This window comes from Callorhinus ursinus, unplaced genomic scaffold (genome assembly GCF_003265705.2).
Source record: "Callorhinus ursinus isolate GAN/ISIS: 27379988/994484 unplaced genomic scaffold, GSC_fseal_2.0 scaffold5, whole genome shotgun sequence".
Lineage (NCBI taxonomy): Eukaryota > Metazoa > Chordata > Mammalia > Carnivora > Otariidae > Callorhinus > Callorhinus ursinus.
In genome coordinates, this window is record NW_027397067.1 from 26,405,613 (window position 1) to 26,477,701 (window position 72,089).

At 37.5% G+C, this 72,089-nt stretch overlaps 1 pseudogene; it reads right to left on the reverse strand.

Moving 5' to 3' along the window:
* Positions 1-18,858: 18,858 nt before the first annotated feature.
* On the reverse strand, positions 18,859-19,678 carry LOC112823623 (large ribosomal subunit protein eL6 pseudogene; annotated as a pseudogene).
* Between the last annotated feature and the right edge of the window lie 52,411 nt (positions 19,679-72,089).

The window sequence follows — 72,089 nt, forward strand, 5'->3', positions numbered from 1 at the left end:
GTTTCAAGGATGACACTGCAGGGATGACACTTCACTGGAAACTGCAGTGGATGCTGTGGGGCATGAACTAGATGTCTCCCATGAGGACCAAAGTATCCATCTCCCCAGATGCTGGGGACATTGCCTGTCTGTGACATAATGGTTAGTCCCTCCTCAGGAATTATCCTTGGCCAAGGAAAGCTGCCTTACTTATTTCACCTGGAGAAGGGGGAAAGCCTGTGGAGGGGGAGAAATCCATAACTAATGACTGGATGATGTAGTAGACAAAGTGATGGTTCCCTTTCTCCATTTGGGACATCTCTGAAGCACCATCTCTAGGCCAGAGCTCTTTATGAGATCTAATATGGCCTTTCTTACAAATGTATTACAATTCAACTTCCCCCTCTGCCTGTTCATGCTTCCATAACTCCCTCCCAAGACTTATTCCTCAAATCACTTGTCAATAAACATGCTGCATGCATTTCTCAGAGTCTATTTCTCAACGAATCTATGACAGAGATGTTCCTTGATAGAAAAACAAGTAAGTAATTAAGATATTCAGTTTTTCCTGTTTGTTCACATGCATTTGGATTTGAAGGAGTTGGGAAAGGTTGGATAAACAACTGAATTAAAGACATTGATTTTGAGGCATGGAAACTGTTAGAGAGGCCCAGTTCAGAATTCTTTAATCACTGACCCAACCTCTGTACCAACATACACACACACACACACACACACACACACACACACACACCTATCAGAAGCCACACCAGTTAAAAATCTGAAATAAATTAGGTCAAAGATATTCAAAGAAATGATTTTCTTTCTGACTTGGCTTTCAATTTTGGTTGAAACTATTAATATGAAGCAATTGATGATTTAAGACGAAATAGAGCTGAAACAAATATTTGAAGTCAGGAAATCATTTTGTGAAATGACAAGTTAAAAATTTAACTCAGTGGATGGGAATGTTATGAATTATCATTCAATTTGGTTATACTGTTGTTACTAATTTATCAATATTGTTCTCTGTTCCACTTCTTTTTTTTTTAAGATTTTTATTTATTTATTTATTTATTTGAGAGAGAGAATGAGAGATAGAGAGCACAAGAGGGAAGAGGGCCAGAGGGAGAAGCAGACTCCCCGCAGAGCAGGGAGCCCAACGTGGGACTCGATCCCGGGACTCCAGGATCATGACCTGAGCCTAAGGCAGTCGCTTAACCAACTGAGCCACCCAGGCGCCCTCTCTGTTCCACTTCTTAATTACTTTACACCTGGTACATTTATAGGGCAAAAGCTTTATTGGTGGGTGGGCAAGACTGTTTTCCTAAATTAATTTTGACCATCTTGCTTTCAGAAAGTATGCATATTCTTTAGAAATCTGCAAAACTTTGGATTTTTTCTATCCTCCTCTTCCCATCTTTTCACGGAATTTCATTAAGAATTACTATGTATAGTATAAATATATAATAATATAAAAAGTAAGATTACCCTTAATAATAAAGAGGAAACCCTAAGAGATGCATAGAAGATGACCTTATTATGGGAGTCTAAATCAGCTTTTGAAAATTGCCCACCATACAATCAATTGGATTGCTGCCTGGTTGATGCAGCAGATCAAGTAAGATAAACTTAAATAATCAGTCTCATATTTTGATGATTTAATAATGAATATGACCAAATATACCACATTGCAAATGATAGCTCAGAATTTAATAATTTCGTTGTTTGGGAGTTAAAAAAATAAAACAAGGAAAAAAAAAACCTGACCATGTTTTTTTCTAAGATTTATTTATTTATTATGAGAGAGAGAGAAAGAGAGAGTGCATAAGCAAGGGGAAGGGGGAGAAAGAGAGAGAGGGAAACTTCAAGCAGACTCCCCGATGAGTGTGGAGCCTGATACGGGGCCAATCCCAGGAACCCCTGAATGTGGAACCTGATATGGGGCCAATCCCAGGACCCTGAAATCATGACTGAGCTGAAATCAAGAGTCAGATGCTCAACCGACTGAGCCACCCAGGCGCCCCCTGACAATGTCTTAATTGAAATTTACTAGACAAAGTCTAAGTGACAAAATATCAACATTTGTACTGATATTGTTGTACTGATATACCTACAACCATTTACTAAGTATTTGTTATCTGCCAGATGCTTTAATAAGCAACAAGAGACACAAAGTCTCAGAAGACACTATTCTTAGCTTATAAGGAATAATACTATAAAAATTTACGGTATAATACATGTATGTTGCAACATAAAGATATCAGGAAAGGCTCTCAGGGGGTTCACAGAAGAGAGACCAACGTTTCTTAGGAGAGTTAAGAGAAGAATGGAGTAGGATGAGTGGGAATTTGCCAGATGAGTGGGAGGGTAGGAATTTCACCCTAAAAATGGTTCAGAAGGGCAGTTTTGGAAGTCCATCCAGAGCAGAGAGGGCAAGGGAAAAGATCGGAAATATATTTTGGAGTAAACATATGAAAGGTTTGACATACCTTGCTAAGAAACTTGTGTTTTATCTTGCAGACAACAAAGTGGCCCATAGTAGCTTAAATGAGTTAAGGGTATTCAGTGACTCCTGAGCCTAGGGGGAAAAAAAGTCAAAATGTGTAGACAAAACCCTATAGGGGCTACGGAGCAAGGACTTTTCATAATAAAGGAAAAAGAGACATTTATTTATTACTTTTCACAATAAAAAAAGGAGAGAGAGACAGAATCAATCAATCCCTGGACCATGTAGTTATTCCATAAAAATTGTGGAATACATAGATATACTTTGGCAGATAATATCAATCCATCATGAGTACCATGTGTAAAATATAGATCAGATGCATAATATTAAAGCCTGATATTTATATAGATCTTTATAGTTTACAATCTGTGTTCATACTTATAATCTCACTTATTTATTAGAGTTTCTATAAAGGAAGGCACTCTCTCCAGGTACACATGGAAGTCAGAGAATTCACTTGGAGTCACCTAACAACTAAATGACAGAGCTGAATTCTCAACTCAGTTCCTCGTCCCAAATTCCAGGTTCTTTCTATCAAAGCAAGAATGTATACACGAAGAGAATACATTCAGGAAAATTTTAAATGTGCATAAATTCAAATTTAATTATGTAAGCCAATGCCAGGTACTCGGAGCACCAAAATGCGAGCAAAGGAAGGAGCAAGAAGAGACCTGGGTACTTTAATAAATGGAGCAAACAATTCAGAGTTCTGTACATCGGTCACTAGAATTTGCTCTCTCTGTGGAAATAAAATTGAATCTTCTGTGTCTTTACTTCTCCCCATCCTCACTTTCTTACACCAACTCTTTTTAGTCCACATTGATGAAACATTATTCTATGAACCCTGCCTCACAAACAGAACTTGAAGCTTCTACCCACACACAAGGAGAAAGAGAGAACTCAAAATTCTCAAATTAACTCGACCAACCCTTTCATTTTTGTAATAAGAAAAACAAAATCCAGACTAATGGCTTGACAGATGTGGCACCCTCACTGGTGGCCCAACTGAGTCTAAACCCTAAGCCTGCTAACCTTCCACCCATGGAGGTTTCCACAGCCTGAAGCCAAAAATCATAGGACATATTCTGCCAAGAAGGAAATTGAAAGAAGGATGGATTCACAGCAGTGCCCATCTGGGACCAGGGAAGGAGAGGGAGGCAGTCTACTGCCGTGCTTCCCAGACTTTTAGATTTCATGGAGCAGTGAAATTTCAAATAAATACATAAGTTCCATTGCTGGGTTGCCAACATTTTAATTTTGCCAAGAAAAGACATTTAAAAACAAACAAAGGCAAAACAAGTATAAACTGCTTTCACCACCATTTCACACAAGAGCAGACACTGCCACACCAAAGTTTAAGACACTTTCTTTTTTAATGAAATAAAGTCAGCTCTATGAAAAATTCACCTTTTTGTGGCTTTTCTTCATTTAGCTGAGGATGAATGCGTACTTCTTTGTGGATCAGCACCAGGCTGATGGCCAATATCTAAGGACTACCAAAATGTGGGAATAAGCCCTCTAAACTGAGGGTCAAAGGACTGGTCATAATCTGTCACTCAAAGACCATGTGGCATGGCCCGAGTCATTCCACCGCTCTGGACCTCAGACTTTGCACTTTCAGAAAATGATGAGGAGCTCTGCAATGTTAGTCTTCAAAGAACACTTAAGACTCCTGAATCAGACCAACTCTACAGATGCTTTTGAGAACCTCAGTCCTCTTTCTCAGGTCTCATTCACTCGAGCATTGGGAGAAAATGCCAGCAGATGAGGACTGTTTGTTCGCCTAAAGCTGTTCTACCTGGCATTGGACATTCCACATATATCTGTTAGTAGCTTTTAAATTGACTTTCATGAGAAACAAAATGACCAGGATTGTTCGTTTGTAAATTATCAACCATCCTACTTTTGCAGTAACTGATTGTTCCTCATGCCACTATTGTTACTATCTTGGCAGAGGAAAAGAAAGAGAAGGAAGAAGAAGAAGGTGTAGGGAGCAGACAAGAGGGGTAGTGAAAGGAGGGGCAAGGATGAATCCGACAGCATGAGCCTTACTTAAAAGCAAGCCACAACAGGCACACTGTTCTTCAGGAAATGTCCCCAGCCTCAAACAGAGTCACTGCTGGTCCACTCAACCTTCTGTGTGTCCATAAATAAGAAAAAGTAAGCAGGAAGGGAACTTTACAAGCTGTCAACAGAGGAATACTATTTCACCCTTATAGTCCTGGAGTCTACTTGGGAGACTGGAAACCTGCACATTCAGTTAAACCTTTAATGAAATCTTGAAGAGTTAAGTTAGACTCTTTGGATCAAATACCGTTTAAAAGTTGAGTGAAGAAACCACAGGAAACCTAGAAACAACAAGGTAGAAGCAGATTTAACTAAGAATTTCCTTCCCTCGGTCTGTTTTAGTCACACCCATAATATAATTATAACCTAGCATTTGAATTTAATTACACAGTGTTGAGAAACACTGGATTTTATAGTGAAGCTGAACCAAAGACGGAGCTTTATTGCCAGTGGTTTTTGTACTTCTATCGTGAGGACTGAATTTCAGAGCAGGCAAACACAAATCTTGGCTAAATAAGACAGAATGAAGATGTTTACAGTCATGCCAACCATAGACATATTTGCACAAAAAATGGTACAAATAACCAAATGTTACAAATTTGCTTAGGCAAATAGTAAGCTCTCAATAAATGTTAGGTGTTATTATCATCCTCATCTTTGCAAAAAAAAAAAAAAAATTCAATATTTTTTTTGGCTGCCATGCTTATAAAATAAAATCTCCAGAAGGGTTAACATAAGGTCTTCAAGCCATTTTTTTACAGAAAACCCACAGCATTCAGTGGAGCCATATACACCTCCTTTGGTGTTATATCACTTCCTTTTTTTCCTGTCCTAAACTCCAGAGGTGTTAAAAAGAGGGTAAGGTCCCTCGTTAGGGTGGATTTTGTGGTACCAACCACAGGAATTTCTCATGACTTTGGTACATAGGTAATTGCTATCACGAAAATTCCTGATTTTTCAAAAATAAATGATGCATAAAAGGCACATAAAAGTTCAGTTAATAAGTCCCAACGCGTTCAAGAACATATCTTCGCTCAGCCAATGGAACTAGTTTTTTATTCAGTGGAGACCTCTTAAATGCATTGCCTCAGTGCACAGTAAATCTATTCTTTTAGCAGGTTTATTCCTTTATCTGGTAGTCAATTAAGTGGCCTTTCATGAAATGTAGCAATGACATACATTTGTGGAGGGAGGTATATTCTTATAACTCGTCTGATTATCTTTGGGCTTTAGCATGTATTATTTATGAGTATTATTTCTTGAGTGGGTTTATGCCTTCAAGTAATCATGAACACATTTTAAGTAATAAATACGAGTCTACAGCAACCGGAAACCACCATGGTTTTAACAAGGTTCATTATTGCACAAATATCTCATTCAATTTTGAAGGAATTGTATTTTGAGAATAAAATTTATTTTGTCATTTTCCCTCCTCACTTTCCAAATTGTAATACCTATGCTACAAAGAAAAGCAATCATCACTGTTGCATGCATTCAACTAAATATCTCTAGCTATAGAAATGCCATCAGCTTGTTTCATACATCTCAGGTGAACTAAGAGAAAAGCTTTATAAATGCAACAGCATCAATGATAATTCTTCAACCTAAGAGGAAGGTCACAGAATAAATATCAGAAAATGTGCTGATATACTTGTGGGAGATCGAATGTAATCAGATTTTTGATATTCTGGATATTAGAGTTTGGTTGCCTCTCATTTTTGTTAAACTTTCAATTTGACTGATGACTCACTTTCTCCCTTTTCCAAAAATAAAGAAAAATAAAAGTAAGTTATTATTTTATCTTCAGAGATCAAATCTTTAATTCAATTTTGCACACAAACCAAACAATTAAAATACTAGATGGGTCAAAAATTGACATTTTTTTTCTTGTCTACTCTGGTCTCTAAGCTACCACTTTCAGCAACCACCCTTGGTTGAATTGAACAGTTTTTAAGTCACCATTATCTCAGATATAATCAAGGTAGCAATGTGGCTGAACAATACTATAACCCAACACTGCTATCATCTTTAAATGTAGGCACCAAGCCCAATCTATAGATGAATTAGCTGCTCTGAAATTAAGGAATATTATGAGTCAGTAATGGTATGACATTCTTTTTTATGACTACAGCTTGGGTTATAATGTGACAAGAAAAAAAATGTAATGTTTCCAAAATGACAGTTTTTTTAGATTTGTGTTGCCTGAGGTAGTTCAGCTGAACAATAAACCATAATTTGATTGATGGAAAATTGAAGTGGTTCATCTAATCTGCCAGTCTAGCCTAGCACAGCTTTGGTTTTGCATGTATGATGATGTATCAGAGTTTTAGAGATAATGTTGTTTGCATTAGACAAGAGATTTTTTTTCCTCCAACATAAAAAAAAGAAGAACTTCATTATGTAGGAATGATCAAAATATGCCATGTATTAGCATGGAATCATATTTGTTGGGGGTATAAATTTGTAGAATAGTCCAACTGTAGAAAACTCAATGACATAAAGAAAGCTTCAGAACACAGATATTTGTCAGGAGTAAATTGGCCATGTACTAGCTGTAGAATTATTGGGTCTGAGGTAGAGTGACATCTGCACTTGAGAAAAGTAGACTATAGTTATTTCATATGGATTTTAAGCAAATCCTGCCTTGATCAAAAGGCGTCTTAAAAGCATCAATTATATTAAGACTCCTAAACCCTAGAGAGAAAAATGCATTTGAAAAAATAATAAGAGTAATAAACAAAGCTAAACACCTTAACCATATGCAAATTCAAATAACACATTGGTAATCAAAGAACATGAGGCTATTTATAATCAACTGCTGAATATTGATGATTTCTCAGATTTAACCATGACAAATTGAAATTAAGATTCCTGAATTAATTTTGGAGTATAATTTTAAACAGGATGGTTTTAGTTCATTTGTTATTAGCAGCCATTCAAAACAACTTTTGTATATTTGTATATAATTCAAAAATAATAACAAAAAGTATCCCACTATATTTTGCCTTTAAATTAATATAGAAAATTAAACATTATAAATTAGTTTCCCAAAAAATTCCTAAAATTTTACTAAAGATATCCAGATTGAATTTCAGAGTATTCCAGTTAGGAGATAATACATCTCCTATATATTACAGCCGTAAGCAAGGAAGTTTTTTAAAAGGGAAATTATAGGATTGGAATGAGAAATTTCATATATCATTTTCTTCTCTATCCAGGAATTAGTAATGATAATCAGAAGGGAAATCATAAAATTATTGGGGGGTTTTGATATTTCTGGCCTATATAATCTATTCAAAGTTAAATAACAATGGAAGCATTATTAATTAAATGAAACACTTTAAATGTTTAAGCAGTCAGCCAGTTTAATGTGGGATGACTGCCCGTGTAACTTGGATGGAAGTGCAAACTATCACTACCTTTCTGTAAAGCAATTTGAAAACATAGGTAGCATTTCTTGAGTGTTTACAATGTTCCAGGCAATGTGCTATCCGTGTATCCCTGTATTATCCAAGTAAAAATTTTATCAATTTCTATCAAGAACCATAAAAATGTTCATAGCTTTGGACTCATTCATTCCAATTTTAACATACTTTAAAAAGTTGAAAATAGCATGATGTGTGTGTATGAGTATATATATGTATGTATCAACACTACTTACCTGGGAAAATTGAAGATAACCATTGTGTTCAGAAACTATTTAATTGTGTTATATCCTTTTGACCACATATTATGGTTATGCAGCCATTGAAAATTATTTTATGTAGAATATTTTATTGCATGCAAATTGTTTACTGTATGTTAGGTTAGAAAAGCAGGAAACAAAATTGTATTCATTACATATATTAAAGGAAAACTGCAAAATTAGAATAGCAAAAAAGCTAAAGAAATAGTTTGTGGAAATACGTACTTTTCCTTTTCTTCTTTAAATTCTTCTCTATTCCCAAATATTTTTCCATCAACATGCCCTATTTTCCTAGTTAGAAAAGTCATGACCTCCACTACCTTGACATCTACCTGCCTATGTTGTCATATGTCTTTCATGAGACAGTGAAAGTGGTATAAGACAGACCTGGCGTCGAATATCAGCTCCATTTCTTACCAGCTGTGGCCCTAAGCCTGAACCTGAGCCTCAATTTCCTCATCTGTAAAATACATTAATAATAAATTTACATAAAAGATTCAGAGAGGAGAGAATGATCAACATTAACCTTAAAGAGCACCAGGGTCCTCGGAAAGGTTTTTTATTTGTTTGTTTGTTTGTTTTAATGATTTTTTTAAAGAGTTGCCAGAGAGAGAGAGAGAGAACTCAAGCAGGGGGAGCGGCAGGCAGAGGGAGAAGGAGAAGCAGGCTCCCCGTTGAACAAGAAGCCTGATACAGACCCTATCCCAAAATTCTGGGATCATGACCTGAGCAGAAGGCAGACACTTAACCAACTGAGCCACCCAGGCATCCCTAAGAAAGGTTTCAACAAGAAGATACCATTTTTAAGCAGTTCCGGAGGCCGAGCCGACTGTGCATATATATGACACCAGAAGAAAAGTGTTCCAAGCGGAGGGTACATAGTGAAAACTGATAGAGGCAAAGGATAGAAGTAGTCTGTAACTGGCTGCCAGTTTTTTAGTATTGCAGAGTAACACATGCAAGAGGGATACACAATTAAAAGAATATAATGTTCCATGTCAAGACATTAAGGAAGTTTCCTTAAATGGATTTAGACACCAATCTTCAATTACTTTAGTTTCTAAGTAAATTTGCTTGTGTTGTTCTGTAAACTTTGTTTTGATTTTCCCTCTTCTGGAAATCATAACACATAATTGAATCATGGAAATTTAGAGATAGGAAAGACATCATACTACCACCAAGACCACCAACAACAGATTAGAGAAACAAGACCTAGAGATCTAGGATTTGTCACGATGCTTGACACTTCCATAACTATTTGCTATATGAAGATTTTTGGTTTTGGCATGTGTTGTTTGTTTTGTTTTTGTTTGCTCCTATAATGACACCACTAGTTTACCTTTTCTTAGAATTCCAGTTAATAGTCTAATATGCCCTTTTAGAAAGTTCCGTATTTAATGTGATTAATCAGTCAGTTTTTGCTTTTATAACTAGCAAATTATCCTACGATTCATGAGAATTTATAATTTCCTGTTCTAGCTATTTATTTTGCACAAAGTTACATTGCATCAACGTTATTAAATTTATCATAGTTACTTAATGACATTTTATATTTATTTATATTTTCTTTGCATTACTCCACAATTTATCCTACCAAGGCTGCATTTACTTTAGTTCTACTACTTAGATTTGGAAATTGAGGACCTTCCTAGGATGGCCAACTTGGTTCAGGTGTAAAATTTTGAAATAATGTTTTCATGGTAGAAGAACAATATCTCATGCATATAATGGAGACAATATTGCAATGTTTCTACGTTTTGAGATCCATGTGCTTTAATTTATATGATGATTATTGATTTTATGGTCTAAGATTTCCATAGATTTTTGTAGTTTAAGTCAAGGGTGGGCAAACCACAACCTGCTGCCCAAATCCAGCCCATTGCCTCTTTTGTAAATAAAGTTTTATTGGGACACAGCCCTTCCTATTCTTTATCTCTTACCTTCTTTCTCCCTACAATGACAGGCTCGCGTAGTTGTGACAAAGACCATGAGGTCCACAAAGCTGAAAATATCTATAAACTGGCTTTTTACAGGAAAAGTGTGCCAACCTCTGGTCTAAGTAATTAATACTGCTTCATTATAACTTAATAGGTAAAAATAATGTCTTTGAATAATATTTGGAAGCATTGATTTCAACCTCAGCAAAGTGTTTCACCACCAAAACACTAAGTAACCAGTAAAAACCTTACCTTTTATGGAGTCGGAGTTGATGCAATTGAAAACGGAAAAAAACTTATATAATGAATTAAAAATAAATGTTTGGCCAAACCAAAAGTTAAAACAAAAATTTTTAGTAGCAGAAAACCACCTACAAAAGAAAAAAAAAACAGTTCATAAAGAAACTCAGTTAAAATATATAGATATAAAATAGAGAGAGAGAGAGAGAGAGTGCTTTAGTGGACATGAGAAAAAGCTTCAAGACCCTACCTGCCCCACCTTCCTCTCATCCCCAGGGACAAGTTTTGACCCATGACAGTGGAAGTCAGGGTTACAGAAACTGTGACATGACACTCGCTGGCACAGAAATGCCATTACAGGAGTTTAGCATCAATTTGGTCCTAGGAATATTTGTCACTAGACAGCCAGAAATAGGTTATTAATTTGATTGTCATTCTCTACAGTGCCTCTACCCTTACTTCCTCCACTTGGCCACTCTTTTCCTACCTTGGTATCTCCAGTCTGCTTTAATGTACATAATTTACAACTAAGGGATGTGCTCAAACTCCCTTTTGTAATACATTCTCACTACTGTTAGAATTCAGCCAAGAGTCAGCCAAAACCTTTACCTCTCTGCTCTGTCTCAGCCGTTCCAGAAGTAAACAGCATAAGAATCTGTCACTTTCAACTACGAACATCCGTAACACCAATAATTTATTGACCAAGAGTTAAACACTAACTTTTCAAATTAAGTTTAAAAGTATTCTAAGATTCTGTACCAGTAACACATCTATTCTTAGTTATAGTTAACAAATCTGCATCATTCCATTCTACTAACCATATTTTTAAAATAAAACCTTATTGTAATTTCCCAGAACATTCCAGGCTGGCATAATGGCCTTTAAAAAAAAAAAAAAAAACAAAAAACTGTTTTCCTTAATTTCCTTCAGTGCCTATACCCCGAGGACACAAAACTGGGTGCTGTGAGTAGGCTAAGTCATGCTGCAGCAAACCTGCTAGGTATAAGGCATATCTTCTTGGAACTTTAAATGTATTTTAAAAATATTTTAGAAAAACAACAAAAAACAAAGTAGCACCCTTTTACATGTATATAACAATGCTGGAAAGTAGAATTAGACATTCATCTCACTTTTTTAAGAATACCCACGATAAAGACAGGCTTCACGGACTGCGCCTTTAAACCTCTCGCCTTCTCACCAACCTCTTCCCCTCCCCCCACTAAGAATGTCCCCTTTGCCTCAGGATGCACTTCAAGGCAAAAGCTTGCAAAGAACATCTGTATTAACGACATTTTAGGTCTGGTGGTCCTGGTCAAGTTATTTAGTTTTTTTACTCTTCGGCTGCCTCATTTCTTAAATGAGAAGATAGTATGACTCACAAAATAAGTCAATCACTAAACCGTTATTAAAAGGCATGTAAAAAAAAAAAAAACAAAGCAAAACAAAACCTACCATCTTGGGAACCCACTTGTGTTCTACAAAGAAATAGAAATTAGAAGGAGGATTTAGAGAAAGCACTTTGGAACCCAATAAGCTGAGAATCTTAAAACACTGAATGAAAGGAGAAAAAAGATCACAAATAACATATTGCCAATTTCTCTATCAGGCTGACGTTGTGTACTCATATCTTTCTATCAAAAGCCATTGCTAGCTATATACACATGCGAAGTTTTAATTTCTAAAAAGCATATGCTTGTTCATTGGCATCATATAAAAATCAGTTGTTCATACTTTTGTATACTTTAAAATGCACGTAAAGTCTACCTCTCGCATGAGGAAATCAATGGACTGTGTTAGCTTGATCTCCGCGCAGATACTCAGATAAAGAATCACAACAGTGGTTTTAATCTTTTAAGTACAGGGACTGACTTCACATCTGGAAGTTTTACAGGGCAGGTATTGAAAGTTGCTGAGTTAAAGGAGGCCTCTTATTATTCAGCACAAAATAAGACTGACACAATAACATTTGGATAAGCCATTTTTTGTTCATTTTAGAAAACGTATGCTCCAAAGCAATTTAGGGTTTCTGTGTTTGTTGATATTACCTTTTAATGTGACAACCATGACACCATTTTCCAAAACAGATGGATTAATGTCATTTTTTTTTTTTTTAGAAATTACTTCACCTAGACAGGTGTTTCCTGTGTATGTTTGACATGAAATTAAACATAGTTCCAGATGTTCTGTTTGTAGCAAAGCCAGTTAATTTTATTAGAACATTTAATCACAGATCAACAGTGTAATAGAAGGGCAGCGAACGTGAAGCAGAGACTTAACAGAACTTCCTAATGAATTGTGAATTAGTTTATATAGGGAAATCCAGAGAAATACAATGTTGCTTATGTGAAGCCCGTAAATGCATTGATTTGAGCCTGTTATTTTTCCTGAATTTTAATACTGTCCGTATTTAGAAGTTTCACTAGAATTGTAAAGTTGTATGTGTGTGCGTGTGCGCGTGTACGCATGTTTTAAGCTGGCAATGCAATAATTCTGCAGCTACCTGGTGTCAGTAGAATCGGTTTTCTGAAGTCCAGCATTTGTGGTGTTTTGTAAACACTGCTCCTTAGGCATGGGCCTGGAAGTACAGTAGGAGTTTCTGATATTCACAGTGACTACTCTGCTTGCAACACACAGACTCAAGAGACAGAGGCACGGAGTTTGGCTCTGCCAGGCTTAAACATCATTATGTGCCTAGTTATTTTTCCTCTAAGATTAGCTATAGATTTCCCATTAATTATAGCATCAGGTTGATTCATCATTAATAAAATAAATCTCAGTGAACTGTCACTGATTTCTTGACTAAAATGAAAACAAATGAAGAAAAACCAGTTCCTGTCTTTGTTATACTCTTATCAAATTTGTCTTTGCAGCAGCCTGGTCATTCCAGAGTCAGAGCAAAATATTCATAATTTTCTACTTTGAAATATTAGTGTGCCCATATGCACTAATAAAAAGTTAAAGCCCTGCTATGATTGATGTTTTTTGTTGGCCCGTCACTTCATTGTATAGAAGTTTGTTTTAATGAGTTTCTCTAATGAATATTTTATATTGCTACTTGGATGAATGGCATATGGTAAATGCAAGGTAAATTACAGCTCTTTAAATAAATATTTTTCATAAATTATTTATTTTGTGATGCCTGTATTGGTAAGATGTCATGTCAGATAAAGATTGGAAAGTATTTACTGTAATACTTATTTGTAACTCGAAGAAGTAAAATTTTTTAATTATTAACAAGCCTCCATATACCCATGAAACTTATGGCAAAATTAGCATAAACTCTATCACATTACAAATTTGTGTAGACAGCTTCCTTTCTAAAATGCAAAAACAAGATAATATCTTACATTTGTAAGAATTTTTATATAGTACTATGCAAATAAGAAAAACCATTTCTATGAGGATGAAAAAGAGAGAACTTGGTAGGAACCAAACTTAAAATGAGATTTAAGGTTGAGAATTGTTTAATCTCGGAATTAGGTTATAATTCTTTAAAGTATAATATTATTTTTAGTTGAATGACAACACATTTTTCATAGTGCTTCTTATTTTCTTTGGACATATGTAGGTGTGAATGGATTTTTTATCTAATAAATATTAATAGTTAGTACTCACTGACAGCCTTTATAAACATTATCTTATTAAATTCTCATGAAAACCATAAAAATGTGGTAGTATTATCCCTATTTCTACAAATAAGAAAACTGAGAACCACATGGCTAAGAACTAATAAAGATTTGAGCCCAGGTTAGGTTGCCTGCAATGCCTATGACTTTCTAGCTAAATTGACAAGGCCCCAAAATATGTCATTTCCTAACAAAAAAAAATTTAGATATGGGAAAAGCAAATATCCTCTTACACTATTTTATTATTAATAATGGTAACAGCTAACACTTAGAGTGATTACAATGTTCCTGGTTGGTACTAAGCCCTTTGCCTCCATCAGCTTACCGAATCCCTACAACAATGCTAAGAGATGCATACTATCGTGACCCCCACTATACAGACAATAAAACTGAGGCACAGATGATTTAGGAAATTATCTAAGTCACTCAGCTTGTAGGAACCAAAACTAGCATTCAGACTGGGACACTGGGCCAAAGTCTGTGCTCTAAATAATGAAGACTACCACATTACATTGAAGCATGGTGATGGGTTTCTCTCTCCCTTGAAAATAAGTACCCTAAAGTCATTAGTGTGTCTTATTCACTTGTGTAACCCCCCAACCCACAGCATTGCTTGGAAAACAGTAGATGCTCAGTAAATATTTGCTGAACTGAACTGACGCACCAATGTCCACTGTTCACACATATACTCAAAATGGAATCTTTTTCAATGTTTTGATTCTAAAAAGAAGAAAAGTAAGCAAATGTTAATAGTTATGTGCTGAAATTCTAACCACATGGGATCCTATGCTTGCTCACCCCAATTAAATAACAATAATCATAATAATCATAACATATTTTTGTGTAAAGATAAAGCAACTGGGGCAAAAAAAAAAAGATTGGTAACTACTTGCATTTTGGCTACACTCATATTTCTAGCTTATTTACACATTTGTCCATCCCATATTTTTACCTAGAAAGATGGCAATTTCATGTGGTTCAATGTAATATGCAGCTGAGTGTCAAGTTTTACACTATACTTGGATTACCAATTTATAATACAGCAAAGCCTTCGTGTTATGCTAAATTATACAGGGAGCAATATAATCTTTCCTTAGTAACTTAAAAGGAATATGAAGATTTTAATAGGAGCTTCAGATACCACTTTACAAAAAAGTCATTTCTGAAACTGTGGTAAGCCCACAATCCAAAACTTCTAGTTGACTCTAATGCTGTCTTGACTTTAGAAAATGGAAATTTTCTTGATTGTCATATCTTTTGGTATTGATACATAGACTACATCTTGCAGGGTTAAAATTTTATCCTGTGCAAGTTAATTCAGAGACCCAAATGTAAGCACTGGCAATCCAGAACATCATGTAGTCTGGCAACATATTTTGGAACATATTGATTCCAAAATATCTAGATAAACAAAAAGAATTCATCCATATGTTGTTGTTGTTTTCATTCCTCTCTGACAGATGGCATGCTGGAAAAGAAATAAAAACAAATGCCTTAAATCAGAAGAGTCCTTATATTTATATCTCAATTCTGGCTAACAATATGAATATAAAAGGTTATTTAATTTATGTATATTTAAAGTAAAATACAAGGAAACCCACAACAAATTGTAATTGATTATGAAATGGAAGGGAAAGCAGCAAAGTAGAGGTTCCATTTTAGGTGCCACTTTCCCCCCCTTGTTCAGTGGAAAGCGTGTCAATTGCTTTGTGATGAACTCAAGCTGCAGCCTTATGAGCATGTCACATTTGAAAAGCCACACTGGTATACTTCTCAGAAGACAATTGTGCAAAATATTTCAGCCTTCGTCGTAATCTACTCTCCACAGTCTTCGGTTTTTCTTATCATATTTGTCTTTAATGTCATCTTTGTATTGCTTTGATAACCGTGATCAGATACGGGTATCATATTTGATTCCCGTGATCAGATACCAGGAGCATAGATTCATAGATATGACAATTAGCAAAGCAATTGATACTTGCATATTCTAGGACCGTTGCTTGAGAGGTAGGACATTTTCAAATGACCCTAGGCTGTTCTAAACTGGTTATTTCTGATGACTGGTTTGAAAGTGTTGGTACTGCTCTGCATAAACAGGTAAGGATGAACACTACAGGTAGCTGCTGGAAAAACCAATACAGTGCTACAATTTTCTGAGAGCAGAGAGAAAGGCCAACCAAGGAGGGCAGAGATTAGGAGTAACCGGTGGAGATCCCTCCCCCTCGTATCCTGTTCTTCTTCCCCAGCACCACAATCAGACCTTTTTTTTCTTGCCATATCTGAGACTTGAAGGACAAATGCTGGCAGATGACAGAGAACACAGGCAGAGAGGCGTGCACAGTGGCTGTGTTCCATGGGGATGGTGAGCGCTACCTGCTGAGCTCAGCGTGGCCTCTGCTGTCCTCACATTCCTAGTCCGCGCAGGGCCGGCTGCAGCAGTTCACTGCTTTGATGCAGGGCTTCCAGCGCATGCAGGACAGCATTACGGAAATGGATACTCTCTCTGTATAAGAACTATAGGATTGGATATATTAATGCTATATGAACAACGACCCAAATTTAGAAATCAGAAAATGTGGTTTATCCCATGTTATCGTAGACCAGGGATCTCAGAGTAAGTACTTAAGTACTTAAATACCAAATAAAACCAACTTCCTGAGAGTCATTCACTTTTATAAAGAAAGGATTCTTTGTCCAAGGTTTGAAGTAATACTGTAGAATTAATTATGTGTGTGTGTGTGTTTGTGTGTGTATTTTTTAATTTCTCAGAAAACTTACATCTTATTTTGGCCAAATTCATTACACAACAAAAGATACTCTATTTTATAAGTAGAAAATCCTAACTTAAGACATTGTCTATCTTTCAAAAGCAACCATAGACAAAGAAGTGGTAAACCTTAAAGAAGGGAAGAGGTGGGAAGGATGTAAATCAAAGTACTTTGACAATCACTGTCTTCAGACTTTCTAAATTACAGTGGTAACACAACTGTTGGGAGGAGGAAGTGGTATCAAAATCACCTGGGAGCTCTTTTCAAATTACAGGCATGACATCATTGTCCCCACCCTCCTACACCATTCCTGTGGGAAACTATTATTAATAAAATGTATGTTACATCACTCAGGTGCTATGCGTCAGGGTGTGGGCGGGAGGGGGTGGGGTAGGTGTTGAGAATCCCCAGAGACTATACTGAAATTCCAAACACTGTGATTTGTAGGTTAAACCCATTTAAAATGAGACTCTAAAGCAAGGTTCGTCAACTGTGGCACTCCTGATATTTTAGATGAATAATGCTTTGTTGTGGGGGCTGTCCTATGTATTACAGGATATTTCACAGCATCCCGGTCTTCTACCCACTAGATGCCAGTAGCTACCCACCCTTTCTCCACCCAGTCAATACAATTAAAAAAAAAAAAGTCTCCTGATACTGCCAAATGATCCCCACAGTAGGGATCATGCCCATTAAGAACCACTGAGCTAAAAGGATATGAGATACAGACACGGGAAGGAATGTTGATTTGAATCAAGCAGGAGAAATCTTGATAAAATATATATTACCACAATTAGAGTGCTAGATAACAATTGTCAGATTCAGGAACAAAGAGTTCTTTCCACCAGTAGCAATGTATTGTGTTGGTGCTGGAAAAAAGCAAGCAAGCATGGTTGCCTTAACTCTACTCTAACTTAGAGAGGAAAGTGCTGATTCTAGGACCCAAAGGTTTTCTCTCACAAGAGGAGTGCCCACTTTTCTCTGAAGAATGTGCTCTTTGTCCGTTAAAAAACAAAATTTTTTTAAATCTCTTTTCCTAACAAGGTAGGCATTGTGAAGAGATACATAATGTTTTGTGTGGGAACAGATCCCCATATTGAAAACAGTCCTGCCCTAGCAAGACACTGACTGGGTCATGGAAAGTTTTTGATGTACCTAGTTTTCTAAAGATTGTCCACCACAAAATGCTCTTCAACAGTCTACATCCTAATTTCCTTATATTTACTGTTACAAAATTAATTGAGATATGAACAATTTATAAAAGAAAAATTACATGTGGATAATATAAAATTGGAAAGATACACAGTGTCACTAGATATTAATACAATAAAACACGAACAGCATTAAGATCTGATTTTCACTACCGGTCAGGTTGAAAAATGCCATACTTCATTAAACTAAGTTATCATCAATTATAAATAACACAATCATGATCTTTTTAAAAAGTTTATTTATTTATTTTGACAGCAAGAGAGAGACTGTGCCCCATGCTCATGGGCGGAGGGGCTGAGGGAGAGACAGAATCTTAAGCAGACTTCATGCTGAGAGTCTGACACGGGACTCAATCTCAAGATCCTGAGATCATGACCTGAGCCAAAAATCAAGAGTGGCTTAACCAACTGAACCACCCAGGTGACCCAAAACACAATTATGTATTTATGTATCATGGAGAAAGTGGATTTGACTATTACATGTTGTTGACTATAAGACATATTCAAATTTTAGAGCTGTTAAAAATGGGGGAAAATGTATGTCTAAGAATCAATGAAATCTATACTTATAAAATTGATATGGTTCAGTATTTCCAGGGGTATAAAAAACAGACATTCTCCTACAATATTTGTGGTATCATAAATTGGTACAGATTTTGGAAAGGAAATTGACAAGAGAATAAAAAAATAAATCCATATACTCTAAGACAGCAACCTAATTTCCAGATATCTATCCTACCAAAATACAATCATAAGAGTTTAAAGATATAGCTACAAACATATTTATTTATTTATTTATTTATTTATTTATTTATTTAAATGGATCAGTTATTTAATTACGTTCTTTGTAAGAAGTTTAGAACACCAGTTTGTGAGGGTAAACTCCCTTTGTGAGAGAAACCACAGAGCGGAGGTAGCCCTGAAGCTGAGGAACAGCTTTGATTTTTGGCAGAATTTGCGAGTCCACAGCTTTCTGATCAACCTTGCGCTGCTCTGTAATCTCGGATTTCTCTTTCTCGGTGTCGAAGATCTCACCCTCCTGGTGTCTGGGCTTACGCAGCTTCTTCTTCTTGAAGTAAGCATCAGTGAGATGTTTGGGGATTTTCACACTGCTGATATCAATTTTGGTAGAAGTAGCAATGACAACATTTCTGGTGTGTTCTACGCTGAGGAACTCGATTGAGGGACAGAGGTCCGGTCCCAGGCAGCAAGCCGCTGCTCAGTTGCTTCAGGAACACGGCCCTCTTGCCTCTGTGGCGCCCAGGGAGCATGATCAGAATGGGCCCGGGGGTGATACTAGCTCGCGGCTTTCTCACGTGCTGACTGAGAGGTGTTTTGCCGTGGCCCCACTGCTTTGGAGGCCCATCTTCAGTCGGGTAATACCTAGGCATTTTGCGAAGTTTAACCACTCGGGTACCACCGTTCTTGTCACCACCAACTGGTTTTGTGACAGTAGCAAGAACTTTCTCCTTCTTTTTCTTCTCAACCCTGGATTTAGCTGCCGAATACTTCCTCTTGGACATGGCCTTTCTGGAATACATAGCCGATCGGGAATACCTGCCAACTCCTCCGACAAGGACAGGGTTTCGGCTGCAGTGGGGCTTCCCCTTCTTTGGCGTTTTAGCCTTGGGGTCACCCTTCTTAGCCTTGCCACCGGCATCAGCCTTCTTAGCTTCAGGTTTCTTCTTAGTCTTCGGCTTCTCAGCTTTTTCGCCGACATCTTGCAAGATGGGAAAGAGACTCTACAAAAATATGTAATGAAATGCTATGAAAATGGCTTTAAAAACTTAAAAACAACTTAAAGGTCCACCAAAAGAAGAGGGGATACATACATTTTAGCCTAACATTGTAATTCTAAACGGTCATTAAAAAAAAAATTAACTTCATATATACTACTTTGGGAACAAGTGAATAATGTTACATATAAGCAAGGTACAGAACAAGGATATCCTAGAATCCCTCTTTTTCTATAAAGATAATTTCAACTGTTGTTGAAAGGTAGACTTATTTGTTTCTATATATTTCTACATTAAAGGATCTATTAATAATTTTATAATAATACATATAGAATTAAGTGCAAGGAGGGAAGAAAAGTGAATATAGTATGCTACATCTGACTAAATAAGATAATACCTACACACACACACTGCACTGTTGTGATACCTCTTTCAGGGGCTCAGGAATCTATAGTAGTACTGCCCATTGTGTCGGAAAAATAAGGAGACGAGAAAAATGTATGCATTCTTATACAAAAAAGTAAATAAAAAATTTAAATATTGTACATTTTTCATTTTACTTTTAAATATGTTTCTGTATCTCATTGTATCTGTATAAGCCTCGTTACATCGCTTCAGATATTTTACTATTTACTCTCCCTTCTGGTTAGATTCACACTGTCTGGTAAGATCAAGGAGTTATAAACAACCCGAGCAAAAGCAGAGCTACGATGCCTGGATGCCAGCATGTGCGTTCAAACCCGACAAACACGTCCCAGCAGTGTGACCTTGGGCAAGTCACTTCCTGGGTGCCATTTCATATATATTGACTCATTTTCATTCTTATCCCAATGGGTAAGCTTGTTATAATTGCCATTTAAAGGCAAGGAAATGGAGGCACTACCAGAAATCAGAGAACCCTGTCCCGTATTATTAAAAAGTTGGAGATATGAGACAAGGACAGCAAGTCCCCTTTCTACCTGGAATGGCTCCCTGTCTGTGGAGAGTTTGGCTCATCTCATCCTCTGAGGAGGAAATCCTGAGCCTTGGTGTACCGTCGGGATTCAATAAGTGTGTTGAATGAGTGATTACCAAGGGCCCAGTTTCACTCTGAAGCCCAAGGAACGTATAAGATTTGAGGAAGTGGCTAATATCTGAACTAATTTATTTAGGTCTTAGATTTAGAGTTCGGAACTGAAAATAGATAACTTCATCTATAGATATTGGCAGTTCTCAAGGTGCCTTGGAAAGGCCCAAAGCCCAGGGGCTGTAGGGCAGGGAGAGGTGGGAGAGTCCATTTATCTTCTAAGAAAGTGTTTTAATTCAAGCTCCTAATTGTGTTGTCTTAAGCATTTCAGTTGTATAATTAGCAAGTAAAGTCCACTTGCTTTTATTCAGCAGTTTCATTAATCCCCCAGTAGTCCTCCAAGATATGGTTCGTTATTGCCATGGGACGATCTATAAAGCTGAGGTTGGGGAAGGTGAGTAACATGTCAAAGACCCCAGAGCTAGTAAGACGGTACCAAGATTCAAACCTTAGTCCACCTGGCTCCAAAGCCAGCACTTCAGTACAAAACACCGTGACCTAGGAGTGCTAATCCAACGTCAACATGCCCACCCTGGTTCCCCAATTACAGCTAGATCAAGTGATATCTAGATCACCTCAGACCCACATTAATACCGATCTCCAGCCTCATTTCAAAACTGCTGAATCAATCTTCCTGGGAGAGAGGACCGTAATCACTGTTTACAGCAAGCTGCTCAGGCATAAACTATTAAAATGGCTAAAACATCCAGACAAACGTTATCCTTTTCTTATGGTTTATACACATTCATGATATACGCATACAACATTTTTATACACACATAAAATTATGACTATTGTATATTATATTTACCTGATCATATGTAGTCATTTTAATGACAGGTATAGAACAAATACACCTGATTGATCGCCTTTTTTTAAACTAGAAATGTAGGATTTGTACATCTTCTACTTTTCAGTTAATAAAAAAAATTATTGGACAATATAATATGTCAGGGAAAGTAGAATTAATATTTTTAAGTGGAAATATTTGTACTTTATTTTGCACTGCTGTTAGGTATGCTAACAACGGACCAGGAAAATGAGGAGCTGATTGAACATGTAGCCAAGAGCTTGGTCATTTGATTATCTTTCTACCATTCAATGAGTAGCTGATTAATATATCACTTGTAAACAATAGTGCTTAAAATAATCTGTAGTACGCTGAAATGCATAGGATGCTCTGACAAATACCAAATTTCCCTTTAGAATTTTGTTTGCTATGCCTTGCAAAGCACTACATGCTTCTCTCTGGAAAGCTTTACATCCATGATGGCAACAGCCCCTCAAATCTATAGCTGAGCTTTGTGTGTATAAAATTGAAAGTATCACTGAAAATTAGATAATTGCATTGAGTGGCCATAAATTGTACATTTAAAAAAAAACCTATTTTTTAAAAGTATTTTGAGCCCAACAGCTCCCTTTCATGCCTCTGGGCAGTATTTTCAGAACTCATTTGTTTGAGGGGTTTTTAATCTGAGGACATTGAAAAGTTACCCCCGCTGTGCTGTCGTCCATCACGCCAAGAGGAAAAATAGTGGCATGATTTGTTATCTGTTATTCCCCTTGCTGTGGTGACTGACTCCCAGTGCCAGGTCTGTCCTGAAGGCCATCACTTATAGGGACCACTGTCTGTCAAAACCACAGCCAACTTTAAGGGCTGCCTTTGTTGGAGCAGACAAATGAGTATGACCTTTAACAATAAAATAGGCACCTACTGAGAAAGATGAAACAGCAGCTGAAATTAAGAACACCATATAGCCATTTCAAACGCTGGAGCAAAGTTAGGAGTTGAACTAAAACTTAATTATAAGAGTAAATGTGGGTAGACGTTGTCAATAATGAAACAGACATGGTCAGAAGTATCGATTTGCCGCCTGAACTAAAACTTCATCCAGGAATCATCCTACCTTTCATTAATAATGAATAGTATTGATGGGGTTTATTTAAAAGTCGGGGAGGGATTAAATGATGATAGCTAGAGGTTTATCAGGGGGCCATCTTTTCTGGGTGCAGAGATATACAATTTGTTTATGAATATTCTAGAAGGGCAAAGGGAAAAAAAAAAAAGAACACACTAAGCCTTTGATTTACAGTAATAGCTACTTCAAACGATCTGCAGCGAAGTGCCTCTGCCCGGGTAGGTATTGGCTGTGAACTGGCCATTGATATTTTGTAGTGTTCCAAAGCTTAGTGTAAGCATTCCAGGCATTGCATTGTAAAGACCACAGCACAGTTTGTGGTTTGAAAGGCTCTTGTAACCCAACCTGGCAAGTGGTCAGTGGAGACTACATTTTACAGAGGACACAAATCAATCTTATTGAGTACTTTTCAAGTAATATAATATTCTGCCTGTGACAATAATGAAATTATTCTATGGATTTTGTTTAAATATTGAAATGCCACTTGAATATTTAATGAAATGCAGTACTTTATAAATATGCATATTTGTGTGGTTTTTATAAAAATCATGTTATTGATTTTTATGGAGACATCATTAGGAATAATGTCAGAATCTCCCTTTATTCAAAATCAGTTATATTTGTTAATTCAGCAATACCTGTTTGAGATAGTTAAAAAGTTAATGGATCTCCTACCTATAATTCTGTCACCTCTTATGTGGTGGATACTTGGGTTACTCCCTGGTATATCCAGTTCTCCTCCTTTGGCTTATGGTGGGGATGGGAGGAAGTGGTCTTTTAACTTCCCTTGCCCCCTTGATAGTCTTTGGCCAAGGAAACATGAGTGGAAGTAATGTGTCACTTCCAGATGAGTGCATTTACTTACCCTGGTGAGATATTGGGCCATCTCTTCCCTTGTCACTAAAACAAAAGCAAAAACCTTGTATTGAGATGTTGGGGGATTTGGGTCACTAAGAGTGAAAGACAGATGCCTGTAGGGTCTCCATGACTCCTGTGAAGTTCAAGGTCATTGAGACTTTGGAGTTGTTCATTACCACAGCATTGCCTAACTTATCCTGACTAATATATTCTAAGTGGGTTTTTTTTATTTCCAAATTATCAAAACACAATGCTACCATGACTTCTTCTGTATGATCTACTTATGTATATGTGTATATGCATGTATGATTTTTTTGAGCAGGAGATATTTTTGATCCTATGTATAACGTTTGTAATTTCTCTGATGACACCATTTATATGTGCACTTTATGACTTTAACTTGAGTTGGTTTGCCTCATAACTCTTCCAGCCCAAAATAAAATCACAATCTCTTTCAAAAAGAAAGGATCTAAGGTCTGAGTTCTAATCCTAGAATTGGCTGCACCTGTGATAAGTCCAGGGTTCACAATACCACCTCTGGCACAGAAGTGTACATCCTCAAAAGTACATAGAATTTTTTATAATCAAAAGCCTGCACGAATGTAAAGGCCCAAGTTTTAATAGGTTTGGAGTTTCAATTGTAACCTCACTCTGAAGTGGTTATCCTTTCAGCGTAGGGTTAAAAAGCTTTGACAAAGCACTGCAGGGAACATTGGATTGCCCTCACCTACATTGTACCTAGCTTGGGATGGATAAATACAGTCTCATTCTCTAATGTTCCCGACTGCCTCTAGGAACACTAAATTTTAAGAGAGAAAAACATGAATCCTGTATTTCAAGAGAGGTAGAACTAAGCCATTGTTAACTCCCCTTAAAAAGGATATTCAGTGGCCAGTTCAGTTTGCCCCTGAGACACCTAAAGCTGCATTAAGTACTTGTGAAAGTGAAAATCCACTGGGAACCCAATTCCAGTGTTTAAACCTCAGCATGAATAGTAGAGTTCCTAGCAGGGTGCGCTTTTACATTTCGTTATAAGCAGATTCCAAACTTACTGTCTGCAGTCGTGGTACGCTATTTCTATTAACCTATAACTAATCGTCGTCTTCCACAAGATGAGCAATCAAAATATCAAACGTCATATAACCTTAGTCAAATTAGAGGAAAGAAGCTGACAAGCGTCTGAAAAGCAAGAGTCTGCACGCCACGTCATTTAGACCACGTTTGAACGGTAAAATATCATTCATTTAAGCATTTAAAATCTGCCCCTTTTTGTGTTCCTACCAAATATGGCATAATATAAATTCTCCAAATTTATTTTAAAAATATATTGATATCTGCTGTGGATTAGATCGTGTATTTCTAATAACTTCTTTCCTCCGGCACTTTATAAATGTTACAAATAACTACGCAGTAGCATAAAATAGGTCAGAATTTACTCTGCACGTGTTAAATTAATGAACATAGAATTTCAAATTAATATTATAAATACACGTGTATTTATTTAGTTTTAAAAACACGTGTCTAAGGGTAACCCATTTTCAAAGTTTTGAGTTACTTTGCATGAAAAAAGTAAAGTCAAGCTTCCTCCTAATTGTTAGGTTTCTTCTCTATTCTTTAAGTTTGTATTTACACAGCCTAACAACGATTTTACTAGAAACTACTGAGAAGTCTTCATTTCATTCAATATTGCTTAGCAAATGTGTTGTTATTCTGCTTTAAAGTGGGTTTTAAACATAGCATCTTGATTGCTATTTGACAGTAATAGGTCAAGCATGAGATATTTTAGATCCTATTAAAATTTTTCAGGTCAAGCAAAGGTGACAGAAAAATAACCATTACAGGATCTTTATTGTATATGATAGGACCACAAATAAACTTTGCATCCCTACTCCCAGTGTGTCCAGACTTGACTGAAAGCAAAAGGGTGAGCTTTCCTATTGATTTTCACATGTAAGCTAAGAGGCAAAATAACCCCAGCTCGTTAAAGGTGCCAGTGTGGTGGATGATTTGGCGCCTTTTATCTTCTGAAAATAAAATCAGCTAAATCTGAGACATCTGGTACGGTTGTTAATGGAGAAACAGCACAACTAGAAGTACACACTCCGTGAACCCCAGTTTCTTAGGTATTTATGGCCCTGCCCATTTATCCTTACACTTCAATGTTTCCAATCTGCAGAAGGGAGATTTAGTTTTGATCAGTGGCTTTAACACCTTGCTTTTCTTTCTTCCTTCCTTTCTTCCTTTCCTTCTTTCTTTCTCTTTTTTTCTTTCTCTCTTTCTTTCTTTCCCTCTCTCTCTCTCTGTCTCTCTCTCTTTCTTTCTTTCTTTCTTTCTTTCTTTCTTTCTTTCTTTCTTTCTTTCTTTCTTTCTTTCTTTCTTTCTTTCTTCTTTTTTCCTAATAGCCATACCACTTCCAAAGTTTGGCAAGGATTCCTAAATGTTATTTGTGAAAAAGTACATCTTTTTTGAAAAAGGGATCTACCAGAACTTTATGACTGGGAATATTTTAGAGCCTATGTGTGAGAGATGAATGCTACAAGTCTACCTTTCACATCTAGCCCTTGAGGAGACTAGGTTTTCGTTTTAACTTTTTTTTTAATTTACTGTCAAAAACCAACCAAACAAAACCCCTTCATTCATATAAAAATGAATGACTAGCACCATTTTCCCACAAATGTCATATTCAAGAATGCTTCCCTCTTCCTAAAGGGTTCCTCCATTTTTTTTTCCTTTCATGTGAGCTCATTTATCTCTGTCTCCATTTCATAGAAACTTATTTTACGAATTACCCTTTTTGTGTCACACACTTCAAAGAAAGAAGATGACCCATGATTAAATGGGGAAATATTCCTTGAAACGATATTTAACTTAAAGAATATGAGATCACTGAGTAAACTAAACACTTGTAGCACAAATTAGCTTGAATGTTTAAAGTATTTCAAAGTTAAAAATTCTCAATGTTTCTAAGTCACAGATAGTCCTCATTAAAAAGCAAAATATATTTTTAATGCTTAACCTCAAGATACCTGGAAAAAAGGACTTCAATAATAATCATTTTATTTTTTTAATTTATGGGAACTTATTTTTAAAGATTTTATTTATTTATTTGACAGAGAGAGACACAGCATGAGAGGGAACACAAGCAGGGGGAGCGGGAGAGGGAGAGGCAGGCCTCCCACGGAGCAGGGAGCCCGATGCGGGGCTCGATGTAGGGCTCGATGTGGGGCTCGATGTGGGGCTCGATGTGGGGCTCGATCCCAGGACCCTGGGATCATGACCTGAGCCAAAGGCAGACGCCTAACGACTGAGCCACCCAGGCGCCCCAACTTATGGGAACTTCTTTAAGAAGTTATTTACATTTGCAACCTTATACTTCACATCCCCACGTCTCTCTTCTAGCATCTATCTTTCCAACAACATTCTCTGCTTGTCCTATCCCTGCCATAATCAATGCTCCAATATATCTCTACACTAAGGAGGTGATATCTACAAAGGTGGCTATTAATAGATATGTTAAAAAGGCATGGATGATCCTAATTTAGAAAAAAATAAGTTGCACCGTAGAAATGTAAGTAAAAAAGGATTTCCAAAGAAATATAAAGTGAAGAGATTTTATAGGACCCTGTGGATAGATAAAAATTATGTAAAAATCCAATTATTTCTATTGTAAGTATCACCTTTCTCCTTTCTTTTCCTTCTTACCTCTTTCAAAATCACAACCCAGGGGTGCCTGGGTGGCTCAGAAGGTTAAGCGACTGCCTTCAGATCGGGTCATGATCCCAGGGTCCTGGGATCGAGCCCCGCATTGGGGTCCCTGCTCAGCGGGAAGCCTGCTTCTCCCTCTCCCACTCCCCCTGCCTGTGTTCCCTCTCTCGCTGTCTCTCTCTCTCTCTGTCTGTCAATTAAATAAATAAATAAAATCTTAAAAAAATATCACAACCCAATCCTCATCTTCATAAAAGCTAACTGGAAGTACTTTTGCACATAACCAGAACACAATTCTGAGAGGAACATTTTCTGAGGCCTCATGACATAACCCTTGGATGTGAATTTCACATAGGAGACACAGCGGCAAAATCCATGTTCTTTCATTTTGGGGAAGACTACCTGACTACACATTGAGACCCAACATAGAGACTGCTGTCCCCTTTAACACAGTAATGTTAGACAAGAAGTTACCTTCTGGTGCTTATAAACTAGATGATTGTTAAATACTTTTAGATTTGAAAATTCTGATTCTGGTCAACAACCAATGCTTAAAGGATCACAGAATCCAAAGCTCAAAGGAATCTTCCAGGTCATCTTTCACATAGCACTGAAGTACGGGAAAAGACCCAAAGACCTCATGGGACCATCACTCTGACTGAGGTAATGCATAGCTCAGGCTTTCTCACCACCAGATTGAAAGGTCAGACAATGAGGCAAATGACATAAAATTATTTTTTAAAAACTAGATCCATTATTTTATGTGCTGTGAAAATACTGATAAGGATAAAAATCACTATTGACTTTTTTAATGAAAAAGATACAGAAAATTTTGACTTGTGTTAACTACTCATTATAGGAAAAATCTTAGATGAAGTATTAAAAAGTCCTTTATCCAATTCTTTCCAGATCCTATCTAGAAACTACAACTAACATGAAATAATACCAATCCCTTCCCTTTGTGCATCATTGGCAAGTTCTAAATCTTAAACTGGACCCTATACTTGGTTAAAAAGGAAAAAAAAAAAACTATTATAAGATTAGCATAAATGACATATTCACAATGACAATAGGAAGACATGAACCACCTGCTTAATAATGACACCACAGCCTCAAATATTATATATGCTCCCTTGCTTTGAAACACCAAGGATTTTTGTTTGGGCTTCGGAAAAATAATAGAACCTTTTCGTCCCCTGGATTGACTTTAGAATCCTATCATAATTAAATGTGTGTTATAAAATTCCCACTGAGAATTTGTTAATGACTTAGGTATGGCTTAAATATGGAAGAAGGATTTGTTGCTATTGTTCCCCAAGCCCCTCAAACAGGCTACAGATTTGCGTGAAGGTGACGCACTCTTTGTGCAATTATTTCATTTTAATGCATTTTAATGCATTTAATGAATACTGCTCCTTTCCAAGAAGCATTTGAATCGGTACCTATAGAAGAGCAATTTTTAATTACTCGGGTGAGAGAGAGTGGGTAATAGACTCATCCATGAACTACATATTAGTGACAAAAAGTATTTTTTAAATCTATCTCCAGCATTCATTGATTTCTATGTAATTTTAGAATTAAATTAATAAAATAATGGATGTAAAATGTTTACACAGAGTTTGACTTATAGGGCTCAATGAAGAATAGCACACTATTCTCATTAACACACTGTTTTTGTTTAAGGGTAGAAGAAAATCATTCCCAGTCAAATGCAGAAAGTTCATTCAAACAGCTGAAAACAAAATCATATACATTACCAGAAGTAAACATGGTGTTCTTTTTTAACCAAATACTCATAATGAGAAATAATAAGTGAATAATAATATTTATTGAGTTCATCCTCACAGCAAGCTTATGAGGAATCTAATACAAATATATCCATTAGAAAGTGAGTGAACTAAACCATAGTTTATTCCCAAAGTTGTACTGACTGTATACTGAATAACTATATTAAAGTGTAGTACAAAGTACAGATGCATCTTTACTCAAAATGTCCTTTCCAATTGTTCTACCAGAACTCTGAAAATTCCATCATTTTTAGATACGACGACTCATACCATATAAAATCAGCACAAGGATACCTACATCATGGAGTTTAAATTTAAGATGAAAACTGATTAAAGCATGCAAAACTCTTAATCCTGGGGGCACAGTAGATGCTTAATAAAATCTAACTGTATTACTATTAAGTAATTCTCCAAAATGTTTCATATCTGCTCCTTTCTCCTTCTTGATATTGCTACCCCCAGTTTCATCCAAAAGGGTTGTTATAATAACTCAGGAAAGAGATGATTTTGCACCTGGAATTTTAAGGGCTCTGATTCCCTTTTCACTGACTACATCCCCTGGGGCAGGGTTGCTTTAACAGGCTAGGATTACTCTGCTCCCTATTCAACACTGTGGTCGGCTTTGCTCTGCAGCCTGGTTGGACTTTCCTCCCAGCCTCTGCTACAGTCACCAGGTCACTCACTAGTACTGAGCAAGAATGTTCTTGAGTCTGACTCCCTTCAACAGAATAATGTTGGGTGAAGACCAGTAGGAGGTAGAGTTGGAAAGTGAATCCCAGGAGAAAGAAAAGGGCCCTAAAGCAGACCAATCCCCCCAGAAGGCCTATCCTTTTGTTCATGGTCCCCGTAAAATAGCTGTTCCAGATAACTCCTAAAAGTGTGCGTGCCTGCCTGCCTTCATGTTGCCCCTGTGCAGGTAAAGATGTCAGGTACCCTGCTCTAATTAAACAAGGCTACAGTTTCATTCCCATTCTGGACTTCTCTATTGCCATTAATTAATTTATTCAGAATGCTATTTATTTATGAGTTCATTCGCACATGTACTGAGCATTTTCCCAGTGCTAGAGGTCAAGGACACGGTCTAGGGCTCATTATGTAAGTGGATAGACAGGCACCTAAATAATTAATGTAACACAGTGGGACAGTGCAAGATGACAGTGTAGTAGTAAGAGTGAGGAGAAACAAGACCTGGAAGGTGGGGGTGGAGGGTCTGGGAAAGACTCACTAAGGAGTTGGAAACTTTTGAGCTGAGTGTTCAAGATAAACCCAATATTCTCCATGTTCCCTGACCCCTGAAAGGCTCCCAACCTCCCTCATGCTCAGCTAGCCTATAAAATCCTGAAACATTAGTGTTTGCTCAGTAAAAAAATAAATGAATAAATGAGTTGGGTTTAGGAGCAGCTGGGTTGTTTGAACGTCTGCCTTCGGCTCAGGTCGTGATCTCAGGGTCCTGGGATGGAGCCCTCAGTTGTGCTCCTTGCTTAGCAGGGAGTCTGCTTCTCCCTCTCCCTCTGCCTCTTTCTCTCCGCTTGCTCTCTCTCTCTCTCACGCTTTTAAATAAATAAATACAATCTTGAAAAAAATGAATTGGATTTATAACTAAGGACAGGGGGCAGGGTGAATTTTTTGTAAACTATCTGAGCAAAGTAGGAATGCATACTTGGTGTAGGCGATGGAGATAATGGGAATTATTTCCCCCTTCCTCCTTTCTTTCTGGAGCGCTCCACTTTTAGCAGCTCCCTAATAATTAATATTCACTAAACTAATTCTTTTTTTCTTTAGCACACAAACACTGGACTCAGTGTTCTGCATATATTAATAACTACAGGATAGGTATTTGTCACTCTGTTTGTGATATAGTTTTAAAATGGCAGTTCAGTGACATGCTCAAGTCACAGTAAGTGCGGGAGCAGGGATTGATTAGCAGATGGGCCAAACTGCTGCTTCTTGTGCACACAGGAAGGAATCTCCGCACTCATCTCTACCAGCTGTTGGAGATGAAACGTACACTTGCCCTCCACAAATGTAGGAGACAGCCAGTGCCATTGAATTTCAATAAATGTGTATTAGCTCAGCAGAAGAGGGGCAAATATCCTCACCCAAATTAAAAGCACAAAAGGGTTGTTATATTTCACCAAGATATTTAGATCTGCTCCCCAGAAATAAATTCGAGACTATCATTTATTGCCTTTAACAAAATCATTTTCTTTTGTTAGCAGATAAGTAAGAAACTGACAGCAGTCCTGACTTCATACCATAGACATGATGTCTTTCTCTGCAAAATTCATACATGAAAACTAGTGAAGTGGGAGTCTCTTCATAAAGACAATCACAGCTATGATGTCATCCATAGTTCCATTAGAGGAAGGATCTCCCTGCTGACCTGGAGGCCGGCACAGCCTGAGAGTCATTCTTTCCAACTCCAGGAGAAGAAGAAACTGTGGGTGATTAGGAAGTAGAATAGATAGGATGCTTAATCAGTGGCAGAGCCATCAATAAGCACCAACAGGTCAAATCAGTTAAATTGAATTAAATTGACCTTATATCTTTGGAGAAAAGCCTAAGGACAGAGAGAAAGAGAACAGGTTAGAGTTGACTGGCCTTGTAACAACAAGGAGTTAAGGTATTTGAGGTTATAGCTTATCGAAGCCCCGTTGGAAATCTATGTATTGTCTATGTGAGGAGGCTTCGAACAAGGGAAAAAGCAGTATTGTCTACACAATCATAGTAATTGTTCCTATGGAGATTTTCCTGTGTGCTTTTCCTCATCTCTCTGTCTCCCTCTCTCTATTGGTTCCTTTTCTCAAGCAGTAAACGTAACCAACTCTCTTCTAGCTCCAGCTCCCGTCCAAGGTCATTCTTCACTTTCTTGGGCTCTCTTACCTCCTGTTCTAGCCCACTGCCTGATGTATGGCACACAATTGACTACTGTTCTAGAAAAACTCTTGATCTTAATGGTTTTTTTTCTGTGTCTGTGAAGGGAAAATTTACTGTGGGTGTCTTGTACTTCCGCACATCTTATGAGCAGAAGCATGAACTGCCTTTGCTCTGGACTATCTTTCCAAGAATGTTTGTATAACAAACAGATGAAAGTTAGGGATTGTGTCTCTCTCAAGAGCAAAGGGCAGCTCTGCTTACTGCTTCTTCTAATAAAGATAGTGACTCCCTCTGGGGCAAAGATTAGGCAGGTTTACTGTTCATTATAAAAGATTTGGGCTCCTTGAGCCTAAGTTCCTCTCCTGTAACACAATCCACTGAGTATGCATGTACAGGTACCACCTGACTGTTTCATCTTTTAGGAAATTGGGCTCAGAGAACTGGCACAGACTGAGACTCTGGCTACTACTATTGCTGCTAATAAAGAAATCATTTGTCTGACCCCAGGAGTCTCAAGTGTTCTGCCAGCACGCATGAAAACTGTGGCACGTTTACTTACTAGTTTGCAAGGAGAGTAAGATCTCAGATCCTTCACAGTTCTTTACGAGGATCATGCAGCCGGATGCCCCAGATTCTGTCTCCTTTTGATTTTTACTGGGAACCAGCCAAATGTTAAGATATTTGCTCCCCAAATTGGCAAGGTTGAAGAGAAAAAGGAGAGATTTTTTCCTATGTTCTCATGCCTGGGAATCATGCATTTATGATCTATGGGAGACTATCAATCAATAAGACCTGAAGCTTAAATTTCTAAACAAAATGGCTTTAATGTGTCAAAGATATTAAGCTTAAGGGTCTTCCAAAATCAGCACTCTTTCAGTGTGTACAAAATTAAGTTCTAAAAGTTTGAACATATATGACTAAAAAAAATTACTTGGTTATATTGGTGGCGAAAGAAATACATTCTTCAGGCTGATGCACATGCTACTTGGATCATCTTCCTGTTTTATAGAAAGATAAATGTATGTTGCAGAAACAATTTCCTTATTTTTGAGACCATGTATTCTTTCCTAACAATCAGCAAGTCAATCAGCAAATATAGAGAACTTGTAAATTTTTAAAAAAACAGAATGATAGTGGGGTGCCTGGGTGGCTCACTTGTTTAAGTGTCAGACTCGTGCCTTCAGCTCAGGTCATGATCTCAGGGTCATGGGATCAAGCCCCGCATCGGGCTCTGTGATCAGCGGGGAGTTGGCTTGGGATTCTCTCTCTCCCTCTCCCCCTCCCTTACCACTCACTCTTTCTAAAATAAATCTTAAAAAAATAAAAATAGAATGGTAGTATAATGTTTATATTAATAATATATTCCCACAAAAAAATATAAATGTTGCTTCTTCCAATCCTGATCTATATTTACTGATAGGTCTCAAATGTCAGTTACATTAAATCAAAAGAAAAAATGTGTTTCCCCCCTTGCTTTCATTTTTGATATACTTCTTAAATAAAGGTGAGTTGTCAAAAATTCCTATCTTGCATGAGTTTTACATTTATATTTATTATTTTAAGATATCAACAAATGCATGAGTTTAACTTTTTGTCTACATACATTTGATGAGAAACCATTCCAAAGGTAGGTGACAAATATTAGACCAAAATGAACATGAATAATACACGAGTACCCCATGCCCACTGTGTTCCCTACCCACTAATATATGCATACAAATCTGCAAACTGACAGAAAGATGAACTCAGTCATCACTTTGAACATTTGTTTTCAAGACATTATACACACAGTACTTAGGTAGTTAGTCTCATGTCCTCTAACATATGTCTTAAAAATGTATTATTAAGGGGTGCCTGGGTGGCTCAGTCAGTTAAGTGTATGACTCTTGATTTCAGCTCAGGTCACGATCTCTGGGTCATGAAATCAAGTCCCACATCAGGATCTGCCCTGGGTGTGGAGCCTGCTTAAGATTCTCCCTCTCCCTCTCCCCCTCCCCTGCTCTCTCTCTCTCTCTCAAATAAATAAATAAAATCTTTAAAAAAATGTATTATTGAAATTTTCAAACCCATCAAAAGTAGAGAAGATGTGAACCTATGTGAACCCCTCACCCAGCTTCAGCAGTTAGGTCCACTTGGCCCTTTAGAGAAAAAAAAAAAAAAAATATATATATATATATATATATCTTTGTGGTCTGAGATGGAAGATGGTAAGAGCAAATTGGTAACAGCCCTTTCTTAAATGATATATTGAGGAGAGAATTTTTTTATATACTGACAGAAAAAATGAGGGCTAAGGAAATCACAGAGGCAAAATATTAAGTAAAAAAAGGAAGATATCCACAGGATTGCAATTTCCTCATTTCAATATTTCTAAAACTCGTACTAATAGTAAGTTGTATTTATTGAACACACAAAATATTACACATATTAACCAGCTCAAATCTTAACAAATGCGTAGGTTATTTTATATGTCCTTTTCCAGATGAAATCTCTAGCTCATTCATTTGTTATCAAAATAAGTATCAATTGAACATCTCCGATAACAGGCACTGGGTCTGCAGCATTGAAAAAAGTATATGTCCTCGTCTTAGGAACAGTTTTTTCCTTAATACCTCTAATATACCATGTATTCCTCTCTTAATACTCAAAATTTCAGTATTTTCTAATTATCTTATTTCCATTTGAAAATATAAGCTATTTGTAGGCTGTGATGTCTAATTTTATGTGTCAGTTTAAATGGATCACGAGTACCCTGATATCTGGCTAAACATTATTTGTGGGTGTATCTGTGAGGGTGTTTCTGGATGAGATTAGCATTTGTATCAGCCGACTGAGTAAAGCAGATTTACTTCCCCAATATCGGTGGGCTTCATCCAATTCACTGAGGGCCTGAGTAAAACAAAATGGCAAAGGAAGGAAAAATTTGTTCTCTATGCCTGAAAGCCAGAGCTGAGATACTGATCTTCTCCTGCCCCCAAACTGGGAATAATACTACTATTGGCTCCCGTGGTCGTCAGGCCTTCAGACTTAGACTGGGATGTACAATACTAGCTCTCTTGGTTCTCAGGCCTTTGGTCTCAGACTGAACTACACCTGGGTCTCCGACTTGCAAACAGCAGATTGTAGGTCTTGGCCTCCATAAAATCTCTCTCTCTCTCATTGTCTCATATTGGTTGTGTTTCCCTGGAGAACCCTGACTTATAATACACAGGCTTAATCACATTCCATATTTCTTTGTCCCAATAGTTTTACCTAGTAGGTGGTCAATAAACACATGTATGAAGAATATATATTTAAATATATATATATATATAATATAAGGGAATATAATATCAGTCTTTATATCTAATCCACTTTTATTATACTATGCTATAAACTCATTTCCTCAATTTTAACTGAGGTTACTTACTATAATCTTCATGTAGGGACTCAAAAAGAGAAAAATTTTCCTCTGATGTTATAATTCCATTCCTTTTTTTTCTCCTAAAAAGAAACAGTCATGTGATTTGAACCTCCTAAAAGATTAACCTTTTCATCTTTATACTTTTCTTAAGAATCAGGACCCTAAACTGAACCCAGGGCTTCCAAAATTCCTTCCTTAACCTAGCATATTCTTTCATTAGAAACCATAAGGAATGTAACTAATACAAGTATCTTTAAAGAACATGATCACTGAACACCCGGCATATGAAAATAAGTGATTGATTTATGGGGAAGAGAATGTTAACAAATAATCAGTGCATATACCCATTTGTCCAGTGAAAGTTCAGTTCACAACCAATTTTTAATATGTTCTTTTGTGTTTTAGAAAGAGACTCACATCACCACACATCTCATTTTTCTCTGTACACACCTAAACAAATAAGTGGGGATTAAATAACTTTGTGAAGAACCTGTGAAACCTTTTCTTTAGTGAAAGTAGACCTTGGAATACAGTTAACCTAATTAGGGAAGCTTGCTCTTTCCATGGAGTGTTAACTAATGTAATAAATGACAATCTCTAGTGGAGAACATACTGAGAATCCGCAGGTTGCCCACAGTGAGAGTCGCGCTGTCCTGATAGGATCTTCTCAAGAGGAACAACACATCTCCTGGGTCACCGTTGCTTTCTGTGGGCAGAGGGAGTGCCTTCGATGTAAAGTACCTACTGGGCAACTTGAGAATTGAGGAAAGAAAGAATTCTATTATTGTTGTTTAGGCTAGAATTTTATTAAAATAGTGTCAAGTGTTTTTCAGTCCTTCTCTGTTGTTATGCTTTTTGTTGTTATGACCATTATTTTGTACCAAAGTTGCTGTCTCCATCCTGTCTCCATCTGAAGGGCTACAGTAAAACTATGTGATGCTAATTTTTAACAGAAAGTAGTCATACATGAAACAAGGGACCTGATTATCTAGATAAATTATCACTTTTCAAATGGTGCAGAAGATCAGACTGACACTGGGCTAGTTTTTCATTCCCAAGAGAATGAAGGTTTAGGAAGAATGCTGGAATGGTATAAAATGCGTGGTAGAAGTGTTTGATGCCCACCCCTCTACCCCAGAACGATTCTAGGTTCTCGCTTCCACCAAAAACCAAACAAAATGTTTGTTTTTATCCTCAAAATGCCTGACATTATTGCAGGGACCTACACATTACTTCAGGTTTGAAAGTATCATATAAGGAATTGGCTCACATGATAATGGAGACTGACAGGTCCATATCTCCAAATCCGCAGTGTGGGCTAGCAGGCTGGAGACTTAAAAGAGCCAGTGGTGCAGATTAATTTCAGAAGCAGTTTGCAGGAGAATTCTTTTGCTCAGGAGAGGGTTATACTTTTGATCTAGTCAAGTCCTCCACTAATTGGATGAGACCCACCCACATTATGGAGGGCAATATGTTTCACTTTACCAACTAAAATGTTAGTCTTATCCATAAGTACCCTTGCAGAAACACCCAGAAAAATGTTTGGCCAACTACCTGGGACACCCCACGGCCTAGTCTGGTAGATACAGAAAATTAACCATCAGGGCTAGAATGAAAGATGAACCAAGAGAGTGTAAGAGGAGGGAACAAGAAGGTATCCAGTAGGCCCTCTCTCCTGGAACATTCAAATAGAGACAAGGCAAAAGTGGTAGGTCAAAATAAACACATGGTGTACAGAGAGTAGAGTGGTGGGCACAATCTGCCCTGAGTACAGGTAACAAGAGCCTACAATGTCTACAGAGAAGTTAACAGCAATAACAAACTGACTGCAAGTTAGTCTGCCGTTTTATTTATCACCAAGTTCTAGCAATTCTAAACAACGTGAAAGATAAAATACTCCTCCCTAAAAAACATCTTTTATAAGCAAATTACTGCTTATAAAAGCAATTAATGCTGTGGTTCCTGTTGAATTTTAATAATAAATATATCAAGTTTTAAATTAGAAAATTTTACTTATCTTTTCATAAACATTGTATGCTGTGTCAAAAAAGTCCGGTTATCCAGACCACACCTGCTACACATGTGCATTTTGAGATGAAGTTTCTAACTATTTTGGAGTAATTCCGTCTCTCTTTGGATGCTCTTTGTGTCTACGACCCCTGTGATATTGCATATTCTTGCATTTAAGCACGAGATTTGAACAGTGATAGCATAGCGATTCTAAAATAAAGAAATGGAACTTAAATTCCTTCAGTTTTGTCATTTTATGTGCAAATTAGTCTCTGTACCTTAGAGAGTTTACTCTCTGGGAAATATTGGTCTGGTTTTTTTTCTGATTATTATTATTGATTTCACTTCATGATTATTATTGAAAATAACAGAAGAGGGGATAAAAATAATCTGTCCTAAGTGTGAAATAATAGAGAAGGGGTTAAAAATTATCTGCCCCAATGTCAAAGGTACTACACATGTTGCTGAGAACGTCCTAAGTGCTCTCTAAGTATAAGGAGGACAGGAGAGAACAGGACTCTAGTTGTGGAGTAAAGGAGGAACACAGAAAGGACTAGAAGAGATGCATTTCAGTTGAGCATTGAAAAACAGAGTAAGTTATGAACCAGTATTCTTAAGAACCCTTGATTCGTTTATTCATGAATTAATAAATTCATTTACTTATGCATTCATTCAATAATTCAGTGAATATGAATTGAGGGTCTATCATATGTCAAGCACTATATGTTGTGATGGGGACACACAAATGAACAAAACACAATCACTGCTTGCCATGGACCAAATGTGTCCCCCCAAAATTCATATGTTGCAATCTAACCGTCGGTGTGGTGGTATTAGGAGATGGGGTCTTTGGGAGGTGATTAGGCCATGAAAGTTTAGCCTTCATAAATGGGATTAGTGAGCCCTTATAGAAGAGACCCCTAGGAGCTCCTTTGCCCCTCCCATGAAGTGAGGGCACAGCACAAAGACAGCCGTCTCTGAACCAAGAAGCAGGCTCTCACTAGACACCAGATCTGCTGGCACATCAGCCTTGGCTTTTCTAGGCTCCAGGACTGTGAGAAATAAATTTCTGTGGTTTAGAAGCCACCTAGTATATAGTATTTTTGTGAACACAGACCAGATGGATTGAGGCACTGCTCTCTGAGAATTTACAATATATGGCAAAATCAGGTGACAAAACAAATCACAAATGGCTAATTGCTATAACACCCAGTGCTGTGATTGGCCAGAAATAGGGTTTCCTGTTTGCCCTGAGGTGGAATTTGAGTACATTATTAAAGAAAGCTTTTAAAACTGTAAATATTTATTTATCTCTGAATGCCAGCATACAGCAAAATGCATGCCACATGGTAGATATTCAGCAAATGTGTAACACAGTGAACTCGGGCAAGTCAGAAGAGGGAAGAAGCAACCTGACATGAGTAGAGAGTGGATCACATAAGGGGAGAGAGATGTCTGTATGCCCTGTAAACGATGTTGAAATTTATTACAATTATAATGCAGAACAGCTGAATGACCCATGCTGGCATTTGAGGAAATAATAGGAAATATGCATTTTGACTTATATTCTCTTGGAATAGAAATTGTCGATTAGAAAATATCAAAATAAATTATAATAAATGCATCACTTGGATGATTGTGCATCCATTAAAATTATGCCTTTTGTAGAATAGTTAATGATGAGATAAAGCATCACTGGACAAAAACAGTCAAATTAAAAACTTATTGTGATTCTAATTTTGAAATGATTTGTGTATGTGTGTATGTGTGTGTGTGCACGTGTTTGTTTACATATATGCTTTGGAAGAAGATCTAGGGAAAATTTTTTTTAAATATTTATTGAAGGGGCACCCGGGTGGCTCAGTTGGTTAAGCAACTGACTTTGGCTCAGGTCATGATCCCAGGGTCCTAGGATCGAACCCCGCATCGGGCTCCCTGCTCCGCGGGAAGGCTGCTTCTCCTTCTCCCACTCCCCCTGCTTGTGTTCCCTCTCTCATTGTCTCTCTCTCTCTCTCTCTGTCAAATAAATAAATAAAATATTTAAAAATATGTTTATTGAATGCGTACTTGAAGCACTCTTCTAAGGGTTTGAGACATGTTAGTTAAAATTGACAAAATTCTCTGCCCTCATGCAGCTTAAAATTGAAAGCAGGAAGTGACCAAGCAAGGGGATAAATACAGATAGATGATAGATGATAGATGATAGATAGATAGATAGATAGATGATAGATAGATTTATATAAAAAGATGTTGACATCGGAATTGTATATATCTTATCTATCTATATATATAGTAAACTAAAAGTGATAAATGCTATGGGATAAAAGAGCAGAGTCAGGAAATTGGAAATGTCGCCAACAGGTGGGGAGGATGTCAGGGTACTGGAATTTTAAAGGAATTGCCCAAAGTAGGTTTTATCAGGAATGGAAATACACCAAAATGCTTACATAAAAATTGTATTTGCAACATTTTTTCTTATTTACTTACCAAATGGTTTAGAATAAACATACACAACTTTTATTTTTATGTTTTTAAGGTTTTATTTATTTATTTGAGTAAGAGAGAGTGCAAGCAGGGGGAGGGAGAGGGAGAAGCAGTCTCCACGCTGAGCAGGGAGCCAGAAGAAGCTCAATCCCAGGACCCTAAGATCATGACCTGAGTTGAAACCAAGAGTTAGAGGCTTAACTGACTGAGTCACCCAAGTGCCCCAAACATGTACAACTTTTCAAGACAGAAAATAAAATATTATGACTTACTGCTTATTGATCTATCATCAGTCTTTGATTATTCAGTCAGACAATAACAATGGGATGAAGCTATGAATGAATTAAGGAATCAATTTAAGAAGGTTGTTTTTTTCAGATCCTATAGAATATTTCTACTTGCCCAGGTGAGAAATTTGTCTTTTGTAAGTTAAGGAATAAATAGTATAAATCAAAACAATGACATTGCTACTTTCTTTTAAAGCTTATATCTAAATAGGAGGGGAGAGATAAGTTGGCAGAGTGGTAGAAGGACCCTAGGCTTGCCTTGTCCCTCAAAAACAGCTAGATAAATATGAAATCATTCTGAACACCCAAGAAATCGACCTGAGGACTGACAGAACAAACTGCACAACTAGAGGGATCATGGAAGGTAGGAGGTGTGGAGACATGATTTGGGGGAGAAAAGGATCAGGGGTCCTGGGGAGGGACCCCTGATCACAGAGAGAGGTGAGAGAGAGAGAGAGAGAGAGAGAGAGAGAGGGAGGCAAGGGCGGGCGGGTAAGCACTCAAGGGATTGCACAAGGAAAACACTTCCCCAAAGCCATTGATTAGGAAAATGAAAGGGGCTGGTATTGTGAGTTTTTACAACCAGCAGAGCCCAAAGACTGGAGTTTTAGACATCTGTGCCATGGATGCTGTTGAGCCCACTGGGCACTGCAGTGTTCCTGTGGAGAAGAAGAGCAGATAGCTTGGGAGCTGATGGAGCTACCTGAGACTCTCCTGGGATGCATTCAGAAAGACAGTTCCCCCTTCTTGGAGCGTATCTGGGAGTGGTGGGTGGCATTGCCTCTTGGGGGACAAAAGAGCTGGTAGGCACCATTTTGCTCCCCTGCCCCCAGGACAGGCACAGAGACACCTGCTGAGGGTGGCTAACCTGGACACCAGCTTTTTGCTGTGCTTTACTTTAAACTCCAAGCTCCTGCACCTTGGTGCTTCTGCCCTTCTGGCACAAACTGGCACCAGTCCCCAGTGCTGTGAGACCCTCCCCCAGAGGACCAGTGCAGGTCCACACCATGCCAGGTCCCTAAAGTTGAGAGTTTTAAAACTCATCCAGCCTGCCTGAGATAGAAGACAGGTGTACTGCACTGCTTTGCAGCCAGACAGCCCAGACACAGACAGGATGAAGGCAGGAATCTGAAGGACGTCTGGGACGCAGGAGGGGAGATTGTTCTCTCTTCTGGGAGGGCTTCCTGGACAGCAGCAGGTGCAAACTCCCTCTGCCAGTATTGAGGGAGAAGGCTGGCCCCATTCCCCACCACCCCCAGCCAGTCCCTCAGCATAAACTAACCCCAGTAAGCAGCACAACACCCACAGTGAAGGTCTATACTGCTTACACCAAGGCCCTCCCTCCTGTGCTCTGCAGGTGTTGCTTTACCAGGGCAGGTGAACCTGAGAATCAGAGCAGAAGGCCCCATCCCCAGAAAACCAGCACAAATTCCCATATGCACCACATCCAGTGACCATAGCGTTCTACAAAACTTCAGCTCTAGTGGAAATAGCATCAGGTCTCTTTTACAAGCAGACCAGAGCACACCTAGTTAAAACTCACCACTCAGACGAAGACCCAAATACTCCCCACAGCAGACAAGGAAAAACTCTGCTGAGGACTGACCTGAGGGAAAGAGCAGCCAAAACATAGCAGCAGAGTACACACAGCACACACCAGAAACACTTCTTAAAGCACCAGGCCCTGGACAGTATATGACCTCTTCTTTATAAAGCCATTGCTCTCAGGAGCCAGAAACATGACAGCCTTTCCTAACACACAGAAGAATACAGAAACCTAGACAGAACACCAAGATGGAGGAATTCATCCCAAAAGAAAGGACAAGAAAAGGTCATGGCCAGGGATCTAATCAAAACAGATGTAAGTAATATACCTGAAGCAGAATTTAAAATAACAATCATAAGGATACTAGCTTGGCTTGAGAAAAGCATAGAAGACACCAGGTTGTCCCTTACCATAGAGATAAAAGACCTAAAAACTAGTCAGGCCAAAATAAAAAATCCTATAACTGAGATACAAAACTGACTTGATGTAATGATCACAAGGATGGAAGAAGCAGGGGAATGAATCAGTGATATAAAAGAAAAGGTTATGGAAAATAAGCCAAAAAGAAGAGGGAAAAATATTAGATCATGAATGTAGACTTAGGGACCTCAGCGACTCTATAAAGTGTAATAACATTCACATCATAGGAGTCCCAGAAGAAGAAGAGAGGGAAAAAGGGCAGAAAGTTTATTTGAGGAAATTATAGCTAAAAACTTCCCTACTCTGGGGAAGGAAACAGACATCCAAATCCAGGAGGCACAGAGAACTCCCATCAAAATCAACAAAAGCAGGTCAACACCAAAACATATCATAGTTAAATTTGTGAAATATAGAGATAAGAGAAAATCCTAAAAGCAGCAAGAGAAAAGAAGTCCCTCTAACTTTAAGGGAAGACAAATAAGGTTAGCAGCAAAGCTCTCCACAGAAACTTGGCAGGCCTGAGAGTGACATGATATATTCAACGTGCTGAGTGGGAAACGTGCAGCCAAGAATACTCTATCCAGCAAAGCTGTCATTCAGAATAGAAGGAAAGATAAAGAGTTTCCCAGACAAACAAAAACTAAAGAAGTTCATGACCACTAAACCACCTTGCAAGAAATGTTAAAGGGGACCCTTTGAGTAGGAAAGAAAGACCAAGAAGGACAAAGACTAAAAAGGAACAGAGAAAATCTCCAGACACAATGACTTGACAAGTAATACAATGGCACAAAATTCATATCTATCAATAATCACTCTGAATGTAAATGGACTAAATGCTTCAATCAAAAGACAGATGGTGTCAGAATGGATAAAAAAAGTGAAAAACAGACTTATCTATATGCTGCCTACAAGAGACTCATTTTAGACTTAAGGACACCAGCAGATTGAAAGTGAGTGGGTTGGAGAAAAATTTATCATCCTAATGGACATCACAAGAAAGCCAGTGTAGCCATACTTATATCAGACAAACTAGATTTTTAAACCAAAGACTGTAACAAGAGATGAAGAAGGACACTATATCATAATAAAGGGGTCTATCAAGAGATGAAGAAGGACACTAATCATAATAAAGGGGTCTATCCAACAAGAAGATATAACTATTATAAATATTTATGTCCCCGACGTGGGAGAACCCAAATATATGACAATCAATAACAAAAACAAACATAAAGGAACTCATTGATAATAATACAATAATAGTAGGGGAATTTAACACCCCACTTATAGCAATGGACATATCATCTAAGCAAAAAGTCAACAAGGAAACAATGGCTTTGAATGACACACTGGACCAGATGGACTTAAGAGATATATTCAGAAAATTTCATCCTAAAGCAGCAGAATACACCTTCTTTTCAAGTGCACATGGGATATTCTCCAGAATAGATCACATACTGGGTTACAAATCAGGCCTCACCAAGTCCAAAATGATTGAGATCATACCATGCATATTTTCCAACAACAACACAATGAAATTTGAAATCAACCACAAGAAAAAATTTAGAAAGACCACCAATACATGGAGGTTAAATAACATCCTACTAAGGAATGAGTGAGTCAACCAGGAAATTAAAGAAGAAGTAGAAAAAAAATACATGGAAACAAATAATAATGAAAAAACAACAATCCAAAACACTTGGGATGCAGCAAAAGCAGTCATGAGAGGGGACTATATAGCAATATATGGCTACCTTAAGAAGCAAGAAAAATCTCAAATACACAACCTAATCTTATACCTAAAGGAGCTAGAAAAAGAACAACAAATGAAGCCTAGAGCCAGCAGAGGGGAAATAATACAGATTAGAACAGAAATAAATGATTTAGAAGCAAACAGGCAAAAAAAAAAAAAAAAAAAAAAAAACCAACCAGGAGAATAGATCAATGAAACCAGGAGCTGGTTCTTTGAAATAATTAATAAAATTGATAACTGCCTAGCCAGGACTTATCAAAAAGAAAAGAGAAAGGACCCAAATAATAACAGATCAGGAATGAGAGAGGAGAAATAACAGCCAGCACTACAGAAATATAAACAATTATAAAAGAATATTATGAAAAATTATATGCCAACAAATTGGACAATCTGGAAGAAATGGATAAATTTCTAGAAACATTTAACTACCAAAACTGAAACAGGAAGAGATTGAAAACTTTAACAGACCAATAACCAGCAAAGCAATTGACTCAGTAACCAAAAATCTCCCCACAAACAAAAGTCCAGGGCCAGATTGCTTCCCAGGGGAATTCTAGCAAACATTTAAAGAAGAGTTAACCTATTCTTCTCAACCTGTTTCAAAAAAATAGAAATGAAAAGAAAACTTCCAAACTCTTTCTACAAGGCCAGCATTACCTTGATTCCAAAACCAGATAAAAACTCCACTTAAAAAAGAGAATTACAGGCCAATATCCCTGATTAACATGGATGCAAAAATTCTTAACAACACACTAACAAGTTAAATCCAACAGTACATTAAGAGTGATGCACCATGATCAAGTGAGATTTATTCCTGGGCAGCAAGGATGGTTCAATACCCATAAATCAATCAGCGTGATATGCCATATAAATAAAAGAAAGGAGAAGAACTATATGATCCTCTCAATAGATGCAGAAAAAGCATTTGACAAAGTACAGCACCCATTCTTGATAAAAACCTTCAACAAGGTAGGGATGGAGAGAACATACTCAACATCATAAAGACCATGTGCAAAAGACACAGCTAATATCATCCTCAATGGGGAAAAACTAAGAGCATTTCCACTACAGTCAGGAACAAGACAGGGATTTCCACTCTTACCATTGGATACCATAGTACTGGAAGTCCTAGCCTCCGCAATCAGACAACACAAAGAAATAAAGATCATCCAAAACAACAAGGAAGAAGTCAAACTTTCACTATTTGCAAACAACATGTAAATGTAAAACTCCGTGTAAAAACTCTGAAAGACTCCACCAAAAAATTGCTAGAACTGATACATGAATTCAGTTGCAGGATACAAAATCAATGTACAGAAATCTGGTGCATTTCTATACATCAATAATGAAGCATCAGAAAGAGAAATCAAGTAATTGATCCCACTAACAATTGCACCAGAAACCATAAGATACCTACGAATAAACCTAATCAAAGGGGCAAAAGATCTGTACTCTGAAAACTCTAAAACACCAATGAAAGAAATTAAAGATGACACAAAAAATAGAAAAACATTCCAGGCTCATGGATTGGAAAAACAAATATTGTTAAAATGTCTATATTACCCAAAGCAAGCTACACATTCAATGCAATTACTATCAAAATTCCACCAGCATTTTTCACAGAGCTAGAACAAACAATCCTAAAATTTGTATGAAACCACAAAAAATCCCAAATAGCCAAAGCAATCTTGAAAAAGAAAAGAAAAGCTAGAGGCATCACAATTACAGACTTCAAGTTATATTACAAAGCTGTAGTCATAAAGACAGTATGGTACTGGCACAAATATAGACATATAGATTAATGGAACACAATAGAAAACCCAGAAATGGACCCTCAACCATATGGTCAACTAATCTTCCACAAAGCAGGAAAGAATATCCAGTGGAAAAAAGACAGTCTCTTCAATAAATGGTGTTGGGAAAACTGGGCAGCAACATGCAGAAGAATGAAACTGCACAACTTTTGTACACCATACAAAAAAAAATAAATTCAAAATGGATAAAAGACCTAGATGTGAAACAGGAAACCATCAAAATCCTAGAGGAGAACACAACAGCAACCTCTTTGACATTGGCCATATCAACTTCTTACTAGATACATCTCCAGAGGCAAGGGAAACAAAAACAAAAATAAACTATTGGGACTTCATTGAAATAAAAAGCTTATGCACAACAAAGGAAAGAATCAACAAAACTAAAAGGCAACCTTCAGAATGGGAGAAAATATTTGCAAATGACATATCTGATAAAGGGTCAATATCTAAAATCTATAAAGAACTTATCAAACTCAACACCCAAGAAACAAATAATCCAGTTAGGAAATGGGCAGAAGACATGAATAGACATTTTTCCAAAGAAGACACACAGATGGCCAACAGACACATGAAAAGATACTCAACATCACTCATCATCAGGGAAACACAAATCAAAAACTACAATGAAATTATCACCTCACAGCTGTCAGGATGGCTAAAATTAAGAACCCAGGAAACAACAGATGCTGGTGAGGATGCAGAGAAAGGGGAACTCTCTTACACTATTGTTGGGAATGCAAGCTGGTGCAACCACTCTGGAAAACAATATTGAGGCTCCTCAAAAAGTTCAAAATAGAAGTACCTACAACCCAGCAATTGCACTACTAGATATTTACCCAAAGGATACAAAAATACTGATTCAAAGGGACACATGCACCCTGATGTTTATAGCAGCATTATCAACAACAGGCAACTATGGAAAGAACCCAAATGTCCATCAACTGATGAATGGATAAAGATGTAGTATATATCTATATATATACACAAACACACACACATATATAACGGAATATTACTCAGCCATAAAAAAGAATGAAAACTTGTCATTTGGAATGATATGAATGGAGCTAGAGTGTATTATGCTAAGTGAAATAAGTCAGAGAAAGACAAATACCATATGATTTCACTCATATTTGGAATTTAAGAAACAAAACAGATGAACACAATGGGGAAAAAAAGAGGGGCAAACCATAAAATAGACTCAACTATAGAGAACAAACTGAGGGCTGCTGGAGGGGAAGAGGGGGTAGGGGCTGGGTGGGGGGGAATGGGTTTAACAGGTGATGGGTATTAAGGAGGGCACTTGTGATGAGCACTGAGTGTCATATGTAAGTGATGAATCACTAAATTCTACTCTTGAAACTAATATTACACTATAAGTTAACTAGCTGGAATTTAAATAAAAACTTGAAAGAAAAAATTAAAATAAAATAAAATAGGATGTAAAAACTAAAAACGAACGAACTAACCAAATAAATAAGGTTTATAACTAAATAATGTGACTGTTTTCCCACCTTCGCTAGCAGATAGGCATGTGGAAGAAGGTAAAAGCCTTTTCTAGACTAATGAAACTTTCATTTATATATGATAATAAACACCTTCCAAATACATGGCGACATTTTAGCTAATTCTCCTCAGAGATATCTTCACACACTCCATCTCCGAAATAAAGTGTTAAACTTAGATTATGCTTTGGATTTGCCTTACATTGAACCATTAGGGAGGGGAAAAGGGTGTGAGAACAGAGAAAACAAGATGGCAGAGCGCTGAAGTTGAGTGATATATACCGCTCTCTTTGGGTTCGATATACACGTGTTATGTTTGGGATATTTTTTATAATAACAAATTATGAAAAAGAGAGTCCTCATTTTACAATATTCAGAATTATTATCAAATGCTAACACAGTCATAATAAATCACTGCTTTGTCAGCTACTGAGGACATACATTGAAAATCAAATGTTTTATATATTTCATAATGAAATCATCTTATGGTCAAAATGGTCAGTTAACAATATTCACTCACTTTTAAATTATTTTCGGGGCAAAATAAAATCTTCCATGCTTTTTTAAGGTGGAACACCAGCATTTCATTTACATTTGAGTTACCCAACAGGTAATATTATCTCCTCGGTTTGGACTTTGCACAGCTCGTATTCCTACAGAGGTAGGATGACCCTCTGCCTCAGCCTGCATATCTTAGCCTCTCTAATTTCAATGTTCAATATCATCTTGGCACCCGTTTACATTGTTTTTTTAATTTTTTTTACTCTTAATCCCCTTTTTCTATTTCGTCCATCTCGCCACAATATCTTTCTGTAATCACCTCTGAAACATGATTTGAGGCATTTGTCAAAGAGGTCCATTTTGACCTAACCAGTTCCCAGCAGCAGCGTGAAGGAAATTGTTTGAGGGAGCACATTATTTCCAGATTCTCTAATGATCATCAGCAATTAAGACCAAATTATTGGGAACAGAGAGGTGCCTCACACAGCCAGACATCCAAGGAGTCTCAGACATGTACACTATTCCTCAATCATTGATCCTGGTCTAAGGCAGCAAATCTCAGATGAATTTTGGGAACCTCCACTTCTGCCCACGCCCTGCAGCCAGAGCCTATTAACACACCTGAAAGTCAAAGTTGGGTTTATTCATTCACTATAACAAGGGAAACCACACACGGTGGGGAACTGTGGGATATCTCCCTGAGAAGGAATTGGAAGAGACTTCCAGGATTTGGGCTTAAGGTGATTTGGGGGGAGTGTTCAAGGAAGCAGGGTTTGCTCTAGTTTGGGTGCTCTTAGAAAGGGTGGGCAATACCATAATTAGGTATCTTAATAATTTTTATAAAGAAAGAGGGGGCAACAAAGCAGGGCTGAAGCTGTGATTGGTAAAAAAGCAGCATTTTGTGCTGTTAGCTGATAGATGGGGATATTTGATAATTTTTGAGGTTTGCACAATGACCTTTTTTTGATAATTTTATTTACTCATTCCAGAGAGAGGGCCAGGGCAGGGATAGGGGAAGAAGCAGAGGCAGAGGGATAAGCAGACTCCCTGTTGAGCATGGAGCCCAATGACGCAGGGCCAGATCCCAGAATGCTGAGATCATGACCTGAGCTGAAACCAAGAGACAAACGCTTAATCAACTGAGCCACCCAGGCGCCCCTGCACAATGATCTTCTACTTGTTTGTACTCAAAAGAATACCAAGAGCAGGCTTGTTTTTGTCTCAATTCACTATGTTCACAAAAAGAACTTTGTCTGACTCTCTTGAAGGTGACTTATGTTCCACAGGTAACTCCAGCCAAGCTGTAAGGACCAGGCCAACTTGCAACCTCAAGGCACATATGTTAGGCTCAGCTACTAAGGATTACTTTTCTCCTCAGAGCTCTATCTTTCTATTAGCTTAAAACATTCTGTAACCATTTATGTGCATCAAAAATGATCAATATTGACAATTTCATACGGTTCAACCTACATTAACTTAGATCAAGAGAATGTTCTACTTAGTCTATATTAGCTTAATATACACCAAGTATGTCTTTGTTACATTACAAAATTTGAATTATGGATGCCATTTTTAATAAAGAATCGATATAGGAAAGGATCACATCAAGAACATGATCTATATTCTACAGCCTAATATAGTAGAAAGAACACATACAAGCTTTGGAAGATGGAATTCCAGTTCAGACCACAACATATTACTTACATAACATCAGATAAATTGTATAATCATTCTAAAAATCTATAAGATCAATAATAAAACATGCCTACCAAATACTAATCATTCAATAAAAAATAGTATTATTGATGGGTGGAGCAAGATGGCGGAGGAGTAGGAGACCTGGATTTGGTCTGGTCTCAGGAATTCAGCTGAATGGGGATCAAACCATTCTGAACACCTACGAACTCAACAGGAGATCGAAGAAAAGAATAGCACCAACTCTCTGAACAGAAAAGCGACCACTTACTGGAAGGTAGGAGGTGCGGAGAAATGAATCCCAGGTGATATTCGGGAGGATAGACGGCGGGGGAGGGGGCCTCCGTCAGCCACTTCTGGCAAGTGATAGAGCCGTGGAGCACAAAATTGGAACTTTTAGAAGTCAGATCCACTGAGGGAGTTGCTCCAGTGGCTAAGCAGGGTGTGGAACCCTCGCGGGACAGTGTGGTCTCAGGACCCTTGGGGTCACAGAAAGACCGGAGGTGCCTGAGAGCAGCAGAGCTCCCAGGTATCGGAGCGGGGAAGCCGGCTGCAGAGACGGAGCCGGGGCACGGGCTCTCAGCTCAGGATGGCCATGAACTGTGATCCGCGGCCCAGTTGGGCCACTGCTCCTGCAGCAGGGACCCAACAAGCAGCAGAGCCGGGGAGACTCCCCTTCCTCCCCTGGAAGGAGCAGTGCTGGAGCACACTGCAGGGATCTGCTGGGTTTGGAGACTCCATACCGGGTCGGGTGCCAGAGAGAGAAACACTCGGTCACAGGCCAGGTGAGCACGGGGTGCGGCCGGAGACCGGGGACACGGGAGTGACTGCTTTTCTCTGGGGGTGCACTGTGGAGCGGGGCCCCAAGTTCTCAGTTCCTCCGGGCAGAGATTGGGAGGCCACCATTTTCACTCTGGTCCTCCAAAGGTGTGCCGAGAGCTTGCAGGGAACAAAGCCTCCTGAGAGCAAACCCAAGCAGATTGCTTAGGCCAGACCTACAAGGGTGGGGCAATTCCGCCTCCGGCAAACACATTTGGGAACCACGGCAACAGGCCCCTCCCCCAGAAGATCAGCACGAACAGCCAGCCAAGACCAAGTTTACCAATCAAGGAGAACGGGAGAACTCCAGCGCTAGGGGAATATTGCACATAGAATTCATGGCTTTTTTACCATGATTCATTAGTTTTTCAAAGTTAATTTTTTTAACTTTTTTTTTAATTTTTCTTCTTCCCTTTTCAACCAACATCTTATCAATCCCTTTTAAAAAAAAACATTTTTTATTTTTCATTTTTAGAATCATATTTTATCCCTTCATAGTAGTTACCCTTATTTTTGGCATATATATATAAGTTGTTCTCTCTTTAAAATTTTGAGATACAGTTTCTTCTAACGGATCAAAATATACCCTAAATCACAAGTGTATGGCTTTGTTCTAGTCTCCTGCCTGATCACATTCTCTCCCTTTTTTTTTCTTTTTTTTTAAATCTTCTTTCTTTTTTCAAACAACTTCTTATCAATTCCTTTTATAAAATCTTTTCTAATTTTCATCTTTACAGTCATCTTCCATCCCTTCATTGTATCAACCCTTATTTTGTACATATATAAGTCCTTCTTCTTTAAAATTTTAGGAGGCACTTTTTTCTAACAGACCAAAATACGCCCAAAATCTAGTGTGTGGCACTGATCTATGCACTGGCCTGATCATATCTGATTATATTCTGTTTTTTGTTGTTGTTGTTGTTCTGTTTTTGTTTGTTTTTATCTTTTTCTTTTTTTTTTTCTTTCTCTTTCTTTTTCCTTTCTTTCCCTTTCTTTTCCCCTGGTTTCAGGTCTTTTCTGATTTGTATAGAGTATATTTGCTGGGGACGTTGTTAACCTGTTAGCATTTTGTTCTCTCATTCATCTATTCTCCTCTGGACAAAATGACAAGACGAAAGAAATTACCTCAGCAAAAAGAACAAGAGGTAGTACCGTCTGCAGGGACTTACTCAATACGGACATTAGTACGATGTCGGACCTAGAGTTCAGAATCATGACTTTAAAGACACTAGCTGGGCTTGAAAAAAGAGTGGAAGTTATTAGAGAAACCCTTTCTGGAGAAATAAAAGAACTAAAATCTAACCAAGTCGAAATCAAAAAGGCTATTAATGAGGTGCAATCAAAAATGGGGGCACTAACTGCTAGGATAAATGAGGCAGAAGAGAAAATCAGCAATATAAAAGACCAAATTATGGAAAATAAAGAGGCTGAGAGAAAGAGAGATAAACAACTACAGGATCACGAGGGCAGAATTCGAGAGATAGGTGATACGATAAGACAAAACAACATTAGAATAATTGGGAGCCCAGAAGAAGAAGAAAGAGAGAGAGGGGCAGAAGGTATATTGGAGCAAATTATAGCAGAGAACTTCCCTAATGTGGGGAAGGAAACAAGCATCAAAATCCAGGAGGCACAGAGAACCCCTCTCAATATCAATAAAAATAGGAAAACACCCTGACATCTAATAGTAAAACTTACAAGTCTCGGAGACAAAGAGAAAATTCTGAAAGCAGCTCAGGAGAAGAGATCTGTAACCTACAATGGGAGAAACATTAGATTGGCAACAGACCTATCCACAGAGACCTGGCAGGCCAGAAAGGACTGCCATGATATCTTCAGAGCACTAAATGAGAAAAAAACTATGCAGCCAAGAATACTATATCCAGCTAGGCTGACACTGAAAATAGAAGGAGAGAAAAAAAGCTTCCAGGACAAACAAAAACTAAAGGAATTTGCAAACAAGAAACCAGCCCTCCAAGAAATATTGAAAGGGGTCCTCTAAGCAAAGAGAGAGCCTAAAAGCAGCATAGATCAGAAAGGAACACAGACAATATACAGTAACAGTCACCTTACAGGCAATACAATGGCACTAAATTCATATCTTTCAACAGTTACCCTGAATGTAAATGGGCTAAATGCCCCAATCAAAAGACACAGGCTATCAGATTGGATTAAAAACCAAGACCCATCAATATGCTGTCGGCAAGAGACTCACTTTAGACCCAAAGACACCCCCACATTGAAAGTGAGGGGGTGGAAAACCATTTACCATGCTAATGGACACCAAAAGAAAGCTGGGGTGGCAATCCTTATATCAGACAAATTAGATTTTAAAACAAAGACTGTAATAAGAGATGAAGAAGGACACTATATCCTACTGAAAGGGTCTATCCAACAAGAAGATCTAACAATTGTAAATATCTATGCCCCGAACATGGGAGCAGCCAATTATATAAGGCAATTAATAACAAAAGCCAAGAAACACATTGACAACAATACAATAATAGTGGGGGACTTTAACACCCCCCTGACTGTAATGGACAGATCATCTAAGCAAAAGATCAACAAGGAAATAAAGACTTTAAATGAAACACTGGACCAAATGGACTTCACAGACATATTCAGAACATTCCATCACAAAGCAATGGAATGCACATTCTTCTCTAGTGCCCATGGAACATTCTCCAGAATTGATCACATCCTAGGTCACAAATCAGGTCTCAACTGGTACCAAAAGTTTGGGATTATTCCCTGCATATTTTCAAACCACAATGCTTTAAAACTAGAATTCAATCACAAGAGGAAAGTCGGAAAGAACTCAAATACATGGAGGCTAAAGAGCATCCTACTAAAGAATGAATTGGTCAACCAGGAAATTAAAGAATTAAAAAAATTCATGGAAACCAATGAAAATGAAAACACAACTGTTCAAAATCTTTGGGATACAGCAAAGGCAGTCCTAAGAGGAAAGTATATAGCAATACAAGCCTTTCTCAAGAAACAAGAAAGGTCTCAAATACACAACCTAAACCTACACCTAAAGGAGTTAGAGAAAAAAGAGCAAATAAAGTCTAAACCCAGCAGGAGAAGAGAAATAATAAAGATCAGAGCAGAAATCAATGAAATAGACACCAAAAGAACAGTAGAACAGATCAACAAAACTAGGAGCTGATTCTTTGAAAGAATTAACAAGATTGATAAAGCCCTGGCCAGACTTACCAAAAAGAAAAGAGAAATGACCCAAATCAACGAAATCATGAATGAAAGAGGAGAGATCACAACCAACACCAAAGAAATACAAACAATTATAAGAACATATTATGAGCAACTCTATGCCAAACAAATTAGATAATCTAGAAGAAATGGGTGCATTCCTAGAGATGTATCAACTACCAAAATTGAACCAGGAAGAAATAGAAAACCTGAACAAACCTATAAGCACTAAGGAAATTGAGGCAGTCATCCAAAATCTCCCAACAAACAAAAGCCCAGGGCCAGATGGCTTCCCAGGGGAATTCTATCAGACATTTAAAGAAGAATTAATACCTATTCTCCTGAAACTGTTCCAAAAAATAAAATGGAAGGAAAACTTCCAAACTCATTTTATGAGGCCACCATTACCTTGATTCCCAAACCAAAGACCCCATCAAAAAGGAGAATTACAGACCAATATCCTTGATGAACATGGATGCAAAAATTCTCACCAAAATACTAGTCAATAGGATCCAACAGTACATGAAAAGGATTATTCACCACGACCAAATGGGATTTATCCCTGGGCTGCAAGGTTGGTTCAACATCCAGAAATCAATCAGCATGATACAATACATTAACAAAAGAAAGAACAAGAATCATATGATCCTCTCAATAGATGCAGAAAAAGCATTTGACAAAGTACAGCATCCTTTCTTGATCAAAACTCTTCAGAGTATACGGATAGAGGGTACCTACCTCAATATCATAAAAGCCATCTATGAAAAACCTACAGCCAATATCATTCTCAATGGAGAAAAGCTGAGAGCTTTTCCCCTAAGGTCAGGAACGCGGCAGGGATGTCCACTATCACCACTGCTATTCAAAATATTATTAGAACTCCTAGGCACAGCAATCAGACAACAAAAAGAAATCAAAGGCATCCAAATCGGCAAAGAGGAAGTCAAACTCTCACTCTTTGCAGATGATATGATACTGTATGTGGAAAACCCAAAAGACCACCCCAAAACTGATAGAACTCATACAGGTATTCAGTAAAGTGGCAGGATATAAAATCAATGCACAGAAATCAGTGGCATTCTTATACACCAACAACAAGCAGAAGCGAGACAAATCAAGGAGTCGATCCCATTTACAATTGCACCCAAAACCATAAGATGTAGGAATAAATTTAACCAAAGAGGCAAAGGATCTGTACTTAGAAAACTATAAAATACTCATGAAAGAAATTGAAGAAGACACAAAGAAATGGAAAAATGTTCCATGCTCATGGATTGGAAGAACAAATATTGTGAAGATGTCAATGCTACCTAGAGCAATCTACACATTCAATGCAATCCCCATCAAAATACCATCCACTTTTTTCAAAGAAATGGAACAAATAATCCTAAAATTTGTATGGAACCAGAAGAGACCCCGAATAGCCAGAGGAATCTTGAAAAAGAAAAGCAAAGCTGGCGGCATCACAGTTCCCGACTTCCAGCTCCATTACAAAGCTGTCATCATCAAGACAGTATGGTACTGGCACAAAAACAGACACATAGATCAATGGAACAGAATCGAGAGCCCAGAAATGGACCCTCAACTAATCTTCGACAAAGTAGAATGACTGTCCAATGGAAAAAAGACAGTCTCTTCAACAAATGGTGTTGGGAAAATTGGACAGCCACATGCAGAAGAAAGAACCTGGACCATTTCCTTACACCACACACAAAAATAGACTCCAAATGGTTGAAAGACCTAAACGTGAGACAGGAGTCCATCAAAATCCTAAAGGAGAACACAGGCAGCAACCTCTTCGACCTCAGCCGCAGCGACTTCTTCCTAGAAACATCGCCAAAGGCAAGGGAAGCAAGGGCAAAAATGAACTATTGGGATTTCATCAAGATAAAAAGCTTTTGCACAGCAAAAGAAACAGTCCACAAAACCAAAAGACAACCGACAGAATGGGAGAAAATATTTGCAAATGACATAACAGATAAAGGGCTAGTATCCAAAATCTATAAAGAACTTATCAAACTCAACACCCAAAGAACAAATAATCCAATCAAGAAATGGGCAGACGACATGAACAGACATTTTTCCAAAGAAGACATCCAAATGGCCAACAGACACATGAAAAAGTGCTCAACATCGCTCGGCATCAGGGAAATCCAAATCAAAACCTCAATGAGATACCACCTCACACCAGTCAGAATGGCTAAAATTAAAAAGTCAGGAAACAACAGATGTTGGCGGGGTTGTGGAGAAAGGGGAACCCTCCTACACTGTTGGTGGGATTGCAAGCTGGTGCAACCCCTCTGGAAAACAGTATGGAGGTTCCTCAAACAGTTGAAAATAGAGCTACCATACAATCCAGCAATTGCACTACTGGGTATTTACCCCAAAGATACAAATGTAGGGATCTGAAAGGGTACGTGCAGCCCAATGTTTATAGCAGCAATGTCCACAATAGTGAAACTGTGGAAAGAGCCAAGATGTCCATCGACAGATGAATGGATATGGAAGAAGTGGTATACATACACAATGGAATATTATGCAGTCATCAAAAGGAATGAGATCTTGCCATTTGCAATGACGTGGATGGAACTGGAGGATGTTATGCTGAGTGAAATAAGTCAATCAGAGAAAGACATGTAGCATATGACCTCACTGATATGAGGAATTCTTAATCTCAGGAAACAAACTGAGTGTTGCTGGAGTGGTGGGGGGTGGGAGGGATGGGGTGGCTGGGTGATAGACATTGGGGAGGGTATGTGCTATGGTGAGTGCTGTGAATTGTGCAAGACTGCTGAATCACAGATCTGTACTTCTGAAACAAATAATGCAATATATGTTAAGGAAAAAAGAAAGAAGAAGAAGATAGCAGGAGGGGAAGAATGAAGGGGAGTAAGTCGGAGGGGGAGACGAACCATGAGAGACAATGGACTCTGAAAAACAAACTGAGGGTTCTAGAAGGGAGGGGTTGGGGGGATGGGTTAGCCTGGTAATGGGTATTAAAGAGGGCACATTCTGCGTGGAGCACTGGGTGTTATGCACAATGAATCATGGAACACTACATCAAAAACTAATGATGTAATGTATGGTGATTAACATAACAATAAAAATCTTTTAAAAAATAGTATTATTTCCTTCCCCCTAAATCTACAACTTAAGACAATCTCCATTATGTTTGTTCAAATCTCACTATGTAATTATCATAAGGAACTCTTTCTAAATAATATGTTTAAAAATATTTTTGTGATGTTTTATACAAATGCATGATATCTGGTGTCACATAAAGTTTTATCCTCATCATTTTATTTCCCTTTAGGCCCTAGTTGTCAAGAATTTAACTTTTGGAAAGAAACATACTGGCCAGTGCAATAACTGTTTCGAATTCCTGACCGAACTAGTTCCGTTATTCTTTATTTCCAAGCCTTCTCTTATCCTTATTTCAGATACCTTCTATATATGTTTCTTATTTTATAAAGCCACCTCATATTGTACTTGAAGAATGGAAAAGTATGATTTTTTTAAAAAATTGTCATGTAAATCATCCCTCTAATTGCTCATGAAATTCAAGAAGGTAAACAAAATGATTAACTATTAATCATGTAATGTTTATTGTGTTTAATATATGACCTGAATGAACATTTAATTGTATTTTATAATACACCATAGCATTTTTGTACACATTTTACACATTTATAGGATTTGAAACATGTGATGATAATTTCTGTTTATTCAAAATTTGAGGGGAATTTATGAGAGGAGGGTTAGTTGGGCAAACTCCCTCTACCATTGCTGTAGTTGGTCTTGAGGCCAAACTAATAGTTATTAAGTCTTTCCTACCCAACCTAGCAGAGACTCCTTTCCCTTCAGCTAGAACTTCTATTGATGTATGTGGATAGCTGGTGGATTGACATCAACTGTTCATCTCATCCTGATCACATGGTTTAGCATCTCTTCCACAGTGGATTCTCTCTGATGCAATTAAAAAAAAAAAAAAGACATTTTGGTTAATCCCCATAGGGCTACTTAGATGCCACTTCTCCAGACTTCCTTGCCTCATCTTCACTGAAGCTCCTGACTAACTAACTATGCTATTCACCATCATCCATGAACCTATAAATGTCTTTACCTCAGGCCACTTTCCTCTTTCTACAGAACAGATGACCAGCTGTCCTGTCTACAGCTTGATGCATTGACAAGATTTCTACTCACTGCTTCTCTCCCAGCCACTCAAGCAGGGTTGTAGTGTAAGAGCTAGAATACTTGCCACTTCTTGCTCATCTGCTCCAGTTAATATGTCATCAATGGCACCAATGTGTTGTTCTGTAGAAAGTTGAAATATAGTTCAAGTCCCCTTGGATAAAACAATGAATAAATTCTGTGAATATGAACTGCTCCTGATAAATTCTTGATGGGTATTACACACACACACACACTCATTCACTTGATTGCTACTCACATACCACATACTATGGTTAATTAGATTACTGTTAATCTACTCTAGTAAAGATACCAACATATAGTCCAGAATACTGTCTTTTACTCACCATTTTGGCTGAGAGGGTTAGGGCAAGTTTCAGGGACTTTCATGTGGCCTTTTCTACCATAATAGCTTTTACTTTATTGTAATGTCTCTTACTGCTAAGTCAAGCACCAGTATGAGAATTTTGCCAACTGTTAAGTATGTCTGTTGCAATGATATATTTGGAAAATTGGAAATGACTGCCAAATTTCCCACTGTTAACTGTATCTGAATAAGAACTCCCTTTGTTATTTTATTCACATGTGGCCATATTCTAATAGGGATCTACACTGGCACTTTGAATCCCCGGGTATTTGAAACAACTTGGACCCAGAATCTAACAACCTTTGAAAAAAACGAGTATATTTCCTATCCCTAGTGTATGGTTACCTGAGTAAATAGTTGTAATCTCTGGGTCTGCGAATTGACTCTGAAATTAGCTGGCAGTATTTGCTTTCTTTTTTAATTGCATGTAATAATAGTGTTTCTTACAATTGATGGCCTTTCAATTCAATCAAATGTGGTCTTTTTTATGCATCAGTATCTTAGTAACTACCTAATAGGGTTCTTCTGAGGATTAGAAGAGTGAAAATATATAAAGCAAAAATTGAGTAAATACTTTTAAAGCATCTAGCAAGGCTTTATTATTATCATTCCACAATTATGCTTTCAGAAAACTTAACTTAAAAAATAAGGATGTATGCATATGCATATTTGCCACAGTGATTTGTATAATAGATTGAAAAAAGGAATAATGCACAATAAGGATTGATTGAACAAATTATGGTATTAAACATGGTAATCATGTATGTTTCTAATAAATATGTTCATTTATTTATTCAAATATGTTCACAGTAGATGGTTATGTAAAAAATAGTTACTAACTGCATATATAATATAAAATCATTTTGTAAACAAATAGCATAGTTATATATATTAATGTACTTATATTTAGAAAAATAATTGGAAGAATAAAGAGATAGATTTCTAATTAGTCACATTAGATGTAACTTTAAATTTTTTCTTATCTGTACTTTTAAAATTTTCTCCCGTGAACTTATATTACTATATAGATTTAATTTAAAAATGATAATTCAAATACATACCTTTTACAAGTTATTTGGTATGTGGCAAGAAATATCTTTGACTCAATTTGGGAGAAAAATAAAGATTTGAAATTCTGTTCATTGATCTTAGCAGTAGAAAATAAAAAGGACTTTACTCTTAAGTATTCTTAGCATATCCCACATCCCCATGTCCCCAGTGCCTGACATGTTAGAAATGCCTAATTAATGTTTTTTGGAGAATGAAAAGAAAGAAAGAGTATTCATGAATAAAATACAATCAAACTTTAGATAAAGCACAAACAAAAATTTTCAAAAGCAACAAACTGGGGGAAATATTTGTAATAGGGAATAAATGGCTAATATACTTACATACAAAACAAAGACATGATTTAAAAAAAATGGTTAGTATAGACATTCTTGTTGTTTTTTTTTTTAAGATTTTATTTATTTATTTGACAGAGAGAGAGAGACAGAAATAGTGACAGAGAGCATGAGTGGGGAGGAGAGGGAGAAGCAGGCTCCCCACTGAGCAGGGAGCCTGACGTGGGGCCGGATCCCAGGACCCTGGGATCATGATCTGAGCTGAAAGCAGACACTAACGGACTGGGCCACCCAGGGGCCCCTAGACATTCTTGTTTTAACATCTGTGTGGTACTATTTCATAAGCAGTCAAATATGGCTCAATATTTACTTATGCGTTTTGATCGTAAGCACATAGGCTCTTCGGTTATGACATTGTGAAGAATGCTGATGGAAGAAGAATTAATATGAACACATCAAATTCAAACATCATTCAATTGCTGCCTCACTGTTGTTAACTTTACTTCATCCCTAGAACTAAGATTAATTTTGTTGATCATTGAAATGATTATCTGATTTTATTTTAAAAGATTCTTGCTAAATGCTTCACTACCCATATTTGTCAAGCTTTCCTAGGTAGTAGTTAACCTATTTAATGTCAGAGAAGTTCAAAGAAACAGTAAATGTAAATATAGGATAAGAGGTCATTGAGAAAATACTGCCTTTTAAAAATTTCTGATGCTATGGGAAATCCTATGTGAAGGGATTCAGTAGATCACGTATGTCTGTAAAGTTATTTATCAGGACAAAAGCAAAGAGCCACTATATCTTTCCTCAAAACTTTTTTACATATTTTATATTTTGTATATCTTTGTGGGTAAGGGATTGAAAATCGGGTCAGTGAAATGAAGATGGGGGCACAGATTAGTCAAGGAACAGGCTTCAAAGAGGAATTTGTTTATCATTCATTTGTTTTGTTTTGAGTTTTTGTTGTTGTTGTTTTCATTTACCAAATATTCATTGATCTTGACTGTGTACCAAGCAAGATGCTGGATATACAAGATGGACAAGATGGATGCTGTCCCTGCCTCAGCAGAGATCATATTTCAGGGGAGCACTAAGGCAGTAAACAAGTAGACAAATAAAAACAACGCAATCGCAGATTGGGTATGTACTATGAAGCATATATACAGCATGTTGTCAGAAATAGCAGTTGGGGCTGAGGTGAGCTTTGAACCAAAGGGAATGATATGGGAAGCCTTTCTGAAGAATTCACATTTAAGCTGAAAGCTGAAAAATAAGTCAAACATTGGGAAGGGCTTGGACTGTTCTTAAAACTGGCACAAAGCCAGGGTATCAAGAGCACAAACCAAATTAAAAAAAAAAGAGAGAGGGGGGTGATAGCTACAGGTGGCGGGGCAAATCTCAAGGCTGTTTGAAGAAAGTATAGTATATTTTGAAGATTACTTTCTGAATATAACAGAGGTTTCATTACATAAAGTAAACCCACGTTTCCACGGTTGCACCTTGCTTTATTTAAAATATGCCTTCTCAGACCTCCAAAATAAGGGAAATGTAAAAAAGCAAGATGCAAAACTATATGTCATCATCCATGTTTACATGCATAGAATATCCAGAAATGCTATATGAGACACTGATGATGATGGTGGCCTGAAGGATGGTAACTGGGTGGCTGCAGAAGGTCTGGAAGCACATCTACTGTTCACATTATCACCTTATCAATTTTGTCATGTACTTGTATTACTTTTAAGAAAAAAATTAATTTTTAAGTTCAAAATATTAATTGCTTTTTAATGTTTCATTATGGAGATTCAATCCAAACTTGCCTAGTTTTATTTTGATTTTGCACTGGTCTCTGAAAATAAAGTATATTACAGAGAGGCTTTCAGTGAAACACAGCAGAGATGCAATCTCCCCTTTAAAAAGTGTGCTGTTCTATTAAAGATCCCTTGAAATTATCAGAGTAATTTTACTGCTTTGAAAAAGATTTTTTACTAATAAGCTTCTGAACATATCAGTTATATAGTAAAAATCAGCAAAATCACAAGGTCTTTTTAACTTTCTCGCCTCTGAAATGAGAGGGGAGAGACAGATGATTTACAGGTCCATTGTGATTCTAAATTGCTATGATTTTTGCAATGCCTCCATTTATTCATCAAGTATTTAATGATTCCTGATATGAACCAACGCTGTACTAGGCATTGGAAAATCAAAGATGCATTCTATGATAAAGAATTATATATATCTGCCCAGTATTTTTCTCCACTTCTTGCAGAGTTGTAGTATTTCGAGTGGGCAAAGATTGAGAATAAATCCAACTCCATCTCCCAGCCTCTAGACCAATCTTATTGGAAGTGATGTAGATAGTCAAATTCTGGGTCTTGCACCTCCTCTTTACCTTTCCTCCGCCTCTCTCACAAAGGGAAATATGGATGTAGTGGCAGAAGTTAGGGCAACTACTTTAGATGACAGGATGGAGCAGATATTTGAAAGATAAAGGAGGTAAAGACAAAAGGAACATTTGTCATAACATTATGGAGTTGCCATGTCAACTGTGAACTGCTTATGATCAGAAGGACATGAACAAATCTATCTTCTTTAAGCCACTACATTTTTGTTCATTTGTTTTCTAGTTATAGCAAATTCATTGTATCCTAACTAATATCAGGTTCTTGGAACAGAGGAAGTCACAATCAAAAGAGAGAGAAACATGTCAGCAAACAATTGCAACATTAATTGTTAATCAGCAAGTGCTTTAAAAATAGTATAAAGCAGGGCACCTGGGTGGCACAGTCCTTTAAACATCGGACTCTTGGGTTCGGCTCAGGTGGTGATCTCAGGGTCATGAGATGAAGCCTGAATTGGGCTCCATGCTCGGGACAGAGTCCGCTTAGGACTCTTTCTGACCCTCCTTCACTCCCTGCTCTCTCTTACTCTCTCTCTCTAAAATAAATGAATGAATCCTTTAAAAAAAAAAGTATAAAGTGAGTATTCCAGGGAAAAAGGATCAACTTACTCTGCTTAAGGAAATCAAGAAAATGTTCATAGGAAAAAAGAGACATTTGGCTGAGTCTTTAAGGATAAATAATATTTTTCTAGATATTAAAAAAATAAGGATAGTCCTGGGATGTAAAATTCCCAAGTCGTGACAAGACATGTCTTTGCACTGAAAATATTGAAAAGTTCATTGTGACTGACATTTGAGGTATATAAGGGGAGAATGGCAACATATGTGAGGTAAGTTGGGTGAGATTTTGAAGGCAAATAACTTTGGACTTTTTCCTTTAGGTCATGGGGAGTCAGCAAGATTCATAAACAGGAGAGTGACACCGTAAGATTTGTTTCTTAGGAAGTTAACTCTGATAGCAATTTGAGAGGTAGATGGATTAGAGCAGGAAGACATGTAAGAGCAAGAGTAATTTTAACTTCATGTATAGTACATAACTTGAATAAGAAGACATATACATTTTTATATTGGCATATTAATTATTAAGAATTTACCAGACAATCAATATTAACCACCCTTATTGCTTTTCCATATTTACATATTAAAGATATTAGTGAGACCTTATGAAATATAGTAAAACTATTGTTAACAGAAGTAATAAATATGAATGAAAATTTATGTGTGTATATTTATACACATACTCATATATGTGCAGAGAGAGAAACAGAGACAGAGAGAAAGAGAGACTAGTAGGCAAATATAATGGAAGGTTCACATATGTGTTTATATATGGATATCATTAATAAGTGAATTTCCAGAAGAAATTTACATATGTTCTGATCTGTGTGTAGGTAGAAGGCAGAACCAACCTAATAATTGATCTGTCCTGTCAGATAAGCATTCCAAGAGAAGACCAATTACACTAAGACCAAATTATACTTTTCAATTACACAGGTGAATCAATCCAACTCAACATGTCAAAGCATAAAAAAATGTTTTGGAAAAGACAGGCAACATACTAAATTTCCCTACCTATTACCTAGAAGTAAGTACTACTCGGAAGAGTAAAATGTCATTCTGTCAATATCCATGAGCATATGAAGGTTTCCCAGCCCCATCCATCAAGATGCCTTCCACTTCACTATCAAACACTTCCCTGCAAGGTATTACCTTGTGAATTATCTTTGGAATGCTTTGAATTCAAGAATAAGGCAATAGTAAAATAACAACATTCAGAGTCCCATCAATGTTCCCAGTACATAAAAGCTCATCTTTCTCTTCCTGTGTCTTTTGTTTCATTTTTAAATCTTGCCTTCCTCAATTAGGGTGTGTGATGAATAAGATATGATTAATGCATTGCACTATGTGATACCCAAGCAAGTAGGGTAAAAAGGAAAAAGAAAAAAAAGAAAGAAACTTGTCTACATAGTCATGACATTGTGACTCAAAATTTGAAGAATATGGAGATGAAGCAGGCGTAGTTATTTGGGGCACACGATGCAGAGATTTTAGACCAATTTAAGGTTTGGTATCATTATCCTGGTAATGATGAGATGCCAGTGAAGGCTCTTAAGCAGAAGAGTGTTATAATCGGATTTGCATTCTTAAAAGATCTCTCTGGCTCCGGTTAGGAAAATGAGTGGCATGACAATAAGGAGAAGGAAGGACAGATAAGAAGCTACAACCATAACCTAGTAGAGACAAAAAAATTAGTTTCAGTTAGGCTGTGGTGAAAGCAGAGAAGTGGACACATACTAGAGATATCTAGAAAGTAAAACTGACAGCACTTTGTGAGAGATTAGCAAGGGGGGACAGAAATAAAGAGAAGTGGACGATAATAATAATATCTTACAATAGCACGGCTATTTGCTACGTGCAGAACTTTTTATGTTTATTTCACTCAATTCTGACACTGTGGAAGGAATGACAGTTATCACTCTCGATTTTACAGAAGAGTACACAGAGACTGAAGAAGCTAAGTGACCTAACCTGGGTCTTAAGCAACTGGTAGTATTTGGAGCTTGTACTTGAACTGAGGAATTCTTTCTTCAAGTTCAGGATACTTCCTGTTGAAAACCCACCAATCTGCCCTTTTCTGAGAAGCTAGTCCCTGAGAAGGCCCTTGGATCACAACTGGGTGTTAATTTATCTACTCACCTCTCAATTCTAATCTCTCTGGGCAATGAGCCCAATCGATTTGGCAGGAACTTCAAAGCAAAGAAATGCAAGGCCACAACCCACGCAGCATTCAAAAATAAGAGGAAAACAAAACAAAGAGAAAAAGAAAAACAGAGAACCCTTCTGCACCATAATCAACTCTACAGGGAAGCATAATGGGACACGGTTAAATCGTCCTTAAGTGTTATATGTCACCAGAGTTGTGGAATGATAACAATAGAAATTAATCCCACTCTAAGACAGTGAGCTCAAAGTCCAGTTATCCAAAGCGTTAGTCCCAGGCACATGTGCCAATGAGTTTCTTATATGGTAAATAATGCTAAACATTATTAACCTTTTTAATATTAGCACAATTATTAATAAGCATTTTTTAAACAATAAATGATGTGGGAGCAAGCTGATGCATCTGGAGCCAATTTGATGGAATTTAGCTGGAAAGTTGTCCACCTTCACAACTGGTGCATAGTTAAAATGGTTCTATAGCGTAAAATGGTTCTACGCTTATATAGCGTAATAGGGATTTAAAAAAAAGTTTGCACTTATGATTAGGCAGAGAAAGAGGCAGTTACCTGAAATAACTTTAGTAATTCTGGAAATTTCCCCATCTAATAAACTTATAGTCTTGCCTAAAAAGTAAAATATTACCAGAGCAGTGGAATCTACCAATAAATTCCTCCCTGATTTGATCCACCTGCCACCAGAGATATCCTTATCTTGACATTCTCTTGCCTTTTTTTTACTCACTACCACATAGATATGTATTCCTAAGCAACATGTTATTTTATTTTCTTTTTCTGAATTTTGTTTTTGAAATTCTATCACAATACGGTTTTCTGTTATTTTCTTCCTAACTTCAAAACTCTCATTCAAAAACATTTTGTTTATTTTAAAATGTAAATCATTGGTAAACTGCAGGATTGGCTGACTTTATTATTGGTTACATAATATTTGCAAAATACCTAAAAACAGACCCTAACACAACAGTGTCCTGTGTGACATTGGCCTTAAGAATCTACCAACTTAAAGGAATAAGATAACCAAAAGAATTATGAAAATGCTTAAGCAACAACTCTCATCCAGTCAGAGAGAAACCTATCCACCTTGGCCCCATCTAGTGCAGACCAAAGTTATCATCTCATCATTACTGAGGCTCATGGGTGGATGAGGGACCTGACTTGGTTTTCATCAAGAAATTGGTGGGGTGCCTGGGTGGCTTAGTTGGTTAAGCAGCTGCCTTTGGCTCAGATCATGATCCTGGAGTCCCAGGATCAAGCCTGCGTCAGGCTCCCCACTCAGCAGGGAGTCTGCTTCTCCCTCTGACTTCCCCCTTCTTGTGCTCTCTCTCAAATAAATAAATAAATAAAATCTTTTTAAAAAAAGAAATTGGAAATGGTCTTAAAAGGAAACTAACCATTGGGATGCCTGGGTGGCTCAGTCAATTGAGCATCCGACTCTTGGTTTCAGCTCATGTCATGATCTCAGGGTCATGAGATTGAGCCCCACTAAGGCCCCATGCTCAGCGAGGGGTCTGCTGGATATTCTCTCCCTCTTCTTCTCCCTCTTCCCCTCCCCCTCACTCTCTCTTTCTCTCTAAAATAAATCATGAAATAAAGAGAGAGAGAGAAAGAGAGAGAAGAAGAAAGGAAGAAAGGAAGGAAGAAAGGAAGGAAGGAAGGAAGGAAGAAGCTAGCCTTTGAAAACCCAAGCAGGAACTGGGAGAACACAAATTGCTTGCCTTTTAGAGGATTACTGGGAGCTATCCCTGGTGCTGGCCCATAATCACTCCACCACTGCCTTTGGGCTGTTTGGCCTCAGGAAAACAACTGAGTTGAGATAGATTGAGCCTCAACGGGTTGCACTGCTAGATCTAACCAAATCCCTAGCTTCAGTTCTGCAAATGATTGTGCTGTGTTCTATGCCCTGTATCTCTAGCACACCTCTCCTCCTGGCCCATTTGTACCACATCCCTCTTTAAGCACCACCACCACCAACACTACAACAACCATATCTTAAAAGCCTACTGTCTCCAGGCACTTGTTAATTATTTATATTGATGTCTCTCTCCTTATCTGCAAAAAAGAAAAAAATAAAGACCTGTACAATAGTATTCATTTTACAGATAGAGCAGCAGGCTTAAGAACACATAAATTCAGGGTGGCTCAGCAGGTTGAGTGGCTGGGTGGCTCAGTGGGTTGAGTGGCCAACTCTTGGTTTTGGCTCAGGTCGTGATCTCAGGGTTGTGAGATCGAGCCCTACATGGGGCTCCCTGCTCAGTGCGGAGTCTGCTTGAGATTCTCTCTTCTTCTGCCCCTCCTGTTTATGCTCTCTCTCTTTCTCTTTCTCCCAAATAAATAAACCTTTTATTTTAAAAGGACACATAAATTTAAAGTTATACATCTAATAAGAGGCAAAGCTTCACAGTGTTTGCCTGTCTTCAGAGCTAAAACCGATTTCCTACTCCTTTCACTATAAACTGCTTGAACTGCACTTCTTTCTAGAATCTCTAAAACTCCTACCCTTTCTTGGGACAAGACTACCTTGGGCTCAATTATATTATAACACCATTCAAATGTACAGGCATACCTCAGAGATATTGCAGGTCTCATTCCAGACCACAATAAAGCAAATATTATAATAAAGTGAGTCAAATGAGTTTTTTGGCTTCCCAGTGCATATATAAGTTACATTTGCGATATACTGTAGTCTATTAAGTGTGCAATAGCATTACACCTAAAAAAATAGATATATGGATAATATATATATATATACATATATATATCTTAACTAAAAAATATTTTATTGCCAAAAAATGCTAACCATTGTCTGAGTTTTCAGTGAGTTGTAATCTTTTTGCTGGTGAAGGGTCTTACCTTGATGTTGATGGCTACCTTCTGATCAGCGTAGTGGTTGCTGAAGGTTGGGGCATCTGTGGCAATTTCTAAAAATAAGACAGCAATCAAGTTTGCTGCATCGACTGATTCTTCCTTGCATGAAAGATTTCTCCTTAAAGTCTGATGTTGTTTGATAGCATTTGACACATGTTCAAACTTGCAGTAAATACTCTCAAACCCTGCCACTGCTTTATCAGCAGTGTTTATGTAATATTCTAATTCCTTTGTTGTCATTTCAACAATCATGACAGTGTCTTCATAACATCTTCACCAGGAGTAGATTCCATCTCAAGAAACACCTTTTTCTGCTCATGAATAGAAGAATCTCCTCATCCATTCCAGTTTTGTCATGATGTTGCATCAGTCCAATCACATCCTCAGGCTCCACTTCTAATTCTAGTTTTCTTGCTATTTCCACCACATCTGCAGTTACTTCCTCCAATGAAGTCTTGAATCCCCTCAAAGTCATCCATGAGGGTTGGAATCAACCTCTTCCACACTCATGTTAATGTTGATATTTTGGCCTCTTCCCATGACAGAAGATGCTTTGAATGTCATCTAGAATAGTGACTCCTTTCTAGGAGGTTTTCAGTTTACCTTGCCCAGATCCATCAAAGGAATTAGGATGTATGGCAGCTACAGCCTTACCAAATGTATTTCTCAAATAATAAGACTTGAAAGTCAGACTTAGTCCTTGGTCCATGGGTTGCAGAATAGATGTTGTATTACCTGCCATGAAAACAGCAATAACCGTGTTGTCCATTTCCATCAGAGCTCTTGGGTGACCGGGCATATTGTCAATGAGCAGTCATATTTTGAAAGAAATCTTTTTTTCTGAGCAGTAGGTCTCAAAGGTGAGCTTAGAATAGTCAATAAACCATGTTATAAACAGATGTGCTGTCAATCAGGCTTTGTTGTTCCATTTTTGTAGCACAGGCAGAGTAGATTTCGCATAATTCTGAAGGGCCCTGGGATTTTTGGAATGGTCAGTGAGCATTGATTTCAACTTAAAGCCACCAGCTGCATTAGCTCCTGACAAGAGAGGCAGCCTGTCCTTTGAAACTTTGAAGCCAGGCACTGACTTCTCCTCTCTAGCTATGAGAGTCCTAGATGGCATCTTCTCCCAGTGGAAGACTGTTTCATTTCCAGTGAAGATCTGTTGTTTAGTGTAGCCACCCTCGTTAATTACCTTAGCTGGATCTTCTGGAGAAGTCGCTGCGGCTTCCACATCAGCACTGGCTGCTTCCCCTTGCACTTTGATGTTTGGTGATGGCTTCTTAAATCTCATGAACCAACCTCTGCCAGCTTTAAGCTTTTCTTCTGCAGCTTCCTCACCTCCCTCAGCCTTCATAGAATTGAAAAGAGTCAGGGCCTTGCTCTGGATTAGGCTTTGGTTTAAGGGACTGTTGTGACTGGTTTGATCTTCTAACCAGACCACTCAGACTTTCTCCATGTCAGCAATAAGGTTGTTCCACTTTCTTATTATCATTTGTGTTTTCACCAGAGTAACACTTTTAATTTCCTTCAAGAACATTTCCTTTGCATTCACAATTTGGCTAACCATTTGGCATAAGAGGATGAGCTTTTGGCTTCTCTCAACTTTTGATATGTTTTCCTCACTAAGCTTAATCATTTCTAGCTTTTGATTTAAGATGAAAGACATGCAACTCTTCTTTTCACTAGAACACTTAGAAGCCATTGTAGGGTTATTAACTGGCCTCATTTCAATATTGTTATGTCTCGGGGAATAGAGAGGCCGGAAGAGAGGGAGAGAGATGGAAAACGGCTGGTTGGTGGAGCAGTTCGTGGTGTCCCAAGAAAATTATAATAGCAACATCAGAGATCACAGATCACCACACATAAAAAAATTAATAATAGTGAAAAAGTTTGAAAGATTGTGAGAATTACCAAAAAACATGACACAGAGACACAAAAGTAGGCGGATGCTGGTGGGAAAATGGGACCAACAGACCTGCTACATGCAGGGTGGCCACAACCTTCAATGTGCCAAAAACATAGCATCTGTGAAGTACAATAAAATGAAGTACAGTAAAACGAGATGTACCTGGATCTTTCTTGAAAAGTTAAGACATATTGAGTACTTTATATTTTCTAGGCCCTGTTCTAAGCATTTGCATGTAATCCTCACAACAACCCTATGGAATAGGATTTTATACTTTCCTCTATTTTATAGATCAGAAAATCAACTCACAGAGATCCTGCCTGATGGCAGGATTTGAATGCAGGCATTTGACTCCAGAGGCCATATTCTTCAGGGATGTGCTACACTGCCTTTCTTTATCTGTAAAGATTATCTTTGGTTAACCATGTTTCAAACAAAATCCTTCTTAAGTACTTCTAATTTTATTTTTCAAAATAAGTCACGTTATTAATATAATATTGCTTTATAAATTAATTTAGGAAGTAAAATGGTATGATCAATTTTCCTAATAACCTTTTTAAACTAAAAATTAATTATTAACTGAAATGCTTTAATATTATAAATTAACAGGCAAATGGTATAACATCCAACATCTGGTTATTCAAAGGAAACTGAAATATCATAAGAATCAGATTTGAATGCACATTGAAAAATAGAAATGGCCAAGAATATCATATTTGAAGATATTTTACATATCCTTTCTAGTAGTTTTCCTTTTTATTTTGTAATTTTTATATTCCTTTTAATGACTTCGAAATGAATTAGGAAATGTCAGGCTTTTCAAAATCGATTCAAACAGAATGTCAAACCAGTAGGTTTCATTCAGGGCAACGTGGGCTCCTGTGGTTGTTTGCTCTATCTCCCTCACTTCTTCAAATCCTCAATCACTGCCATTTCTGGTCACAGCTTTTACAACACAGCTGAAAAGGATGCCCTCCTTAGAGACAGAAATGCATTCCCTCCATGATGAACCTGGAATGCCCTCAGGTTGTGGCAAGGGAGGAGCTTAGCACGTGAGCCTCGATAATGCTCCTTTTTCCTTTTTTTAATCAAAGTGCACCATTCATGTTCCATGCTGCCTGTGGCACAATTTATTTAAAACAATATGGCATATCAGAGAAGGTAAACAATAATAGTAATAATAATACAGGAATAACAATGTGCTCATAAATAAAAGAGAAAACCACATGGCCCTAGTACCTTCATGAAATGGGACTTCAATATACATATTTCTTATACAGCTTTATGCATGACTTCCTTTCTATGGTTTGCACTTCACTGCTCTGTTGTGTCACTCTCCCAATAAACCTATACATCATACAGAGTGAGATATATTCACAGTCTCTTTACTTGATGAAAAAAGAGCAGTGTGGTTTAGAAGAATGAGCACTGAACCAGAAGTCCAAAGATTAGATCTCGAGTCCCAGCCCTGCTATGTTCTGGATTCCGGGTGTTGGATGAGTTGCATATCCTCTCTGAAAATCAGTTTGCACACCAACGGGACATCTCTGTCCATACTCCCAGAGTCCTTGTGGTAACTAATTGAGCTAATGCATGAAAAAAGCATTCAGAAAAATTGCTATACATATATTTTTTTTTGCTATGGGAGGCTCCGAACCCTACGAATAAATGTACGGTTTTACTTTTTTAATACAAATTTTTGCTTTTTATAAATTAACTTACTGGTAAATTAGTTTATTACTGGTATTTATTTGTGGTTTATTGGCATTTAAAGCAATATGTATCTGAAAACTATGAAGACTCTTGGATTTCTTTAGACTATTTTAGGAGTGATAAAGACTGAAAAGTATATCGTTAAGTTTGAATCATCTCTTCATTTTAGTGAGTTATAATTTCACTTTCAAATTCTGGTATTTTTTTGTACCAAAAAAATCGCAAATTGAAAATGCAAAAGCATGTTAACGGACATTGGTAGCTTTTAATCATATCACATCTTATCTCTTTGACTGTGGATGCCAATCTAATTTAGAAAATCATTATCCAACCTGTTCTATGTTACCAATAATTCTGTCTTTTAAATAATTTAGGCCTCATGCATTTTCTGGTAAGCTTTTGGACCCATGCTTATACAACTGCATTGATATCGTTTGAGTCATAGTACATTTTTGAAATGAGAGATTTATTTTAATTAAAAATGTTGACTTTTCATGCGGCTGGGATTTCTCCTTTCTAATAATTTTTCTATAACCTGAATGTGTACAAAAGCATACCAAACCTATACAGAGTGTTAAGAATCTATATATTTGCTAAGCATACATGATCCACGTGCTACATGAGAGCTGTAAATGAAAGTATGGTGTGTTGCAGGAATCAGCCTTCCATATCACAGTTTTCCTCCCTGAATGAGGCAAGAGTCAGCCTGTAAATATATGTGGTCAACCTCAGATCTGCCTGACTGGGAGTTCACATGTATTTTTAACTGCCTTCAATTGTTAATGTATTCCTCAAATGAGATGCATCACCTTGAAGAATGACTTTTTGCCCTCTGGGAATAGGCCAGACAAGTATTTCATTCGCTATGATAATCAGTTCTACCTTCAGCAACGTATAAACCCAAATTTAATAGGCACTGGTGATTAGGTTTTAAGTCAGAGAGTCATCACTGTCCACTGTGAAAAATAATAAGAAAGGATACAAATTATAACGAATTTGCCTTCAGGAGGCCTTGTTAGACATAATGGGACCATAACTATTTCAGGATATGGTGAATAAATGTTTTTCCTTCTCATTATAGACAGTTTTGAGTCACCAATTTTCAGTGATAAGAAAGATTTCCTTTAACTTGTGCT